The sequence below is a fragment of the Drosophila willistoni genome (genome assembly GCF_018902025.1).
Source record: "Drosophila willistoni isolate 14030-0811.24 chromosome 2L unlocalized genomic scaffold, UCI_dwil_1.1 Seg72.1, whole genome shotgun sequence".
In the NCBI taxonomy this organism is placed as follows: Eukaryota; Metazoa; Arthropoda; class Insecta; order Diptera; family Drosophilidae; genus Drosophila; species Drosophila willistoni.
Window position 1 is genome coordinate 1 of NW_025814049.1, and position 60,264 is coordinate 60,264.

At 33.7% G+C, this 60,264-nt stretch overlaps 2 long non-coding RNA genes across 3 annotated transcripts; both read right to left on the bottom strand.

The window, feature by feature from the left end:
• Window positions 1-17,797: 17,797 nt before the first annotated feature.
• LOC124460125 lies at window positions 17,798-22,665 on the bottom strand. Its single transcript, XR_006954071.1, has 2 exons — window positions 22,515-22,665; window positions 17,798-18,188 (listed from the first exon to the last, which is right to left on the bottom strand). It is a non-coding gene; the product is annotated as an uncharacterized LOC124460125 (long non-coding RNA).
• A 4,581-nt stretch (window positions 22,666-27,246) lies between these two features.
• LOC124460124 lies at window positions 27,247-33,747 on the bottom strand. Of its 2 annotated transcripts, XR_006954070.1 has the most exons (3): window positions 33,629-33,739; window positions 32,619-33,296; window positions 27,247-28,145 (listed from the first exon to the last, which is right to left on the bottom strand). It is a non-coding gene; the product is annotated as an uncharacterized LOC124460124 (long non-coding RNA). The 2 variants fall into 2 exon arrangements; XR_006954069.1 differs by having other exon boundaries at window positions 32,619-33,747.
• Between the last annotated feature and the right edge of the window lie 26,517 nt (window positions 33,748-60,264).

Sequence of the window (60,264 nt, forward strand, 5' to 3'; positions counted from 1 at the left end):
TTAAATTGACATTTACAGTTCACAAAGTTGGGGTATTGAGAAATACATCACAAAGTTGGGGTTAGGTGAAATATTTGAGGTTTTAGGATTTTCCTTGTAAAAAAACATAATTTTTACTAAATCGTGATTTTCTCAGAAAAGATGAAAATTTTACTTTTTGGGGTTTTAATGCCAACTGAAAGTCAATTTGCTGATGGATAAACTGATATATATGAATTTCAAAAATCGGTCAAAAATTGACACTATTACAGGTTCACAAAGTTGGGGTTAGGTGAGAATATTTGAGGTTTTAGGGATTTTCCTTGTAAAAAAACATAATTTTTACTAAATCGTGATTTTCTCAGAAAAGATGAAAATTTTACTTTTTGAGGTTTTAATGCCAACTGAAAGTCAATTTGCTGATGGATAAACTGATATATGAATTTCAAAAATCGGTCAAAAATTGAAACTTTACAGGTTCACAAAGTTGGGGTTAGGTGAGAATATTTGAGGTTTTAGCGATTTTACTTGTAAAAAAACATAATTTTTACTAAATCGTGATTTTCTCAGAAAAGATGAAAATTTTACTTTTTGAGGTTTTAATGCCAACTGAAAGTCAATTTGCTGATGGATAAACTGATATATGAATTTCAAAAATCGGTCAAAAATTGACACTATTACAGGTTCACAAAGTTGGGGTTAGGTGAGAATATTTGAGGTTTTAGGGATTTTCCTTGTAAAAAAACATAATTTTTACTAAATCGTGATTTTCTCAGAAAAGATGAAAATTTTACTTTTTGAGGTTTTAATGCCAACTGAAAGTCAATTTGCTGATGGATAAACTGATATATGAATTTCAAAAATCGGTCAAAAATTGACACTATTACAGGTTCACAAAGTTGGGGTTAGGTGAGAATATTTGAGGTTTTAGGGATTTTCCTTGTAAAAAAACATAATTTTTACTAAATCGTGATTTTCTCAGAAAAGATGAAAATTTTACTTTTTGAGGTTTTAATGCCAACTGAAAGTCAATTTGCTGATGGATAAACTGATATATGAATTTCAAAAATCGGTCAAAAATTGACACTATTACAGGTTCACAAAGTTGGGGTTAGGTGAGAATATTTGAGGTTTTAGGGATTTTCCTTGTAAAAAAACATAATTTTTACTAAATCGTGATTTTCTCAGAAAAGATGAAAATTTTACTTTTTGAGGTTTTAATGCCAACTGAAAGTCAATTTGCTGATGGATAAACTGATATATGAATTTCAAAAATCGGTCAAAAATTGACACTATTACAGGTTCACAAAGTTGGGGTTAGGTGAGAATATTTGAGGTTTTAGGGATTTTCCTTGTAAAAAAACATAATTTTTACTAAATCGTGATTTTCTCAGAAAAGATGAAAATTTTACTTTTTGAGGTTTTAATGCCAACTGAAAGTCAATTTGCTGATGGATAAACTGATATATGAATTTCAAAAATCGGTCAAAAATTGACACTATTACAGGTTCACAAAGTTGGGGTTAGGTGAGAATATTTGAGGTTTTAGGGATTTTCCTTGTAAAAAAACATAATTTTTACTAAATCGTGATTTTCTCAGAAAAGATGAAAATTTTACTTTTTGAGGTTTTAATGCCAACTGAAAGTCAATTTGCTGATGGATAAACTGATATATGAATTTCAAAAAATCGGTCAAAAATTGACACTATTACAGGTTCACAAAGTTGGGGTTAGGTGAGAATATTTGAGGTTTTAGGGATTTTCCTTGTAAAAAAACATAATTTTTACTAAATCGTGATTTTCTCAGAAAAGATGAAAATTTTACTTTTTGAGGTTTTAATGCCAACTGAAAGTCAATTTGCTGATGGATAAACTGATATATGAATTTCAAAAATCGGTCAAAAATTGACACTATTACAGGTTCACAAAGTTGGGGTTAGGTGAGAATATTTGAGGTTTTAGGGATTTTCCTTGTAAAAAAACATAATTTTTACTAAATCGTGATTTTCTCAGAAAAGATGAAAATTTTACTTTTTGAGGTTTTAATGCCAACTGAAAGTCAATTTGCTGATGGATAAACTGATATATGAATTTCAAAAATCGGTCAAAATTGACACTATTACAGGTTCACAAAGTTGGGGTTAGGTGAGAATATTTGAGGTTTTTAGGGATTTTCCTTGTAAAAAAACATAATTTTTACTAAATCGTGATTTTCTCAGAAAAGATAAAAATTTTACTTTTTGAGGTTTTAATGCCAACTGAAAGTCAATTTGCTGATGGATAAACTGATATATAAATTTCAAAAATCGGTCAAAAATTGACACTTGTACAGGTTCACAAAGTTGGGGTTAGGTGAGAATATTTGAGGTTTTAGGGATTTTCCTTGTAAAAAAACATATTTTTTACTAAATCGTGATTTTCTCAGAAAAGATGATAAATTTTACTTTTTGAGGTTTTAATGCCAACTGAAAGTCAATTTGCTGATGGATAAACTGATATATGAATTTAAAAAATCGGTCAAAAATTGACACTTGTACAGGTTCACAAAGTTGGGGTTAGGTGAGAATATTTGAGGTTTTAGGGATTTTCCTTGTAAAAAAACATATTTTTTACCTAAATCGTGATTTTCTCAGAAAAGATGAAATTTTACTTTTTGAGTTTTAATGCCAACTGAAAGTCAATTTGCTGATGGATAAACTGATATATGAATTTAAAAAATCGGTCAAAAAAATTGACACTATTACAGGTTCACAAAGTTGGGGTTAGGTGAGAATATTTGAGGTTTAGGGTTTTCCTTGTAAAAAAACATAATTTTTACTAAATCGTGATTTTCTCAGAAAAGATAAAATTTTACTTTTTGAGGTCTTAATGCCAACTGAAAGTCAATTTGCTGATGGATAAACTGATATATGAATTTCAAAAATCGGTCAAAATTGACACTTGTACAGGTTCACAAAGTTGGGGTTAGGTGAGAATATTTGAGTTTTACGGATTTTCCTTGTAAAAAAACATATTTTTTACTAAATCGTGATTTTCTCAGAAAAGATGAAAATTTTACTTTTTGAGGTTTAATGCCAACTGAAAGTCATTTGCTGATGGATAAACTGATATATGAATTTCAAAATCGGTCAAAAATTGACACCATTACAGGTTCACAAAGTTGGGGTTAGGTGAGAATATTTGAGGTTTTAGGGATTTTTCCTTGTAAAAAAACATAATTTTTACTAATCGTGATTTTCTCAGAAAAGATGAAAATTTTACTTTTTGAGGTTTTAATGCCAACTGAAAGTCATTTGCTGATGGATAAACTGATATATGAATTTAAAATCGGTCAAAAATTGACACTATTACAGGTTCACAAAGTTGGGGTTAGGTGAGAATATTTGAGGTTTTAGGGATTTTCCTTGTAAAAAAACATAATTTTTACTAAATCGTGATTTTCTCAGAAAAGATGAAAATTTTACTTTTGAGGTTTTAATGCCAACTGAAAGTCAATTTGCTGATGGATAAACTGATATATGAATTTCAAAATCGGTCAAAAATTGACACTTTACAGGTTCACAAAGTGAGAATATTTGAGGTTTTAGGGATTTTCCTTGTAAAAAAACATAATTTTTACTAAATCGTGATTTTCTCAGAAAAGATGAAAATTTTACTTTTTGAGGTTTTAATGCCAAATGAAAGTCTATTTGCTGATGGATAAACTGATATATGAATTTCAAAAATCGGTCAAAAATTGACACTATTACAGGTTCACAAAGTTGGGGTTAGGTGAGAATATTTGAGGTTTTAGGGATTTCCTTGTAAAAAAACATAATTTTTACTAAATCGTGATTTTCTCAGAAAAGATGAAAATTTTACTTTTTGAGGTTTTAATGCCAACTGAAAGTCAATTTGCTGATGGATAAACTGATATATGAATTTCAAAAATCGGTCCAAAATTGACACTATTACAGGATCACAAAGTTGGGGTTAGGTGAGAATATTTGAGGTTTTAGGGATTTTCCTTGTAAAAAACATAATTTTTACTAAATCGTGATTTTCTCAGAAAAGATGAAAATTTTACTTTTTGAGGTTTTAATGCCAACTGAAAGTCAATTTGCTGATGGATAAACTGATATATGAATTTCAAAAATCGGTCAAAAATTGACACTATTACAGGTTCACAAAGTTGGGGTTAGGTGAGAATATTTGAGGTTTTAGGGATTTTCCTTGTAAAAAAACATATTTTTACTAATCGTGATTTTCTCAGAAAAGATGAAAATTTTACTTTTTGAGGTTTTAATGCCAACTGAAAGTCAATTTGTGATGGATAAACTGATATATGAATTTCAAAAATCGGTCAAAATTGACACTATTACAGGTTCACAAAGTTGGGGTTAGGTGAGAATATTTGAGGTTTTAGGGATTTTCCTTGTAAAAAAAACATATTTTTTACTAAATCGTGATTTCTCAGAAAAGATGAAAATTTTACTTTTTGAGGTTTTAATGCCAACTGAAAGTCTATTTGCTGATGGATAAACTGATATATGAATTTCAAAAATCGGTCAAAAATTGACACTATTACAGGTTCACAAAGTTGGGTTAGGTGAGAATATTTGAGGTTTTAGGGATTTTCCTTGTAAAAAAACATAATTTTTACTAAATCGTGATTTTCTCAGAAAAGATGAAATTTTACTTTTTGAGGTTTTAATGCCAACTGAAGTCAATTTGCTGATGGATAAACTGATATATGAATTTCAAAAATCGGTCAAAAATTGACATTATTACAGGTTCACAAGTGAGAATATTGAGGTTTTAGGGATTTTCCTTGTAAAAAAACATAATTTTTACTAAATCGTGATTTTCTCAGAAAAGATGAAAATTTTACTTTTTGAGGTTTTAATGCAAATGAAAGTCTATTTGCTGATGGATAAACTGATATATGAATTTCAAAATCGGTCAAAAATTGACACTATTACAGGTTCACAAAGTTGGGGTTAGGTGAGAATATTTGAGGTTTTAGGGATTTTCCTTGTAAAAAACATAATTTTTACTAAATCGTGATTTTCTCAGAAAAGATGAAAATTTTACTTTTTGAGGTTTTAATGCCAACTGAAAGTCAATTTGCTGATGGATAAACTGATATATGACTTTCAAAAATCGGTCAAAAATTGACACTATTACAGGATCACAAAGTTGGGGTTAGGTGAGAATATTTGAGGTTTTAGGGATTTTCTATATAAAAAACATAATTTTTACTAAATCGTGATTTTCTCAGAAAGATGAAAATTTTACTTTTTGAGGTTTTAATGCCAACTGAAAGTCAATTTGCTGATGGATAAACTGATATATGAATTTCAAAAATCGGTCAAAAATTGACACTATTACAGGTTCACAAAGTTGGGGTTAGGTGAGAATAGTTGAGGTTTTAGGGATTTTCCTTGTAAAAAAACATAATTTTTACTAAATCGTGATTTTCTCAGAAAAGATGAAAATTTTACTTTTTGAGGTTTTAATGCCAACTGAAAGTCAATTTGCTGATGGATAAACTGATATATGAATTTCAAAAATCGGTCAAAAATTGACACTTGTACAGGTTCACAAAGTTGGGGTTAGGTGAGAATATTTGAGGTTTTACGGATTTTCCTTGTAAAAAAACATATTTTTTACTAAATCGTGATTTTCTCAGAAAAGATGAAAATTTTACTTTTTGAGGTTTTAATGCCAACTGAAAGTCTATTTGCTGATGGATAAACTGATATATGAATTTCAAAAATCGGTCAAAAATTGACACCATTACAGGTTCACAAAGTTGGGGTTAGGTGAGAATATTTGAGGTTTTAGGGATTTTCCTTGTAAAAAAACATAATTTTTACTAAATCGTGATTTTCTCAGAAAAGATGAAAATTTTACTTTTTGAGGTTTTAATGCCAACTGAAAGTCAATTTGCTGATGGATAAACTGATATATGAATTTAAAAATCGGTCAAAAATTGACACTATTACAGGTTCACAAAGTTGGGGTTAGGTGAGAATATTTGAGGTTTTAGGGATTTTCCTTGTAAAAAAACATAATTTTTACTAAATCGTGATTTTCTCAGAAAAGATGAAAATTTTACTTTTTGAGGTTTTAATGCCAACTGAAAGTCAATTTGCTGATGGATAAACTGATATATGAATTTCAAAAATCGGTCAAAAATTGACACTATTACAGGTTCACAAAGTGAGAATATTTGAGGTTTTAGGGATTTTCCTTGTAAAAAAACATAATTTTTACTAAATCGTGATTTTCTCAGAAAAGATGAAAATTTTACTTTTTGAGGTTTTAATGCCAAATGAAAGTCTATTTGCTGATGGATAAACTGATATATGAATTTCAAAAATCGGTCAAAAATTGACACTATTACAGGTTCACAAAGTTGGGGTTAGGTGAGAATATTTGAGGTTTTAGGGATTTTCCTTGTAAAAAAACATAATTTTTACTAAATCGTGATTTTCTCAGAAAAGATGAAAATTTTACTTTTGAGGTTTTAATGCCAACTGAAAGTCAATTTGCTGATGGATAAACTGATATATGAATTTCAAAAATCGGTCCAAAATTGACACTATTACAGGATCACAAAGTTGGGGTTAGGTGAGAATATTTGAGGTTTTAGGGATTTTCCTTGTAAAAAAACATAATTTTTACTAAATCGTGATTTTCTCAGAAAAGATGAAAATTTTACTTTTGAGGTTTTAATGCCAACTGAAAGTCAATTTGCTGATGGATAAACTGATATATGAATTTCAAAAATCGGTCAAAAATTGACACTATTACAGGTTCACAAAGTTGGGGTTAGGTGAGAATATTTGAGGTTTTAGGGATTTTCCTTGTAAAAAAACATAATTTTTACTAAATCGTGATTTTCTCAGAAAAGATGAAAATTTTACTTTTTGAGGTTTTAATGCCAACTGAAAGTCAATTTGCTGATGGATAAACTGATATATGAATTTCAAAAATCGGTCAAAAATTGACACTATTACAGGTTCACAAAGTTGGGGTTAGGTGAGAATATTTGAGGTTTTAGGGATTTTCCTTGTAAAAAAAACATATTTTTTACTAAATCGTGATTTTCTCAGAAAAGATGAAAATTTTACTTTTTGAGGTTTTAATGCCAACTGAAAGTCTATTTGCTGATGGATAAACTGATATATGAATTTCAAAAATCGGTCAAAAATTGACACTATTACAGGTTCACAAAGTTGGGGTTAGGTGAGAATATTTGAGGTTTTAGGGATTTTCCTTGTAAAAAAACATAATTTTTACTAAATCGTGATTTTCTCAGAAAAGATGAAAATTTTACTTTTTGAGGTTTTAATGCCAACTGAAAGTCAATTTGCTGATGGATAAACTGATATATGAATTTCAAAAATCGGTCAAAAATTGACATTATTACAGGTTCACAAAGTGAGAATATTTGAGGTTTTAGGGATTTTCCTTGTAAAAAAACATAATTTTTACTAAATCGTGATTTTCTCAGAAAAGATGAAAATTTTACTTTTTGAGGTTTTAATGCCAAATGAAAGTCTATTTGCTGATGGATAAACTGATATATGAATTTCAAAAATCGGTCAAAAATTGACACTATTACAGGTTCACAAAGTTGGGGTTAGGTGAGAATATTTGAGGTTTTAGGGATTTTCCTTGTAAAAAAACATAATTTTTACTAAATCGTGATTTTCTCAGAAAAGATGAAAATTTTACTTTTTGAGGTTTTAATGCCAACTGAAAGTCAATTTGCTGATGGATAAACTGATATATGACTTTCAAAAATCGGTCAAAAATTGACACTATTACAGGATCACAAAGTTGGGGTTAGGTGAGAATATTTGAGGTTTTACGGATTTTCTATATAAAAAAACATAATTTTTACTAAATCGTGATTTTCTCAGAAAAAATGGAAATTTTACTTTTTGAGGTTTTAATGCCAACTGAAAGTCAATTTGCTGATGGATAAACTGATATATGAATTTCAAAAATCGGTCAAAAATTGACACTATTACAGGATCACAAAGTTGGGGTTAGGTGAGAATATTTGAGGTTTTAGGGATTTTCCTTGTAAAAAAACATAATTTTTACTAAATCGTGATTTTCTCAGAAAAGATGAAATTTTACTTTTTGGGGTTTTAATGCCAACTGAAAGTCAATTTGCTGATGGATAAACTGATATATGAATTTCAAAAATCGGTCAAAAATTGACACTATTACAGGTTCACAAAGTTGGGGTTAGGTGAGAATATTTGAGGTTTTAGGGATTTTCCTTGTAAAAAAACATAATTTTTACTAAATCGTGATTTTCTCAGAAAAGATGAAAATTTTACTTTTTGAGGTTTTAATGCCAAATGAAAGTCTATTTGCTGATGGATAAACTGATATATGAATTTCAAAAATCGGTCAAAAATTGACACTATTACAGGATCACAAAGTTGGGGTTAGGTGAGAATATTTGAGGTTTTAGGGATTTTCTATATAAAAAAACATAATTTTTACTAAATCGTGATTTTCTCAGAAAAAATGAAAATTTTACTTTTTGAGGTTTTAATGCCAACTGAAAGTCTATTTGCTGATGGATAAACTGATATATGAATTTCAAAAATCGGTCCAAAATTGCCACTATTACAGGATCACAAAGTTGGGGTTAGGTGAGAATATTTGAGGTTTTAGGGATTTTCCTTGTAAAAAAACATAATTTTTACTAAATCGTGATTTTCTCAGAAAAGATGAAAATTTTACTTTTTGAGGTTTTAATGCCAACTGAAAGTCAATTTGCTGATGGATAAACTGATATATGAATTTCAAAAATCGGTCAAAAATTGACACTATTACAGGTTCACAAAGTTGGGGTTAGGTGAGAATATTTGAGGTTTTAGGGATTTTCCTTGTAAAAAAACATAATTTTTACTAAATCGTGATTTTCTCAGAAAAGATGAAAATTTTACTTTTTGAGGTTTTAATGCCAAATGAAAGTCTATTTGCTGATGGATAAACTGATATATGAATTTCAAAAATCGGTCAAAAATTGACACTATTACAGGTTCACAAAGTTGGGGTTAGGTGAGAATATTTGAGGTTTTAGGGATTTTCCTTGTAAAAAAACATAATTTTTACTAAATCGTGATTTTCTCAGAAAAGATGAAAATTTTACTTTTTGAGGTTTTAATGCCAACTGAAAGTCAATTTGCTGATGGATAAACTGATATATGACTTTCAAAAATCGGTCAAAAATTGACACTATTACAGGATCACAAAGTTGGGGTTAGGTGAGAATATTTGAGGTTTTAGGGATTTTCTATATAAAAAAACATAATTTTTACTAAATCGTGATTTTCTCAGAAAAAATGAAAATTTTACTTTTTGAGGTTTTAATGCCAACTGAAAGTTTATTTGCTGATGGATAAACTGATATATGAATTTCAAAAATCGGTCCAAAATTGCCACTATTACAGGATCACAAAGTTGGGGTTAGGTGAGAATATTTGAGGTTTTAGGGATTTTCCTTGTAAAAAAACATAATTTTACTAAATCGTGATTTTCTCAGAAAAGATGAAAATTTTACTTTTTGAGGTTTTAATGCCAACTGAAAGTCAATTTGCTGATGGATAAACTGATATATGAATTTCAAAAATCGGTCAAAATTGACACTATTACAGGTTCACAAAGTTGGGGTTAGGTGAGAATATTTGAGGTTTTAGGGATTTTCCTTGTAAAAAAACATAATTTTTACTAAATCGTGATTTTCTCAGAAAAGATGAAAATTTTACTTTTTGAGGTTTTAATGCCAACTGAAAGTCAATTTGCTGATGGATAAACTGATATATGAATTTCAAAAATCGGTCAAAAATTGACAATATTACAGGTTCACAAAGTTGGGGTTAGGTGAGAATATTTGAGGTTTTAGGGATTTTCCTTGTAAAAAACATAATTTTTACTAAATCGTGATTTTCTCAGAAAAGATGAAAATTTTACTTTTTGAGGTTTTAATGCCAAATGAAAGTCTATTTGCTGATGGATAAACTGATATATGAATTTCAAAAATCGGTCAAAAATTGACACTATTACAGGTTCACAAAGTTGGGGTTAGGTGAGAATATTTGAGGTTTTAGGGATTTTCCTTGTAAAAAACATAATTTTTACTAAATCGTGATTTTCTCAGAAAAGATGAAAATTTTACTTTTTGAGGTTTTAATGCCAACTGAAAGTCAATTTGCTGATGGAAAAACTGATATATGACTTTCAAAAATCGGTCAAAAATTGACACTATTACAGGATCACAAAGTTGGGGTTAGGTGAGAATATTTGAGGTTTTAGGGATTTTCTATATAAAAAAACATAATTTTTACTAAATCGTGATTTTCTCAGAAAAAATGAAAATTTTACTTTTTGAGGTTTTAATGCCAACTGAAAGTTTATTTGCTGATGGATAAACTGATATATGAATTTCAAAAATCGGTCCAAAATTGCCACTATTACAGGATCACAAAGTTGGGGTTAGGTGAGAATATTTGAGGTTTTAGGGATTTTCCTTGTAAAAAAACATAATTTTTACTAAATCGTGATTTTCTCAGAAAAGATGAAAATTTTACTTTTTGAGGTTTTAATGCCAACTGAAAGTCAATTTGCTGATGGATAAACTGATATATGACTTTCAAAAATCGGTCAAAAATTGACACTATTACAGGATCACAAAGTTGGGGTTAGGTGAGAATATTTGAGGTTTTAGGGATTTTCTATATAAAAAAACATAATTTTTACTAAATCGTGATTTTCTCAGAAAAAATGAAAATTTTACTTTTTGAGGTTTTAATGCCAACTGAAAGTTTATTTGCTGATGGATAAACTGATATATGAATTTCAAAAATCGGTCAAAAATTGACACTATTACAGGTTCACAAAGTGAGAATATTTGAGGTTTTAGGGATTTTCCTTGTAAAAAAACATAATTTTTACTAAATCGTGATTTTCTCAGAAAAGATGAAAATTTTACTTTTTGAGGTTTTAATGCCAACTGAAAGTCAATTTGCTGATGGATAAACTGATATATGAATTTCAAAAATCGGTCAAAAATTGACACTATTACAGGTTCACAAAGTGAGAATATTTGAGGTTTTAGGGATTTTCCTTGTAAAAAAACATAATTTTTACTAAATCGTGATTTTCTCAGAAAAGATGAATATTTTACTTTTTGAGGTTTTAATGCCAACTGAAAGTCAATTTGCTGATGGATAAACTGATATATGAATTTCAAAAATCGGTCAAAAATTGACACTATTACAGGATCACAAAGTTGGGGTTAGGTGAGAATATTTGAGGTTTTAGGGATTTTCCTTGCAAAAAAACATAATTTTTACTAAATCGTGATTTTCTCAGAAAAGATGAAAATTTTACTTTTTGAGGTTTTAATGCCAACTGAAAGTCAATTTGCTGATGGATAAACTGATATATGAATTTCAAAAATCGGTCCAAAATTGACACTATTACAGGTTCACAAAGTTGGGGTTAGGTGAGAATATTTGAGGTTTTAGGGATTTTCCTTGCAAAAAACATAATTTTTACTAAATCGTGATTTTCTCAGAAAAGATGAAAATTTTACTTTTTGAGGTTTTAATGCCAACTGAAAGTCAATTTGCTGATGGATAAACTGATATATGAATTTCAAAAATCGGTCAAAAATTGACACTATTACAGGATCACAAAGTTGGGGTTAGGTGAGAATATTTGAGGTTTTAGGGATTTTCCTTGCAAAAAAACATAATTTTTACTAAATCGTGATTTTCTCAGAAAAGATGAAAATTTTACTTTTTGAGGTTTTAATGCCAACTGAAAGTCAATTTGCTGATGGATAAACTGATATATGAATTTCAAAAATCGGTCAAAAATTGACACTATTACAGGTTCACAAAGTTGGGGTTAGGTGAGAATATTTGAGGTTTTAGGGATTTTCCTTGCAAAAAAACATAATTTTTACTAAGTCGTGATTTTCTCAGAAAAGATGAACATTTTACTTTTTGAGGTTTTAATGCCAACTGAAAGTCAATTTGCTGATGGATAAACTGATATATGAATTTCAAAAATCGGTCAAAAATTGACACTATTACAGGATCACAAAGTTGGGGTTAGCTGAGAATATTTGAGGTTTTAGGGATTTTCCTTGCAAAAAAACATAATTTTTACTAAATCGTGATTTTCTCAGAAAAGATGAAAATTTTACTTTTTAAGGTTTTAATGCCAACTGAAAGTCAATTTGCTGATGGATAAACTGACATATGAATTTCAAAAATCGGTCTAAAATTGACACTATTACAGGATCACAAAGTTGAGGTTAGGTGAGAATATTTGAGGTTTTAGGGATTTTCCTTTTAAAAAAACATAATTTTTACAAAATCGTGATTTTCTCAGAAAAGATGAAAATTTTACTTTTTGAGGTTTTAATGCCAACTGAAAGTCAATTTGCTGATGGATAAACTGATATATGAATTTCAAAAATCGGTCAAAAATTGACACTATTACAGGTTCACAAAGTGAGAATATTTGAGTTTTTAGGGATTTTCCTTGTAAAAAAACATAATTTTTACAAAATCGTGATTTTCTCAGAAAAGATGAAAATTTTACTTTTTGAGGTTTTAATGCCAACTGAAAGTCAATTTGCTGATGGATAAACTGATATATGAATTTCAAAAATCGGTCCAAAATTGACAGTATTACAGGTTCACAAAGTTGGGGTTAGGTGAGAATATTTGAGGTTTTAGGGATTTTCCTTGTAAAAAAACATAATTTTTACTAAATCGTGATTTTCTCAAAAAGATGAAAATTTTACTTTTTGAGGTTTTAATGCCAACTGAAAGTCAATTTGCTGATGGATAAACTGATATATGAATTTCAAAAATCGGTCAAAAATTGACACTAGTACAGGTTCACAAAGTTGGGGTTAGGTGAGAATATTTGAGGTTTTAGGGATTTTCCTTGTAAAAAACATGATTTTTACTAAATCGTGATTTTCTCAAAAAAGATGAAAATTTTACTTTTTGAGGTTTTAATGCCAACTGAAAGTCTATTTGCTGATGGATAAACTGATATATGAATTTCAAAAATCGGTAAAAAATTGACACTATTACAGGTTCACAAAGTTGGGGTTAGGTGAGAATATTTGAGGTTTTAGGGATTTTCCTTGCAAAAAAACATAGTTTTTACTAAATCGTGATTTTCTCAGGAAAGATGAAAATTTTACTTTTTGAGGTTTTAATGCCAACTGAAAGTCAATTTGCTGATGGATAAACTGATATATGAATTTCAAAAATCGGTCCAAAATTGACACTATTACAGGTTCACAAAGTTGGGGTTAGGTGAGAATATTTGAGGTTTTAGGGATTTTCTATGCACTATTACAGGTTCACAAAGTTGGGGTTAGGTGAGAATATTTGAGGTTTTAGGGATTTTCCTTGTAAAAAAACATAATATTTACTAAGTCGTGATTTTCTCAGAAAAGATGAAAATTTTACTTTTTGAGGTTTTAATGCCAACTGAAAGTCAATTTGCTGATGGATAAACTGATATATGAATTTCAAAAATCGGTCAAAAATTGACACTATTACAGGTTCACAAAGGGAGAATATTTGAGGTTTTAGGGATTTTCCTTGTAAAAAAACATAATTTTTACTAAATCGTGATTTTCTCAGAAAAGATGAATATTTTACTTTTTGAGGTTTTAATGCCAACTGAAAGTCAATTTGCTGATGGATAAACTGATATATGAATTTCAAAAATCGGTCCAAAATTGACACTATTACAGGTTCACAAAGTTGGGGTTAGGTGAGAATATTTGAGGTTTTAGGGATTTTCCTTGCAAAAAAACATAATTTTTACTAAATCGTGATTTTCTCAGATAAGATGAAAATTTTACTTTTTGAGGTTTTAATGCCAACTGAAAGTCAATTTGCTGATGTATGATATATATACTGATATATGAATTTCAAAAATCGGTCAAAAATTGACAGTATTACAGGTTCACAAAGTTGGGGTTAGGTGAGAATATTTGAGGTTTTAGGGATTTTCTATGCACTATTACAGGTTCACAAAGTTGGGGTTAGGTGAGAATATTTGAGGTTTTAGGGATTTTCCTTGTAAAAAAACATAATTTTTACTAAGTCGTGATTTTCTCAGAAAAGATGAACATTTTACTTTTTGAGGTTTTAATGCCAACTGAAAGTCAATTTGCTGATGGATAAACTGATATATGAATTTCAAAAATCGGTCCAAAATTGACACTATTACAGGTTCACAAAGTTGGGGTTAGGTGAGAATATTTGAGGTTTTAGGGATTTTCCTTGCAAAAAAACATAATTTTTACTAAATCGTGATTTTCTCAGATAAGATGAAAATTTTACTTTTTGAGGTTTTAATGCCAACTGAAAGTCAATTTGCTGATGTATGATATATATGCTGATATATGAATTTCAAAAATCGGTCAAAAATTGACAGTATTACAGGTTCACAAAGTTGGGGTTAGGTGAGAATATTTGAGGTTTTAGGGATTTTCTATGCACTATTACAGGTTCACAAAGTTGGGGTTAGGTGAGAATATTTGAGGTTTTAGGGATTTTCCTTGTAAAAAAACATAATTTTTACTAAGTCGTGATTTTCTCAGAAAAGATGAACATTTTACTTTTTGAGGTTTTAATGCCAACTGAAAGTCAATTTGCTGATGGATAAACTGATATATGAATTTCAAAAATCGGTCCAAAATTGACACTATTACAGGTTCACAAAGTTGGGGTTAGGTGAGAATATTTGAGGTTTTAGGGATTTTCTATGCACTATTACAGGTTCACAAAGTTGGGGTTAGGTGAGAATATTTGAGGTTTTAGGGATTTTCCTTGTAAAAAAACATAATATTTACTAAGTCGTGATTTTCTCAGAAAAGATGAAAATTTTACTTTTTGAGGTTTTAATGCCAACTGAAAGTCAATTTGCTGATGGATAAACTGATATATGAATTTCAAAAATCGGTCAAAAATTGACACTATTACAGGTTCACAAAGGGAGAATATTTGAGGTTTTAGGGATTTTCCTTGTAAAAAAACATAATTTTTACTAAATCGTGATTTTCTCAGAAAAGATGAAAATTTTACTTTTTGAGGTTTTAATGCCAACTGAAAGTCAATTTGCTGATGGATAAACTGATATATGAATTTCAAAAATCGGTCCAAAATTGACACTATTACAGGTTCACAAAGTTGGGGTTAGGTGAGAATATTTGAGGTTTTAGGGATTTTCCTTGCAAAAAAACATAATTTTTACTAAATCGTGATTTTCTCAGATAAGATGAAAATTTTACTTTTTGAGGTTTTAATGCCAACTGAAAGTCAATTTGCTGATGTATGATATATATACTGATATATGAATTTCAAAAATCGGTCAAAAATTGACAGTATTACAGGTTCACAAAGTTGGGGTTAGGTGAGAATATTTGAGGTTTTAGGGATTTTCTATGCACTATTACAGGTTCACAAAGTTGGGGTTAGGTGAGAATATTTGAGGTTTTAGGGATTTTCCTTGTAAAAAAACATAATTTTTACTAAGTCGTGATTTTCTCAGAAAAGATGAACATTTTACTTTTTGAGGTTTTAATGCCAACTGAAAGTCAATTTGCTGATGGATAAACTGATATATGAATTTCAAAAATCGGTCAAAAATTGACACTATTACAGGATCACAAAGTTGGGGTTAGGTGAGAATATTTGAGGTTTTAGGGATTTTCCTTGTAAAAAAACATAATTTTTACTAAATCGTGATTTTCTCAGAAAAGATGAAAATTTTACTTTTTGAGGTTTTAATGCCAACTGAAAGTCAATTTGCTGATGGATAAACTGATATATGAATTTCAAAAATCGGTCAAAAATTGACACTATTACAGGTTCACAAAGTTGGGGTTAGGTGAGAATATTTGAGGTTTTAGGGATTTTCCTTGTAAAAAAACATAATTTTTACTAAATCGTGATTTTCTCAGAAAAGATAAAAAATTTTACTTTTTGAGGTTTTAATGCCAACTGAAAGTCAATTTGCTGATGGATAAACTGATATATGAATTTCAAAAATCGGTCAAAAATTGACACTAGTACAGGTTCACAAAGTTGGGGTTAGGTGAGAATATTTGAGGTTTTAGGGATTTTCCTTGCAAAAAAACATAATTTTTACTAAATCGTGATTTTCTCAGAAAAGATGAAAATTTTACTTTTTGAGGTTTTAATGCCAACTGAAAGTCAATTTGCTGATGGATAGACTGATATATGAATTTCAAAAATCGGTCAAAAATTGACAGTATTACAGGTTCACAAAGTTGGGGTTAGGTGAGAATATTTGAGGTTTTAGGGATTTTCTATGCACTATTACAGGTTCACAAAGTTGGGGTTAGGTGAGAATATTTGAGGTTTTAGGGATTTTCCTTGTAAAAAAACATAATTTTTACTAAGTCGTGATTTTCTCAGAAAAGATGAACATTTTACTTTTTGAGGTTTTAATGCCAACTGAAAGTCAATTTGCTGATGGATAAACTGATATATGAATTTCAAAAATCGGTCAAAAATTGACACTATTACAGGATCACAAAGTTGGGGTTAGGTGAGAATATTTGAGGTTTTAGGGATTTTCCTTGCAAAAAAACATAATTTTTACTAAATCGTGATTTTCTCAGAAAAGATGAAAATTTTACTTTTTGAGGTTTTAATGCCAACTGAAAGTCAATTTGCTGATGGATAAACTGATATATGAATTTCAAAAATCGGTCAAAAATTGACACTATTACAGGTTCACAAAGTTGGGGTTAGGTGAGAATATTTGAGGTTTTAGGGATTTTCCTTGTAAAAAAACATAATTTTTACTAAATCATGATTTTCTTACAAAAGATGAAAATTTTACTTTTTGAGGTTTTAATGCCAACTGAAAGTCTATTTGCTGATGGATAAACTGATATATGAATTTCAAAAATCGGTCTAAAATTGACACTATTACAGGATCACAAAGTTGAGGTTAGGTGAGAATATTTGAGGTTTTAGGGATTTTCCTTTTAAAAAAACATAATTTTTACAAAATCGTGATTTTCTCAGAAAAGATGAAAATTTTACTTTTTGAGGTTTTAATGCCAACTGAAAGTCAATTTGCTGATGGATAAACTGATATATGAATTTCAAAAATCGGTCTAAAATTGACACTATTACAGGATCACAAAGTTGGGGTTAGGTGAGAATATTTGAGGTTTTAGGGATTTTCCTTGTAAAAAAACATTATTTTTACAAAATCGTGATTTTCTCAGAAAAGATGAAAATTTTACTTTTTGAGGTTTTAATGCCAACTGAAAGTCAATTTGCTGATGGATAAACTGATATATGAATTTCAAAAATCGGTCAAAAATTTACACTATTACAGGTTTACAAAGTTGGGGTTAGGTGAGAATATTTGAGGTTTTAGGGATTTTCCTTGTAAAAAAACATAATTTTTACAAAATCGTGATTTTCTCAGAAAAGATGAAAATTTTACTTTTTGAGTTTTTAATGCCAACTGAAAGTCAATTTGCTGATGGATAAACTGATATATGAATTTCAAAAATCGGTCTAAAATTGACACTATTACAGGATTACAAAGTTGGGGTTAGGTGAGAATATTTGAGGTTTTAGGGATTTTCCTTGTAAAAAAACATAATTTTTACAAAATCGTGATTTTCTCAGAAAAGATGAAAATTTACCTTACAAGTTCAAGGTTCAGGTACCTTGCCGAAGGCTCAATAGCTCTGGCGTTTTTTGGTTCGAATGTCTCCTCCGAAGAAAAAATTCGTATGATTAGCAATCTTAAGTCAAAGGAACCAAATGTTCAAATGGAAAATAGTAGACATTACTCTAATTTAGTATACTTCCAAAAATACTCCTTGTCTAAAATTGTTTAAAATATGCAAGTACTGACGCGGAAACCTCGGCTATACTATTGAAAAAATGAGCAATCACTTATTGTACCTTGCCGAAGGCTCAATAGCTCTGGCCTTTTTTGGTTCGAATGTCTCCTCCGAAGAAAAAATTCGTATGATTAAGTCAAACGAACCAAATGTTCAAATGGAAAATAGTAGACATTACTCTAATTTAGTATACTTCCGAAAATACTCCATGTCTAAAATTGTTTAAAATATGCAAGTACTGACGCGGAAACTTCGGCTATACCATTGAAAAAATGAGCAATCATTTATTGTACCTTGCCGAAAGTTCGATCTCTGGCGTTTCTTGGTTCGAATGTCTCCTCCGAAGAAAAAATTCGTATGATTAGCAATCTTAAGTCAAACGAACCAAATGTTCAAATGGAAAATAGTAGACATTACTCTAATTTAGTATACTTCCGAAAATACTCCATGTCTAAAATTGTTTAAAATATGCAAGTACTGACGCGGAAACCTCGGCTATACTATTGAAAAAATGAGCAATCACTTATTGTACCTTGCCGAAGGCTCAATAGCTCTGGCCTTTTTTGGTTCGAATGTCTCCTCCGAAGAAAAAATTGGTAGGGTTAGCAATCTTAACTCAAAGGAACCAAATGTTCACAAACAAAGATGTTTTTGAGAAGGTTAAGCTACCACAAACTTTTCTAGGCCATAAATTTTTAAATTCCATCGAAACCGTGTTACCTTCCTTTATGCGTGCGGCCGACTGGACGAATCTGGAAAAATGTGAACGGGGTTTTGATTTGATCTCTAATTTACTTCAATATAAGCCCAAATTGATCTGGAAACAGTTGCGGTTTGTACTGGAGCACCTGTTTCTGTTGGCCTCCAATAAGACTTAAGCGATGACATGCGAATCAAGGTCATTGAATTCATAGGCCGCATTATAAATCAGAAACGTCGTGAAATTATGAAGGTCAACATGATGGACCCCTTGATATTGGTGCTTAGCGATCTTCTGGTAGTTGATCCAGGATATCGTGGCCGTTGGGACGAGGAGATGGATTCGGATGAGGTTGAGGATGATGTTTCACCTGGTTTATAAAATATTTTGTTTAAACGGGATTAAAAAAATTAGGGAAAACCGCCGTTAGTGGAGCCTCTCGCGAACTTGCACACGTTTTCAAGAACGCACATCTACCCCAGATGTTGCATATTAAGTTAAAATTGGGTTTTAATCAAAAATTTAGTGGGCTTCAAAAAAATTAAGGAAAATGTCTAAGGTCATACACTTTAACAATTTTTCAGCTATTTTGTTCTGCTCTTAAACGCTTTAAGGAAATGTTTGAGGATTAAAATCCCTTAAAGTGGGTTTAAATAAAAAGGAAAAAAAAATTAGATGTTTGCGTGTTGAAGGTAAGCAACTGAATGAACGTATTCCTGGTCCTATTCCAGCTTTTATAGAAGTTGGAAAGCTGTAAAGTCATTGCCTACTAGAGCTGTTTAACTTTCGATGACAGTGTATCGTTTCGTTTTCGATAAGCTAATTGGTTAAAGGTTACCAAATAGGTAAATATTTACTATAGTTACTCGGGCCCAAAACGCGCTTAAACTACATAAATTTGGTATCAAACGAAAGATACCACGAGCACGACCTCAGGTACGCCTTGACGATTTATTTCGTAGTTTTTGTCTAATTAACAAAATAAAATTGAAATTTTTAGCGCGATTAAAGCTAAAAATAGTTAATCTAACTGTTTCCAGCTGAAATAGTGTGGCCAAATGTTACGACAATGTTGGAAAGCGCGCCAAATGGCGTTGCCAGATACGGTAAATATTTACTTTAGCTACTCGAGATTTCAGTATTGAAAAGTGAAAAAATCGGCTAAAGGTAGATTTCAGTGTTGGCAATTGCTATTTTTTATTTGGCGCGTTGTTTGACCGCCCTGGCAGCTAATTATTTTACTCTAAATTATAAAATTAAGGAATATTCCGCTGCTCTGGCAGTCGAATATTGTATTCTGAACTACATTTGTTCTCTAAAATCAAGAAATAATGTAAACCCAACAATATTTTCGATTGTTGAGAATAGTGCGAACAAAAGTTTCAAAAAGCGCGCGTATTCGAGTATCCGACATTTGGCATCTGGCAACGCTATCTCAAAATTTGACAGCTTCTTTTAGCCGGAAAGAGCTACTTTTAGCTATAAACATGATTTATCTTTTGTTAATTGCACAAAGGCGCACTTGAGGTCGTGCTCGTGGAATTTTTCTCTTTCGTTTGATACCAAATTTATGTAGTTTAAGGCTGTTTTGGGCCCGAGTAACGTAAGTAAATATTTACCATTATCAAACCTTCTTGTGTCGGAATGACAGCCATTAAAATTCAAATTAATTAAAAATTCTTTTAAATGTTATTTATTTTGATATCAATTAATTTAAACCTAAGGATTTAATATTTACTATTTCGGAGAATTGAAATAAATAAATTTTTAATTAATTTGTTTCTGGCATCCTAGCACTGCAACGATAAAACTTTTTTATTAATGTGTTAGTTAGGCTAAAAATAAGATTATAAGGCTTCCATTTAAAATAGAGCAAATTGATAGCATTTGAAATTTAAAGATTTAACCACATACTATATTGATTTTTACGAATACTTGAATATTAATTTACTTAATACTACTACTAATGATTACTACTATTTCTATTATTTCTTATTATTTCTATTTCTTTTGTGAGTGTCTTTTGGGACCTTTTTAAAGAGAATTGTTTAAAAACGGAAAGAATTATTAAGATTATGTTAGTTTATTGAATTGAGAACTAAGAAAAATACAATTTTTTTTCTGTCTGCTCCAAGGCCTCCAAAGTTATCTAAAGAAAATAGAAATGCTGATGTCGGAAATTTTCTATAAAAGTAACTAGACTTAGCTGAAAGTACATTCTTCTTAACATGTCTAGGTAATCTGAAACTCTGATAGAGTCCACCTGTCAGAATGACCAGAAGTGCCCAGGCAACTTAAGAATATTCATCTTTAGGATTTTTTAAAATTCGGATATCTAAATCTCGGATCAGTGACCTTTTTAAAGCACTTCGCTGTGTCACTGAAATATGAATACTTTTGAAGATGTACTTTAGAAGTTATGACTATATGTAGGATCGCGGTACGGTAGAGGTGATTTCGAGTGAGAACGGGTATCGATGTAATATCGATTAAAAACGATATACGATAGTGAGGAGTGGTCAGTCGGTCCGAAGAGAGTCAGTCGAATAGAGCAAGCCGGTAAAGTTGCGTCTCGAAGTGTGAGCAGTGAAATCAAAAAATAAAGAGAAACATTGTGAAGTAAATTATAATTTTACTACTAAGCTAATAAACTAATATATACAATAAAGCTGATGAAAATAAAACCCGGTGTATGCAAATTAAATCTGTTCGACTTGGTGAAGGTTGAATCTCCACAGCTTGCGAGGCTCGTCCGGGATAAAGCTAAATTCCACATATATGTGTATATGTACATTAGGGGTGTTCTTACTTGTGAGGGGGAAAAAAATTATGAATATTTTGTTAAGTGCAGGGCATTTTTTTTTTCCTTTTAGTCTAAAAAAAAATCTCAAAAAAATTTGGGACCGATCAGATAATGTTTAGTGGGCGCGGAACTCACCTAAAGTTTTCAGTGTGATGCTCCCATATAAGCATACATAGCACCATACAAATATCGTAAGAGTGAGCGAGATGGCATGCTATGAAACAAAATGTTAGTACCTTGTTAACACTATTGATGTTATTTTACAAAAGTATCAAAGAAGCTAACATCGGCTATACGAAGTTTATATACCTTTGCAGTCCGTGGCAATAATAATTTTACATGTTGAATTCATCAATATACAAACAAAACAATTTTACTCTCTATTTTACAATTTGTTCTTCTTCTTCCCTCATTCCCAAAGCCAAGCAACGCTCGCATACACATACACATACAGTTTATGTAGCGTTGCGTCTGTGTGTGTATGCATGTACTCTGTTGATGACGAAAGATGTAGTAGACAGCAAGCAACGCTGCCGGCAGAGCTGGGAGCGATTATTATATTGACTGTAACTTGTGTTATATTTATCCGATCACATTCGAATTTATGGATCTTGGGTTTTATATCCAATGTTATCACATATGTAAATTTCATAGGGATACTCCAATTTGTATGAAAATGATTCTTCTAGAGCTATATGATATAGTGGTCCGATCCTGATAAGTTTCATACTTGATCTGCTCCAGATAATAAAAAGCACAGAAAAAAATGTCAGCCCGACAGCTCTTAAGACGGCTGAGTAAGACGCATACACACGGACGCACAGACGGATATCGACTCAGCTTCTCATGCTGATCAACAATATACATATATACTTTATGGGGTCCTTCTGTGCGTTACAAACATCTGACAAATGTTATAATACCCTCTGCAAGGGTATAAAAAAGTCCGGATGCAGTCCAATAATACTACCGTATCGCCACGATGTGTAAAAATGAAGAAAATGGTTTGTGTGATGTTTGCATTTTCTTGGTGAAAATGTACATTAAAGCATGGTTTAAGTGTTTTAAGGAACCCTCGGCTATACTATTGAAAAAATGAGCAATCACTTATTGTACCTTGCCGAAGGCTCAATAGCTCTGGCCTTTTTTGGTTCGAATGTCTCCTCCGAAGAAAAAATTCGTATGGTTAGGAATCTTAACTAAAGGAACCAAATGTTCAACTGAAAAATAGACATTACTCTAATTTAGTATACTTCCGAAAATACTCCTTGTTTAAAATTGTTCGAAATATGCAAGTACTGACGCGGAAACCTCGGCTATACCATTGAAAAAATGAGCAATCACTTATTGTACCTTGCCGAAGGCTCAATAGCTCTGGCCTTTTTTGGTTCGAATGTCTCCTCCGAAGAAAAAATTCGTATGATTAGCAATCTTAAGTCAAAGGAACCAAATGTTCAAACTGAAAATAGTAGACATTACTCTAATTTAGTATACTTCCGAAAATACTCCATGTCTAAAATTGTTTAAAATATGCAAGTACTGACGCGGAAACCTCGGCTATACTATTGAAAAAATGAGCAATCACTTATTGTACCTTGCCGAAGGCTCAATAGCTCTGGCCTTTTTTGGTTTGAATGTCTCCTCCGAAGAAAAAATTCGTATGATTAGCTATCTTAAGTCAAAGGAACCAAATGTTCAAATGGAAAATAGTAGACATTACTCTAATTTAGTATACTTCCGAAAATACTCCATGTCTAAAATTTTTTAAAATATGCAAGTACTGACGCGGAAACCTCGGCTATACTATTGAAAAAATGAGCAATCACTTATTGTACCTTGCCGAAGGCTCAATAGCTCTGGCCTTTTTTGGTTCGAATGTCTCCTCCGAAGAAAAAATTCGTATGGTTAGGAATCTTAACTAAAGGAACCAAATGTTCAAATGAAAAATAGTAGACATTGTACCTTGCCGAAGACTCAATAGCTCTGGCGTTTTTTGGTTCAAATGTCTCCTCCGAAGAAAAAATTCGTATGGTTAGGAATCTTAACTAAAGGAACCAAATGTTCAACTGAAAAATAGACATTACTCTAATTTAGTATACTTCCGAAAATACTCCTTGTTTAAAATTGTTTGAAATATGCAAGTACTGACGCGGAAACCTCGGCTATACCATTGAAAAAATGAGCAATCACTTATTGTACCTTGCCGAAGGCTCAATAGCTCTGGCCTTTTTTGGTTCGAATGTCTCCTCCGAAGAAAAAATTCGTATGATTAGCAATCTTAAGTCAAAGGAACCAAATGTTCAAACTGAAAATAGTAGACATTACTCTAATTTAGTATACTTCCGAAAATACTCCATGTCTAAAATTGTTTAAAATATGCAAGTACTGACGCGGAAACCTCGGCTATACTATTGAAAAAATGAGCAATCACTTATTGTACCTTGCCGAAGGCTCAATAGCTCTGGCCTTTTTTGGTTCGAATGTCTCCTCCGAAGAAAAAATTCGTATGATTAGCAATCTTAAGTCAAACGAACCAAATGTTCAAATGGAAAATAGTAGACATTACTCTAATTTAGTATACTTCCGAAAATACTCCATGTCTAAAATTTTTTAAAATATGCAAGTACTGACGCGGAAACCTCGGCTATACTATTGAAAAAATGAGCAATCACTTATTGTACCTTGCGGAAGGCTTAATAGCTCTGGCCTTTTTTGGTTCGAATGTCTCCTCCGAAGAAAAAATTCGTATGATTAGCAATCTTAAGTCAAAGGAACCAAATGTTCAAACTGAAAATAGTAGACATTACTCTAATTTAGTATACTTCCGAAAATACTCCATGTCTAAAATTGTTTAAAATATGCAAGTACTGACGCGGAAACCTCGGCTATACTATTGAAAAAATGAGCAATCACTTATTGTACCTTGCCGAAGGCTCAATAGCTCTGGCCTTTTTTGGTTTAAATGTCTCCTCCGAAGAAAAAATTCGTATGATTAGCAATCTTAAGTCAAAGGAACCAAATGTTCAAATGGAAAATAGTAGACATTACTCTAATTTAGTATACTTCCGAAAATACTCCATGTCTAAAATTTTTTAAAATATGCAAGTACTGACGCGGAAACCTCGGCTATACTATTGAAAAAATGAGCAATCACTTATTGTACCTTGCCGAAGGCTCAATAGCTCTGGCCTTTTTTGGTTCGAATGTCTCCTCCGAAGAAAAAATTCGTATGATTAGCAATCTTAAGTCAAACGAACCAAATGTTCAAATGGAAAATAGTAGACATTACTCTAATTTAGTATACTTCCGAAAATACTCCATGTCTAAAATTTTTTAAAATATGCAAGTACTGACGCGGAAACCTCGGCTATACTATTGAAAAAATGAGCAATCACTTATTGTACCTTGCCGAAGGCTCAATAGCTCTGGCCTTTTTTGGTTCGAATGTCTCCTCCGAAGAAAAAATTCGTATGATTAGCAATCTTAAGTCAAACGAACCAAATGTTCAAATGGAAAATAGTAGACATTACTCTAATTTAGTATACTTCCGAAAATACTCCATGTCTAAAATTGTTTAAAATATGCAAGTACTGACGCGGAAACCTCGGCTATACTATTGAAAAAATGAGCAATCACTTATTGTACCTTGCCGAAGGCTCAATAGCTCTGGCCTTTTTTGGTTTGAATGTCTCCTCCGAAGAAAAAATTCGTATGATTAGCTATCTTAAGTCAAAGGAACCAAATGTTCAAATGGAAAATAGTAGACATTACTCTAATTTAGTATACTTCCGAAAATACTCCATGTCTAAAATTTTTTAAAATATGCAAGTACTGACGCGGAAACCTCGGCTATACTATTGAAAAAATGAGCAATCACTTATTGTACCTTGCCGAAGGCTCAATAGCTCTGGCCTTTTTTGGTTCGAATGTCTCCTCCGAAGAAAAAATTCGTATGATTAGCAATCTTAAGTCAAACGAACCAAATGTTCAAATGGAAAATAGTAGACATTACTCTAATTTAGTATTCTTCCGAAAATACTCCATGTCTAAAATTTTTTAAAATATGCAAGTACTGACGCGGAAACCTCGGCTATACTATTGAAAAAATGAGCAATCACTTATTGTACCTTGCGGAAGGCTTAATAGCTCTGGCCTTTTTTGGTTCGAATGTCTCCTCCGAAGAAAAAATTCGTATGATTAGCAATCTTAAGTCAAAGGAACCAAATGTTCAAACTGAAAATAGTAGACATTACTCTAATTTAGTATACTTCCGAAAATACTCCATGTCTAAAATTGTTTAAAATATGCAAGTACTGACGCGGAAACCTCGGCTATACTATTGAAAAAATGAGCAATCACTTATTGTACCTTGCCGAAGGCTCAATAGCTCTGGCCTTTTTTGGTTTAAATGTCTCCTCCGAAGAAAAAATTCGTATGATTAGCAATCTTAAGTCAAAGGAACCAAATGTTCAAATGGAAAATAGTAGACATTACTCTAATTTAGTATACTTCCGAAAATACTCCATGTCTAAAATTTTTTAAAATATGCAAGTACTGACGCGGAAACCTCGGCTATACTATTGAAAAAATGAGCAATCACTTATTGTACCTTGCCGAAGGCTCAATAGCTCTGGCCTTTTTTGGTTCGAATGTCTCCTCCGAAGAAAAAATTCGTATGATTAGCAATCTTAAGTCAAACGAACCAAATGTTCAAATGGAAAATAGTAGACATTACTCTAATTTAGTATACTTCCGAAAATACTCCATGTCTAAAATTTTTTAAAATATGCAAGTACTGACGCGGAAACCTCGGCTATACTATTGAAAAAATGAGCAATCACTTATTGTACCTTGCCGAAGGCTCAATAGCTCTGGCCTTTTTTGGTTCGAATGTCTCCTCCGAAGAAAAAATTCGTATGATTAGCAATCTTAAGTCAAACGAACCAAATGTTCAAATGGAAAATAGTAGACATTACTCTAATTTAGTATACTTCCGAAAATACTCCATGTCTAAAATTTTTTAAAATATGCAAGTACTGACGCGGAAACCTCGGCTATACTATTGAAAAAATGAGCAATCACTTATTGTACCTTGCGGAAGGCTTAATAGCTCTGGCCTTTTTTGGTTCGAATGTCTCCTCCGAAGAAAAAATTCGTATGATTAGCAATCTTAAGTCAAAGGAACCAAATGTTCAAACTGAAAATAGTAGACATTACTCTAATTTAGTATACTTCCGAAAATACTCCATGTCTAAAATTGTTTAAAATATGCAAGTACTGACGCGGAAACCTCGGCTATACTATTGAAAAAATGAGCAATCACTTATTGTACCTTGTCGAAGGCTCAATAGCTCTGGCCTTTTTTGGTTTAAATGTCTCCTCCGAAGAAAAAATTCGTATGATTAGCAATCTTAAGTCAAAGGAACCAAATGTTCAAATGGAAAATAGTAGACATTACTCTAATTTAGTATACTTCCGAAAATACTCCATGTCTAAAATTTTTTAAAATATGCAAGTACTGACGCGGAAACCTCGGCTATACTATTGAAAAAATGAGCAATCACTTATTGTACCTTGCCGAAGGCTCAATAGCTCTGGCCTTTTTTGGTTCGAATGTCTCCTCCGAAGAAAAAATTCGTATGATTAGCAATCTTAAGTCAAACGAACCAAATGTTCAAATGGAAAATAGTAGACATTACTCTAATTTAGTATACTTCCGAAAATACTCCATGTCTAAAATTTTTTAAAATATGCAAGTACTGACGCGGAAACCTCGGCTATACTATTGAAAAAATGAGCAATCACTTATTGTACCTTGCCGAAGGCTCAATAGCTCTGGCCTTTTTTGGTTCGAATGTCTCCTCCGAAGAAAAAATTCGTATGATTAGCAATCTTAAGTCAAACTCTACTCTAATTTAGTATACTTCCGAAAATACTCCATGTCTAAAATTTTTTAAAATATGCAAGTACTGACGCGGAAACCTCGGCTATACTATTGAAAAAATGAGCAATCATTTATTGTACCTTGCCGAAGGCTCAATAGCTCTGGCCTTTTTTGGTTCGAGTGTCTCCTCCGAAGAAAAAATTCGTATGATTAGCAATCTTAAGTCAAACGAACCAAATGTTCAAATGGAAAATAGTAGACATTACTCTAATTTAGTATACTTCCGAAAATACTCCATGTCTAAAATTGTTTAAAATATGCAAGTACTGACGCGGAAACTTCGGCTATACCATTGAAAAAATGAGCAATCATTTATTGTACCTTGCCGAAGGCTCAATAGCTCTGGCCTTTTTTGGTTCGAATGTCTCCTCCGAAGAAAAAATTCGTATGATTAGCAATCTTAAGTCAAACGAACCAAATGTTCAAATGGAAAATAGTAGACATTACTCTAATTTAGTATACTTCCGAAAATACTCCATGTCTAAAATTTTTTAAAATATGCAAGTACTGACGCGGAAACCTCGGCTATACTATTGAAAAAATGAGCAATCACTTATTGTACCTTGCCGAAGGCTCAATAGCTCTGGCCTTTTTTGGTTCGAATGTCTCCTCCGAAGAAAAAATTCGTATGATTAGCAATCTTAAGTCAAACGAACCAAATGTTCAAATGGAAAATAGTAGACATTACTCTAATTTAGTATACTTCCGAAAATACTCCATGTCTAAAATTGTTTAAAATATGCAAGTACTGACGCGGAAACTTCGGCTATACCATTGAAAAAATGAGCAATCATTTATTGTACCTTGCCGAAAGTTCGATCTCTGGCGTTTCTTGGTTCGAATGTCTCCTCCGAAGAAAAAATTCGTATGATTAGCAATCTTAAGTCAAACGAACCAAATGTTCAAATGGAAAATAGTAGACATTACTCTAATTTAGTATACTTCCGAAAATACTCCATGTCTAAAATTTTTTAAAATATGCAAGTACTGACGCGGAAACCTCGGCTATACTATTGAAAAAATGAGCAATCACTTATTGTACCTTGCCGAAGGCTCAATAGCTCTGGCCTTTTTTGGTTCGAATGTCTCCTCCGAAGAAAAAATTGGTACGGTTAGCAATCTTAACTCAAAGGAACCAAATGTTCACAAACAAAGATGTTTTTGAGAAGGTTAAGCTACCACAAACTTTTCTAGGCCATAAATTTTTAAATTCCATCGAAACCGTGTTACCTTCCTTTATGCGTGCGGCCGACTGGACGAATCTGGAAAAATGTGAACGGGGTTTTGATTTGATCTCTAATTTACTTCAATATAAGCCCAAATTGATCTGGAAACAGTTGCGGTTTGTACTGGAGCACCTGTTTCTGTTGGCCTCCAATAAGACTTAAGCGATGACATGCGAATCAAGGTCATTGAATTCATAGGCCGCATTATAAATCAGAAACGTCGTGAAATTATGAAGGTCAACATGATGGACCCCTTGATATTGGTGCTTAGCGATCTTCTGGTAGTTGATCCAGGATATCGTGGCCGTTGGGACGAGGAGATGGATTCGGATGAGGTTGAGGATGATGTTTCACCTGGTTTATAAAATATTTTGTTTAAACGGGATTAAAAAAATTAGGGAAAACCGCCGTTAGTGGAGCCTCTCGCGAACTTGCACACGTTTTCAAGAACGCACATCTACCCCAGATGTTGCATATTAAGTTAAAATTGGGTTTTAATCAAATTTAGTGGGCTTCAAAAAAATTAAGGAAAAAGTCTAAGGTCATACACTTTAACAATTTTTCAGCTATTTTGTTCTGCTCTTAAACGCTTTAAGGAAATGTTTGAGGATTAAAATCCCTTAAAGTGGGTTTAAATAAAAAGGAAAAAAAAATTAGATGTTTGCGTGTTGAAGGTAAGCAACTGAATGAACGTATTCCTGGTCCTATTCCAGCTTTTATAGAAGTTGGAAAGCTGTAAAGTCATTGCCTACTAGAGCTGTTTAACTTTCGATGACAGTGTATCGTTTCGTTTTCAATAAGCTAATTGGTTAAAGGTTACCAAATAGGTAAATATTTACTATAGTTACTCGGGCCCAAAACGCGCTTAAACTAAATAAATTTGGTATCAAACGAAAGATACCACGAGCACGACCTCAGGTACGCCTTGACGATTTATTTCGTAGTTTTTGTCTAATTAACAAAATAAAATTGAAATTTTTAGCGCGATTAAAGCTAAAAATAGTTAATCTAACTGTTTCCAGCTGAAATAGTGTGGCCAAATGTTACGACAATGTTGGAAAGCGCGCCAAATGGCGTTGCCAGATACGGTAAATATTTACTTTAGCTACTCGAGATTTCAGTATTGAAAAGTGAAAAAATCGGCTAAAGGTAGATTTCAGTGTTGGCAATTGCTATTTTTTATTTGGCGCGTTGTTTGACCGCCCTGGCAGCTAATTATTTTACTCTAAATTATAAAATTAAGGAATATTCCGCTGCTCTGGCAGTCGAATATTGTATTCTGAACTATATTTGTTCTCTAAAATCAAGAAATAATGTAAACCCAACAATATTTTCGATTGTTGAGAATAGTGCGAACAAAAGTTTCAAAAAGCGCGCGTATTCGAGTATCCGACATTTGGCATCTGGCAACGCTATCTCAAAATTTGACAGCTTCTTTTAGCCGGAAAGAGCTACTTTTAGCTATAATCCCGCTAAAAACATGATTTATCTTTTGTTAATTGCACAAAGGCGCACTTGAGGTCGTGCTCGTGGAATTTTTCTCTTTCGTTTGATACCAAATTTATGTAGTTTAAGGCTGTTTTGGGCCCGAGTAACGTAAGTAAATATTTACCATTATCAAACCTTCTTGTGTCGGAATGACAGCCATTAAAATTCAAATTAATTAAAAATTCTTTTAAATGTTATTTATTTTGATATCAATTAATTTAAACCTAAGGATTTAATATTTACTATTTCGGAGAATTGAAATAAATAAATTTTTAATTAATTTGTTTCTGGCATCCTAGCACTGCAACGATAAAACTTTTTTATTAATGTGTTAGTTAGGCTAAAAATAAGATTATAAGGCTTCCATTTAAAATAGAGCAAATTGATAGCATTTGAAATTTAAAGATTTAACCACATACTATATTGATTTTTACGAATACTTGAATATTAATTTACTTAATACTACTACTAATGATTACTACTATTTCTATTATTTCTTATTATTTCTATTTCTTTTGTGAGTGTCTTTTGGGACCTTTTTAAAGAGAATTGTTTAAAAACGGAAAGAATTATTAAGATTATGTTAGTTTATTGAATTGAGAACTAAGAAAAATACAATTTTTTTTCTGTCTGCTCCAAGGCCTCCAAAGTTATCTAAAGAAAATAGAAATGCTGATGTCGGAAATTTTCTATAAAAGTAACTAGACTTAGCTGAAAGTACATTCTTCTTAACATGTCTAGGTAATCTGAAACTCTGATAGAGTCCACCTGTCAGAATGACCAGAAGTGCCCAGGCAACTTAAGAATATTCATCTTTAGGATTTTTTAAAATTCGGATATCTAAATCTCGGATCAGTGACCTTTTTAAAGCACTTCGCTGTGTCACTGAAATATGAATACTTTTGAAGATGTACTTTAGAAGTTATGACTATATGTAGGATCGCGGTACGGTAGAGGTGATTTCGAGTGAGAACGGGTATCGATGTAATATCGATTAAAAACGATATACGATAGTGAGGAGTGGTCAGTCGGTCCGAAGAGAGTCAGTCGAATAGAGCAAGCCGGTAAAGTTGCGTCTCGAAGTGTGAGCAGTGAAATCAAAAAATAAAGAGAAACATTGTGAAGTAAATTATAATTTTACTACAAAGCTAATAAACTAATATATACAATAAAGCTGATGAAAATAAAACCCGGTGTATGCAAATTAAATCTGTTCGACTTGGTGAAGGTTGAATCTCCACAGCTTGCGAGGCTCGTCCGGGATAAAGCTAAATTCCACATATATGTGTATATGTACATTAGGGGTGTTCTTACTTGTGAGGGGGAAAAAAATTATGAATATTTTGTTAAGTGCAGGGCATTTTTTTTTTCCTTTTAGTCTAAAAAAAAATCTCAAAAAAATTTGGGACCGATCAGATAATGTTTAGTGGGCGCGGAACTCATCTAAAGTTTTCAGTGTGATGCTCCCATATAAGCATACATAGCACCATACAAATATCGTAAGAGTGAGCGAGATGGCATGCTATGAAACAAAATGTTAGTACCTTGTTAACACTATTGATGTTATTTTACAAAAGTATCAAAGAAGCTAACATCGGCTATACGAAGTTTATATACCTTTGCAGTCCGTGGCAATAATAATTTTACATGTTGAATTCATCAATATACAAACAAAACAATTTTACTCTCTATTTTACAATTTGTTCTTCTTCTTCCCTCATTCCCAAAGCCAAGCAACGCTCGCATACACATACACATACAGTTTTTTTTTTTTTTTTTTTTTTTTTTTTTTTTTTTTTTTTTGGTTAGGGGTCACCTCACCGCACTAAAACCTACCCTACTTCCGTATCCCTCTCCATGCAGCATGCTGCGATTGGCACGCATACACATACAGTTTATGTAGCGTTGCGTCTGTGTGTGTATGCATGTACTCTGTTGATGACGAAAGACGTAGTAGACAGCAAGCAGCGCTGCCGGCAGAGCTGGGAGCAGAGCCGATTATTATATTGACTGTAACTTGTGTTATATTGATCCGATCACATTCAAATTTTGGGATCTTGGGTTTTATATCCAATGTTATCACATATGTAAATTTCATAGGGATACTCCAATTTGTATGAAAATGTTTCTTCTAGAGCTATATGATATAGTGGTCCGATCCTGATAAGTTTCATACTTGATCTGCTCCAGATAATAAAAAGCACAGAAAAAAATGTCAGCCCGACAGCTCTTAAGACGGCTGAGTAAGACGCATACACACGGACGCACAGACGGATATCGACTCAGCTTCTCATGCTGATCAACAATATACATATATACTTTATGGGGTCCTTCTGTGCGTTACAAACATCTGACAAATGTTATAATACCCTCTGCAAGGGTATAAAAAAGTCCGGATGCAGTCCAATAATACTACCGTATCGCCACGATGTGTAAAAATGAAGAAAATGGTTTGTGTGATGTTTGCATTTTCTTGGTGAAAATGTACATTAAAGCATGGTTTAAGTGTTTTAAGGAACCCTCGGCTATACTATTGAAAAAATGAGCAATCACTTATTGTACCTTGCCGAAGGCTCAATAGCTCTGGCCTTTTTTGGTTCGAATGTCTCCTCCGAAGAAAAAATTCGTATGGTTAGGAATCTTAACTAAAGGAACCAAATGTTCAAATGAAAAATAGTAGACATTGTACCTTGCCGAAGACTCAATAGCTCTGGCGTTTTTTGATTCGAATGTCTCCTCCGAAGAAAAAATTCGTATGGTTAGGAATCTTAACTAAAGGAACCAAATGTTCAAATGAAAAATAGTAGACATTGTACCTTGCCGAAGACTCAATAGCTCTGGCGTTTTTTGATTCGAATGTCTCCTCCGAAGAAAAAATTCGTATGGTTAGGAATCTTAACTAAAGGAACCAAATGTTCAAATGAAAAATAGTAGACATTGTACCTTGCCGAAGACTCAATAGCTCTGGCGTTTTTTGATTCGAATGTCTCCTCCGAAGAAAAAATTCGTATGGTTAGGAATCTTAACTAAAGGAACCAAATGTTCAAATGAAAAATAGTAGACATTGTACCTTGCCAAAGACTCAATAGCTCTGGCGTTTTTTGGTTCAAATGTCTCCTCCGAAAAAAAAATTCGTATGGTTAGGAATCTTAACTAAAGGAACCAAATGTTCAAATGAAAAATAGTAGACATTGTACCTTGCCGAAGACTCAATATGGCTAGCAATCTTAACTAAAGGAACCAAATGTTCAAATGCAAAATAGTAGACATTGTACCTTGCCGAAGACTCAATAGCTCTGGCGTTTTTTGGTTCAAATGTCTCCTCCGAAGAAAAAATTCGTATGGTTAGGAATCTTAACTAAAGGAACCAAATGTTCAAATGAAAAATAGTAGACATTGTACCTTGCCGAAGACTCAATAGCTCTGGCGTTTTTTGGTTCAAATGTCTCCTCCGAAGAAAAAATTCGTATGGTTAGGAATCTTAACTAAAGGAACCAAATGTTCAAATGAAAAATAGTAGACATTGTACCTTGCCGAAGACTCAATAGCTCTGGCGTTTTTTGATTCGAATGTCTCCTCCGAAGAAAAAATTCGTATGAGATTATGATTTATGATGATTAGTATGAGAGTACAAAAAAAATATATGTTACCAAAAAGCTAAAATTGTTTTATAGGTCCTAGAATTTATTCAAGTGAATATTTGAAACATTCAGTCACATTATGAATCGAATTAAGGGGACTTAAGACTCTTAGTATTCATTTACGGATGTATACATATATGTATTTTTATCTAAACTTTAAAATAAATTTTCGAAGGGGTGGGTACCAAAACATTGAATTAGTACAACGAAACGTTCAGCTCTTGTTAGGTCTTAACAAGACACAACGCTACTTAAACTGTATGTGTATGCGTACCGTGGTTTGCTCAGACAATAAGGGAAGAAGAAGAAAAAATTGTTGTAAAAATAGTAATAATTTGAATGTTTTGTTTGTGTATAAAAGAAGTGAGTTGCAGAAAAGGAATTTTGACATGTAAAAATACTGCAAGGACTGCAAGGGTATATAAACTTCGGCATAGCCGAAGTTAGCTTCTTTGATATTTCATTTTTAGGTAATGCTAGCATCAAACCAATCTTCATACAGTTTATTTATTCCAGTTTAAAACCCCATAAATAGTCGTCTGTGGAATAGACCACACCATGTTAGATCCATTTCATTGCCCAATGATACAGCGAATAAATTGCCACAACCTGTGATCTTGCAAAAAAACTGTGGCAACAGGACAGACGTTGTTGTTCCAACCCCAGGGCCCAAGATATATGTAGACATTAAAAGCGTGTTTGGTCGCACAGTAGGTGGCTGAGAAGGGACAGAACTAAATGGACTATGCTAAAAAATAGCTGCCAAATGAAGTTGTGTAAGACTCTCTCTCGCTTGATATTCTCCATAGTAAGTTGTGTTGCTGCTAATTATTTTAATTTTAATTCATTTAATTACCTTATTTTTAGCTTATCTCATTAATATGGACAATAAACATCAACGAAGCTAGTTTGGGCTATGCCGAAGTTTATACGCCCTTAAAATTCGCACTCTGTCCCTTTCTGTTTCTCTATATTGCAAAATATAAGTATATTTCTTAAGGAATATACACATATTATTATTATTTAAATTTACATGTGGTCTACCTGATGGACAAAAGAACATGTACATATAAAAGCCTAAAACAAGAACGGCCATTACATGAGCGCGTCAGCCTCTCGCTCTCTTATGAGCAACCAACAGACAGCAGAAAAATTGAGAAACCGAAAAATTTAAAAACGCATCCATCTACAGTTGACGTAGGGTTGTGTCTAACGTGTGCGTGACGTCATCGGCTGCTGGCAGCGCTGTCGGCAGCCTTTGAGCAGAGTCAATTTATATTGCCCGTAACATGTGTGACTACACTAAAAACTATCGCATTAGTAAATTATTATTATTATAAAGGTAACTTTATCTCACCCAGGTAATAAATAGCTTAATACCAAGTTTCATTCCAATACATTTTAAATTGGCGACTGGACTGGACTTTTCATTCTAATGAAGAATATAAATACTTTATGGGGTGGGAAATATCTTCTCATCTTGTCTTTCCGATTTTCAAGAAAACAAGACTAAAAAATAGGCACAAAAAATTAGATATGAACTGGGAGAAATCATAAATCCCCAGAAGAGGCGAGTTGGTAACACTGCAACCAACAACAACAATAGGTTCGCGGAACTGGCGGACAGATGCGATGACGAGCAGCCATCAACTTCTAAAGCAGCGAAGGAGAAAATTACCACCAATCTGTATGTCTTCTGTTAAAAATATCACGGAGCTACAACAGTTTGTTGCAGAAACAATTGAATCGAACGAATACACGGTCCGCATCACTGTCTTTTCAATTGACCGATATCGAGTACTGATCAACAAGCTAGAAGCCAAAGAGGCAGAGTTTCAAATAAAGCAGGAAAGGAGCTTGGCAACTCGCTCACAGTGTGAGACACCTCACCAATCTAAATGACCGGTTGACTAAGCCACCTCTGCCTCTCTTTTTCATAGACTTGGAGCCGGTGTCAAACAACAAAAGCATTTTTGAAGTCAAGCGTCTTTGTAATCCCGTAATAAGCATCGCTGCCAAATGTTCAATCACACACACCGATACTTCAATAAGGAAGTCAGATGTGTGAAGTGCTCCGGCAATCATCTCTCTGCTGATTAAACAAAGCCAAAAGATGTCCCTGCAACCTGTGCCCTTTGCGGAAATGCACATACTGCGTCCTATAAAGGTTGCAAAGTTTATCAGGATGCCATCAACCAGAGAGATGCGGGAAAGACCTCGCTCCAACCAGTCCGTAAGCAGTCTCGGTGTTGCGTTGGAGCCTCGCCGTGGCCGTGATGTCTCAACGCAGAACAGCCCATTTTCAACTATACCAACCTCTGTATCGAAATCACCTATGCAAACGCTGTGAACAGCGCGTGACAACTCGATGCCAGTATAATTTCAACGAACAAGGAGAGGAAAGAGCAATTAGACTTTAAAGAAGATCAGAATGAACTAATTCGATTGAGTTCGAAAGAGTTTCGCCACGATTGCAAACAGACACCTATCAAATCGTCATGAAAGAAGGCAATGAACCATTAAGTGCACTGCTGGCAGATTTAACAATCTAACTCAACACATCAACATGGGTTGCCGTTATTATGGTTGGTGATCAAACAACAAGAAAAACAGAAAGAAATTTTCAACCAAATTTTTTTAACGGGGTGTATATAGAAATAATAATAATACTATTATTGTTCTATTATATTAATAATAGTATTAACAACAATAATAATAACAACTCACTACCAAGGACAAAGAAAGCTATTGAAGCAGTGCGCAGCCATAAATAAAAGGAAAACCAAAAATGACCTTGTGTTTTTATTCATGACCTTGTGTTTTTATTCATTCAGAAGGTTTGGCTGGTGCTAATGATGACAGCTTCACATTAGAGCTGGGAAATCCCTCGATGACTCCATCGATAGTATCGATGGAATTTATAAAGTGCGATAGATCGGTGTCGGTGTAAATTTTTCGATGGCGATGTATCGAACTTGATAATATCGATGGTTTCATCCATCGATGGACAAACCAAACCATCGATACTATCGACTTTTTTCCATCGCTGCAAAATCCATCGAGGGGGGTGAATATAAAAGTTTAAGTTTTACACCGCCAATCTGGTAACGCTGCGCACATGGGAAAATCGATAATCGATAGTTTCCACTATCGACACGTAAACGAATCGATGGAGGCGCCAATCGCATTTTTCCCACCTCTGGTCAAAAGCGGACCTGTAAATCATTTGCTTGATTGTTTCGGGTGGCACGTGGCATCAAAACAAAAATACTCTTCAATTGGAGAAACCCTTTGAAGGTTTTTAAATTTAAATGAAATAGCCTGGGAATCTAACCCGGATCTAGCGTTTTAGTGGCCCATTTGACTGGGCCACTTAGACAAATTCAATATATTGTATATATGTATGTACATATGCATGTACATATACAAGTTTGGATCAGCTATTCGTGATTCGTTTTATAACTAAAAAGCTAATTTAAAGCAATACAAAATTCCAATTATGTTTTATTGAAAACACGATGGACGCCCATCAATACTTGGACATTTTACGTGAACATTTGGTAGGCAGTGCTAGCAAATTTGGTTTTTATCTTGATGGCAAACCGAACTTTAAGTTCTACCAAGATAACGACCCTAAGCATAAGGCCAACAGTGTGCGGTGCTGGTTGCTTTACAACTGCAAAAAAGTTTTGGATACCCCTGCCCAGAGCCCAGACTTGAACCCAATCGAAAATCTGTGGTCATATCTTAAGAAACGTACCGCCAAGCGTCAGCCAAAGAACAAAAATGACCTTAAATCGGTAATCATGGAGGAGTGGTCCAAAATACCCATTGACTATGTTCAAAACTTGATTAAATCAATGAATAGACGTTTGAATGCAGTTGTGAAAGCCAACGGAGGCCACACAAAATATTAATTATAGAAATATGTTAAGTAAATTGAAAGAATTTAATGTGTGTAAACACTTTCTTGGCAGTGGATTTTTGTGCCTTCTCTAGTTTTTGCTTGTTTTTTTTTATTGGAAACATTATTATTATGTTTTTTTTTTGTTAATTTAGAAGATAATTGTTTACTTTACCTAACCATATCAAAAAATATTGAAAAAACTTACTATTTATTGTTTTATTTTCATCTTGAAGTAGAAAAATGAAGAAATTTTTACATGTGTAAACACTTTCTTGCCAAACTGTATGTATGTACATATGCATGTACATATACAAGTTTGGATCAGCTATTCGTGATTCGTTTTATAACTAAAAAGCTAATTTAAAGCTTAAATTTAAATATTTATAAGCACTTATGTATCTGATTATTATTTAAAGGTTTTATTTAAGGGAACTTATTAACTAAATGAAGTTTGCTTAATATCCAGTTCACAATCCAAACACAGACTAATAACACTCGAAATAAAGTATATTTTTTTCAGCTGCATTTAAATTTTAAAACATAAAAAATGGGAAAACATTTTAATAGTATTCTTGTGGAAAAAGAGACGGCTCCGCCGGTTAAGTGTGCGTCGCAATTCGATTACATTGCAAAAAAATACCAGACCAATATTACTGTCAAAAATTACAAAAAAAAAATCAAGAAAAAGCTTGCAACTAAAAGTGAACATGGGCACAGGGTTGTGTGTGTTGTTGATACGTTGAAGCTGGTTGAACCTAAGCTCCCTTCCAGATTTGTCTTTCCATAAGGGCTTGCCGACGCTTTGTTGTGTCTGCTGATTATTTCTACATTACTGTGAAAGTTATTAGAGAAATGGCTGATTCTTAGTTGTTGTTGTTGATCCTATCTGCGAGGGAGAAAAACGATTGTAAATTCTCCTTTGGTCTACAGGCCCATTTCTAATTCACCTTCTCATTGCTTGAGTTAATGTGGTACCAATCTGTGTTTCCATTCGTGTCCGCCGATCCGTAAGCCGGCCACACAAAAGGATGAGCACGGGGCTGTTTGTGTATTTCATACGTTGAAGCTGGTTGTTCGGAGATGAACCTAAGTTCCGACGCTTTGTGTCTGCTGATTATTTCTATATTACTTTGAAAGTAGGCATTTGTCTTTTTGCCGGTAGATAAATGGCTGCTACTTAGTTGTTGCTGTGGATCCTATCTGCAAGAGAGAAAAAAGATTTTGATCTTCATTTTGAATTTCTTCCTTATTGCTTGAGAGAATGTGGTACGAATCTGTGTTTCCACCCGTGTCCGCCGTTTCGTAAACCGGCCACACAACAAAATGCGTGGCCGGAATCGCCGGAAATATCTGCGGCCGGCTGTGGCCGCTTATAAACTGTGTCATCGGAAACAACACTTAGCCAAGTTTTTTTTTGGTTTAATTGTGCGTTGCCTCGCCTTAAAAAAACGCGCGGCGCTTCAAAAACTGTAAAATACTTCTCAACTTTTTAATTTACATCAAGATATGCCGAATTTTTTTATGAGGATTTTGCAAATGCGCTGGTCAATATCATCTTCGTAATCGTCGTATTCATCATAATCATTATGAACCCGTTAAACGTAATTTGTTTGTGCCGTCATCGTTTTGTTTTTTGTTTTGAAATTTTTGTACAAGTTGTGGTCCTTTAAGAATTGTAGCATTCGTTGCGTTTTTGATCGATTTTTCAATCAATTGTTAATTGAATTTCCAAATGAAAATGCAACAAAGTTAAGTAGAACTAGCAATACAAGTGTGATAAAGTATATTTGTGCAGAATTATACGTAATGTAGTAAAAAGTATTCAATGTATGGTTGTGGGATTGATGGAACGACATAAAATTAAGGTGTAGTAATCAAAGAAATCAGCTAAGTGATAGCACTTCCAAATTCCCACCTAGGCGATCCAGGTGTGCTTTGACAGCAATTAAATCCAGGGCCCGTAACTGTTAACTTATTAATAATGTTACAACTTTTTTTTATTCAACTCGACAATTTTATCAATAAATCTCAAAAATAACTTCAATTTCTGTTTTTTTTTGAAAAAAACTCTTAAATTTAAATTATAAAAATCATTTAATTTTTATAATTTTTTTTCTCAAAAGTTTACGTTGTACGTTTATTAACATTTTATTTAAAAAATCCAAAATAAGAATAATTACACTGTGCAACAAATTGTAGGTTGTTGAAATCAAACCGCACCGGATCTTTTTTTTCTGCATGTACATCTATGGAACAGAAAACCCCTATATGGATTTTTTGGGGTTAGCTCTATTTTTTTCTTTAGCTATTTGATGTTTACAAATATGATAGTTTTGGATATAAAACATCAGATCCCGAAATTTTAAACAGATCGGATAAATATAACACAAGTTACAGTCAATATAAATCGGCTCTACTATGTCATTGCTTGAAATCCACAGAGCAGCTGAGCACACACACAGACGCAACGCTACGTAAACTGTATGTGTATGCGTGCCAATCGCAGCATGCAGCATGGAGAAGAATAAAAAGAAATGGAAATGATATTTGGAAGGTTTTGTCTGTGCATTGATGAATAGGTGATACAGAAACACCTAACACTTTTAAACACTGAAATCTTGAGTAGCTTAAGAAAATATTTACCAGCTCGATAAATATTGTCAGATATATTTTAATGAGCTGGCAGCGCATATTTATGTCATCTCCAACACTATATCGAAACTTGAGGTAACAGTATAACCACACAATAAACCTCCAAGGCGAACTTGTGAAACTTTTCCTTTTACAGAAATCTTTATAAAAAGTAAGCTTTGTTTTTATTGCTGTTGGACCTTGGCATTAAACGTTTCTGACAGATTCAGATTTTTGAGAATGTTTTGTCTGTTTGCACCCGTGTTGTATATGTAACTTTATAAGAAGTATAATTCAAAGGATTTCAATTAGTTAGCTGTTTGGGACTAATATTAACGAAATGTAAGAAATCAATTATTTTTAGGAATCAAATATTTTAAACCCTTTATACTTTATAAGAAGTATAATTCAAAGATTTCAATTAGTTAGTTTTAGAATCAAATATTTTAAACCCTAAAATTCCCATTTCTATTATCAGCAGACTTTGCTATTGACTCCAAAGTAGTGATGTTCATCGCATACCTTCAACGCTTAAAATAGTTAGGAATGCCAACTAAATGAAGCACAAATGCAATGGCAAAGCATTTGTGGATATAGGAAAATGCAGTAATGTAGAATCATCACTAGCCTTAACACATGTAATCAGTAATTACTGATTAGCGTAAGAGAACCGATGGCCTACAAAAAAACAGTATAGAGCATAGACACATATAAATTCTCCAAGAACCAGAAATGGGGCGGCTAATCCGCTACAATAGTGACTTCCTTGAAACGTTTACGAAGAAGAATTTAGAAACGAAATCTTTCTAAAACTTTTGATCTTCCATCTGTGAAGCATTTTAATGTAGCTCGGTCTTTAGTCGATTTTTTATTTACTTTTGCAAAGGTTAATTGGCACTTAAGTCAATTAAAAGAATTTGTTTAAAAATCGATAGATCTTTATTTATTTATATTTTATTTAATATATATAGATTAAATGTTTATGTAACATATATATCTATATTATGGGTTTAAGTCGTAAATACATACAATACAAAAATATATTATACAAATAGTTTTAGCTGTAGTCGATAAATGAAAACATACAAGTATATACTTAAATATCTTTGATCATTATTATTAGATAGTCTAGTCTATTCGAATGAAGGCATGGCACGCTCGGCATTACTTTTGTTTTATTTTTTGGGGTTTTCTTTTTCCGAATGGGATATGGAAACTATGTCTAAAATTGTATAAGTAATGTGTAAATTGAAAGTTGGCTTTGCTATTTGTTCATTTTGTATAAACGTACTTAAATATCGTTCTAAAATTTATATCACAGTTGGAAAACTAGACTCTAAGGTCTATTAGCTAAGTGTAAAAAGTAGTTGTTGCAGCTAATTTTCTTGTTTTTGTTTTGATATTTTTAATGTTGCTTAATGTGGGTGCTCCGCAGAGACAATGGTTCCGTGAAGTATATTGACTAGATATTGACCTTTGCATGTATGTACATATGTACAGTGCCGCTCAACTGAATAGGTTTGAAAAATATTTCTTCTATTTTTTCTTCTCTCTTTGTTCCTATGACATTTTTTCATTCTTTCTTTTTTGTTTTGAACTCTCATTTGGTTACTTATATTATGACAAAAAAATGTAACGGGTTCCATGCAAAGGTAATTCAGAATTTTGCATTCATCGTTAAATTCGCTAAATGTGTGGTACATTTTTGGGTCATCTGATTAGGTTTGACAACTTTGACTTCACTTTTTGATTGACCGCGTGATTGAAAACACATAATTTCTTTGGTCTACTTAAATTTAAAGTAATTGCTACCATTTTTTTAAAATATGGGTCGCGGAAAATCTTTAACCGATTTTAAAAAAGGTCAAATTCAAGGCTATATTAAATCTGGCCTAAAACATAATGAAATAGCAAAGAAAATTGGTCGAAGCCAAAACTTCATTTCTTCGTAATGAAGCAGATTACGGGAAAAAATGAAAGGAGGAAAAAAATATGCTGCAACGGCATCAGAGAGGCGACTAATCCTTCAAACTGCTTGTAATTCCCACCTCTCTGACAGTAAAATCAGGGATGAATGCGGTGTAAATGCTAGTTTGGCAACGGTAAAACGAGTTATTCGGAGTGCTAAATATTTAAAAAGATTAAAAAACACCTACTCTTAATGATGCACGAAAGGAAGCACGACTTCGATTTGCGCGGGATCACATGACTTAGAACAAGGAGTGGAAGGCTGTGGTCTTCTCCGACGCAAAAAGTTCAATCTCGACGGACCGGATGGCTATAACTATTATTTTCACGATATACGAAAAGAGAAATGCTTTTTGAGTCGTCATTACTCCTGTACAGGGGGCGTAATGGTTTGGGGAGCCATATCTTTTTATGGAACTTGTTAGCCGCAGTTTGTTTCATCAAAGATGAATGCGAATGTCTACAAAACTGTGCTCCAAAAGGCTTTTCCCCAGTTTTCCGAAATTTTTGGACCTATTCAAGTGACGTACCATCCATGCAGCCCGGGTTACAAAACAGTGGATTAAGGACCAGAATGTCAACTTGCTCGAGTGGCCGCCATACTCCCCAGACATAAATATTATCGAAAACATTTGGGGACTTTTATCCAAGAAACTGTATGAAGGGGGAAGACAATTTTAAGACTCTGCGTCCCTGGTTGAAGCGATTAAAAAAGCCTGGTCAACTCTTTCACTGAGTGAAATTGAAAAATATTACGATTCCTAATCAACTTGAATGTTTGAAATAATTAAGAATAAGGGTGGCATACTAATTATTAAATAATGCAGAAATAGTATCTTTTATTATTTATATTACCAAGTGCCATGAAATATTGCTGTGAATATTTTTTTTTTATAGTTTTGTGGGTCAAACGTATTCACTTGAGCCAAAAAAAAATATAGATTTTCAGTTATGTTTTTGAAAATATAATGAAAAAAATATAAAAACCAAACCCAAGAGAAAAAAAATCGTTGTTTTTTGTAAATAATTAATTGTATTTACTTAACAAAATTTATTTGGTTTAAATCCGAGTCCTCGTTATAAAGATATTAAGTTCTAAGTTTAAAAATGAAGTCAAACCTATTCAGTTGAGCGGCACTGTACATATCAGCGATCGGCACGCATCCACATACAGTTGACGTAGCGTAGAATATAAATACTTTATGTGGTGGGAAAAATCTTCTCATCTTGTTTTTCCGATTTTCAAGAAAACAAGACTAAAAAATAGGCATAAATATTTAGATATGAACTGGGAGAAATCATAAATCCCCAGAAGAGGCGAGTTGGTAACACTGCAACCAACAACAACAATAGGTTCGCGGAACTGGCGGACAGATGCGATGACGAGCAGCCATCAACTTCTAAAGCAGCGAAGGAGAAAATTACCACCAATCTGTATGTCTTCTGTTAAAAATATCACGGAGCTACAACAGTTTGTTGCAGAAACAATTGAATCGAACGAATACACGGTCCGCATCACTGTCTTTTCAATTGACCGATATCGAGTACTGATCAACAAGCTAGAAGCCAAAGAGGCAGCGTTTGAAATAAAGCAGGAAAGGAGCTTGGCAAACTTGCTCACATTGTGACCAATCTAAATCACCGGTTGACTAAGCCACCTCTGCCTCTCTTTTTCATAGACTTGGAGCCGGTGTCAAACAACAAAACCATTTTTGAAGTCAAGCGTCTTTGTAATCCCGTAATAAGCATCGCTGCCAAATGTTCAATTACACACACCGATACTTCAATAAGGAAGTCAGATGTGTGAAGTGCTCCGGCAATCATCTCTCTGTTGATTAAACAAAGCCAAAAGATGTCCCTGCAACCTGTGCCCTTTGCGGAAATGCACATACTGTAAATGCAGGTCCTATAAAGGTTGCAAAGTTTATCAGGATGCCATCAACCAGAGAGATGCGGGGAAGACCTCGCTCCAACCAGTCCATAAGCAGTCTCGGTGTGGCCTTGGAGCCTCACCGTGGCCGTAAAGTCTCAACGCAGAACAGCCCATTTTCAACTATACCAACCTCTGTATCGGAGTCACCTCTGAAAAAATGAGCAATCACTTATTGTACCTTGCCGAAGAGTCAATAGCTCTGGCGTTTTTTGGTTCAAATGTCTCCTCCGAAGAAAAAATTCGTATGGTTAGGAATCTTAACTAAAGGAACCAAATGTTCAAATGAAAAATAGTAGACATTGTACCTTGCCGAAGACTCAATAGCTCTGGCGTTTTTTGATTCGAATGTCTCCTCCGAAGAAAAAATTCGTATGAGATTATGATTTATGATGATTAGTATGAGAGTACAAAAAAAAATATATGTTACCAAAAAGCTAAAATTGTTTTATAGTCCCTAGAATTTATTCAAGTGGATATTTGAAACATTCAGTCACACTATGAATCGAATTAAGGGGACTTAAGACTCTTAGTATTTATTTACGTATGTATTTATGTATGTTTATCTAAACTTTAAAATAAATTTTCGAAGGGGTGGGTACCAAAACATTGAATTAGTACAAGGAAACGTTCAGCTCTTGTTAGGTCTTAACAAGACACAACGCTACTTAAACTGTATGTGTATGCGTACCGTGGTTTGCTCAGACAATAAGGGAAGAAGAAGAAAAAATTGTTGTAAAAATAGTAATAATTTGAATGTTTTGTTTGTGTATAAAAGAAGTGAGTTGCAGAAAAGGAATTTTGACATGTAAAAATACTGCAAGGTCTGCAAGGGTATATAAACTTCGGCATAGCCAAAGTTAGCTTCTTTGATATTTCATTTTTAGGTAATGCTAGCATCAAACCAATCTTTATACAGTTTATTTATTCCAGTTTAAAACCCCATAAATAGTCGTCTGTGGAATAGACCACACCATGTTAGATCCATTTCATTGCCCAATGATACAGCGAATAAATTGCCACAACCTGTGATCCGTTAAAGGTTTCTTGCAAAAAAACTGTGGCAACAGGACAGACGTTGTTCCACCTCCAGGACCCAAGATATATATATTAAAAGCGTGTTTGGTCGCACAGTAGGTGGCTGAGAAGGGACACGACTAAATGGACTATGCTAAAAAATAGCTGCCAAATGAAGTTGTGTAACACTCTCTCTCGCTTGATATTCTCCATAGTAAGTTGTGTTGCTGCTAATTATTTTAATTTTAATTAATTTAATTACCTTATTTTTAGCTTATCTCATTAATAGTTTGGGCTATGACGAAGTTTATACACCCTTAAAATTCGCACTCTGTCCCTTTCTGTTTCTCTATATTGCAAAATATAAGTATATTTCTTAAGGAATATACACATATTATTATTATTTAAATTTACATGTGGTCTACCTGATGGACAAAAGAATATGTATGTACATATAAAAGCCTAAAACAAGAACGGCCATTGCATGAGGCGCGTCAGCCTCTCGCTCTCTTATGAGCAACCAACAGACAGAAGAAAAATTGAGAAACGGAAAAATTTAAAAACGCATCCACTTACAGTTGACGTAGCGTTGTGTCTAACGTGTGTGTGCGTGACGTCATCGGCTGCTGGCAGCGCTGTCGGCAGCCTTTGAGCAGAGTCAATTTATATTGCCCGTAACATGTGTGACTACACTAAAAACTATCGCATTAGTAAATTATTATTATTATTAAGGTAACTTTATCTCACCCAGGTAATAAATAGCTTAATACCAAGTTTCATTCCAATACATTTTAAATTGGCGACTGGACTGGACTTTTCATTCTAATGAAGAATATAAATACTTTATGGGGTGGGAAATATCTTCTCATCTTGTCTTTCCGATTTTAAAGAAAACAAGACTAAAAAATAGGCACAAAAATTTAGATATGAACTGGGAGAAATCATAAATCCCCAGAAGAGGCGAGTTGGTAACACTGCAACCAACAACAACAATAGGTTCGCGGAACTGGCGGACAGATGCGATGACGAGCAGCCATCAACTTCTAAAGCAGCGAAGGAGAAAATTACCACCAATCTGTATGTCTTCTGTTAAAAATATCACGGAGCTACAACAGTTTGTTGCAGAAACAATTGAATCGAACGAATACACGGTCCGCATCACTGTCTTTTCAATTGACCGATATCGAGTACTGATCAACAAGCTAGAAGCCAAAGAGGCAGCGTTTCAAATAAAGCAGGAAAGGAACTTGGCAAACTCGCTCACAGATGTGTGAAGTGCTCCGGCAATCATCTCTCTGCTGATTAAACAAAGCCAAAAGATGTCCCTGCAACCTGTGCCCTTTGCGGAAATGCACATACTGCATCCTATAAAGATTGCAAAGTTTATCAGGATGCCATCTACCAGAGAGATGCGGGAAAGACCTCGCTCCAACCAGTCCGTAAGCAGTCTCGGTGTTGCGTTGGAGCCTCACGGTAGCCGTGATGTCTCAACGCAGAACAGCCCATTTTCAACCATACCAACCTCTGTATCGGAGTCACCTATGCAAACGCTGTGAACAGCGCGTGACAACTCGATGCCAGTATAATTTCAACGAACAAGACGAGGAAAGAGCAATGAGACTTTAAAGAAGATCAGAATGAACTAATTCGATTGAGTTCGAAAGAGTTTCGCCACGATTGCAAACAGACACCTATCAAATCGTCATGAAAGAAGGCAATGAACCATTAAGTGCACTGCTGGCAGATTTAACAATCTAACTCAACACATCAACATGGGTTGCCGTTATTATGGTTGGTGATCAAACAACAAGAAAAACAGAAAGAAATTTTAAAATAGAAATAGAAATAATAATAATACTATTATTGTTCTTTTATATTAATAATAATATTAACAGCAATAATAATAACAACTCACTACCAAGGACAAAGAAAGCTATTGAAGCAGTGCGCAGCCATACTTTTATAAATAAAAGGAAAACCAAAAATGAATATGACCTTGTGTTTTTATTCATTCAGAAGGTTTGGCTGGTGCTAATGATGACAGCTTCACATTAGAGCTGGGAAATCCCTCGATGACTCCATCGATAGTATCGATGGAATTTATAAAGTGCGATAGATCGGTGTAAATTTTTCGATGGCGATGTATCGAACTTGATAATATCGATGGTTTTATCCATCGATGGACAAAGACCAAACCATCGATACTATCGACTTTTTTCCATCGCTGCAAAATCCATCGAGGGGGGTGAATATAAAAGTTTAAGTTTTACACCGCCAATCTGGTAACGCTGCGCACATGGGAAAATCGATAATCGATAGTTTCCACTATCGACACGTAAACGAATCGATGGAGGCGCCAATCGCATTTTTCCCACCTCTGGTCAAAAGCGGACCTGTAAATCATTTGCTTGATTGTTTTGGGTGGCACGTGGCATCAAAACAAAAATACTCTTCAATTGAATAAACCCTTTTAAGGTTTTTAAATTCAAATGAAATAGCCTGGTAATCTAACCCGGATCTAGCGTTTTAGTGGCCCATTTGACTGGGTCACTTAGATAAATTCAATATATTTTACATATGTACATACATATGCATGTATACAAGTTTGGATCAGCTATTCGTGATTCGTTTTATAACTAAAAAGCTAATTTAAAGCAATACAAAATTCTAGGTTTTGTTAAAAGTTGCATAAATATTTAGAAGCACTTATGTATCTGATTATTATTTAAAGGTTTTATTTAAGGGAACTTATTAACTAAATGAAGTTTGCTTAATATCCAGTTCACAATCCAAACACAGACTAATAACACCCGAAATTTATTAGTTAAAATTAAATTTTAAAACATAAAAAATTGGAAAACATTTTAATAGTATTCTTGTGGAAAAAGAGACGGCTACTCCGGTTAAGTGTGCGTCGCATCGAAATTCGATTACATTGCAAAAAATTACAAGACCAATATTACTCTCAAAAATTACAAAAAAAAAATCAAGAAAAAGCTTGCAACTAAAAGTGAACATGGGCACAGGGTTGTGTGTGTTGTTGATACGTTGAAGCTGGTTGAACCTAAGCTCCCTTCCAGATTTGTCTTTCCATAAGGGCTTGCCGACGCTTTGTTGTGTCTGCTGATTATTTCTATGTACATTACTGTGAAAGTTATTAGAGAAATGGCTGCTTCTTAGCTGTTGTTGTTGATCCTATCTGCGAGGGAGAAAAACGATTGTAAATTCTCCTTCTTTGGTCTACAGCAGAGGTAGGCGCCCATAGCCCGTGCGGGCACTTTTGCTCGGCAATTGCTCGTGTGGCCGTCTGTGTGCATGCCGATGTAAGCACGAAGTACAAGTTGAGAGCGTAAAAAAACAGCTAGTGTCGCACAGACTTTTGACGACAGCAGTACTATGTCGCTTTGTTACGCAGCTACACGCAGAAAAATTAATGCTTCACTTTCTTACATGGCAACTTTAAAAATATTTTGTCCCTTTAGGGTAAAATGTATATCATAATACAATTAGGTCGGAATTATTCTTTTTCACTTGCAGTTTAATTTTTTTATTCGTTTCTTCACATACGATTCGCGCAGTGTAAAGCAGCTTACGCACACAAGCAAGCGCACGCATACATTGACAGTTTGAGCTGGCTCTCTTTGTGCCTACCCCTGGTCTACAGGCCCATTTCTAATTCACCTTCTCATTGCTTGAGTTAATGTGGTACCAATCTGTGTTTCCATTCGTGTCCGCCGATCCGTAAGCCGGCCACACAAAAGGATGAGCACGGGGCTGTATGTGTATTTCATACGTTGAAGCTGGTTGTTCGGAGATGAACCTAAGTTCCGACGCTTTGTGTCTGCTGATTATTTCTATATTACTTTGAAAGTAGGCATTTATCTTTTTGCCGGTAGATAAATGGCTGCTGCTTAGTTGTTGCTGTTGCGGAAGAGAAAAAAGATTTTGATCTTCATTTTGATTCTCTTCCTTATTGCTTAAGAGAATGTGGTACCAATCTGTGTTTCCACCAGATTGTCATCGGAAACAACACTTAGCCAATTTTTTTTTTGGTTTAATTGTGCGTTGCCTCGCCTTAAGACGGGCGGCGCTTCAAAAACTGTAAAATACTTCTCAACTTTTTAATTTACATCAAGATATGCCGAATTTTTTTATGAGGATTTTGCAAATGCGCTGGTTAATATCATCTTCGTAATCGTCGTATTCATCATAATCATTATGAACCCGTTAAACGTAATTTGTTTGTGCCGTCATCGTAAATTAATAATGTTTTGAAATTTTTGTACAAGTTGTGGTCCTTTAAGAATTGTAGCATTCGTTGCGTTTTTGATCGATTTTTCAATCAATTGTTAATTAAATTTCCAAATGAAAATGCAACACAGTTAAGTAGAACTAGCAATACAAGTGTGATAAAGTATATTTGTGCAGAATTATATGTAATGTAGTAAAAAGTATTCAATGTATGGTTGTGGGATTGATGGAACGACATAAAATTAAGGTGTAATAATCAAAGCAATCAGTTAAGTGTTAGCACTTCCAAATTCCCACCTAGGCGATCCAGGTGTGCTTTGACAGCAATTAAATCCAGGGCAAGTAACTGTTAACTTATTAATAATGTTACAACTTTTTTTATTCAACTCGACAATTTTATCAATAAATCTCAAAAATAACTTCAATTTCTGTTCTTTTTTGAAAAAAACTCTTAAATTTAAATTATAAAAATCATTTAATTTTTATAATTTTTTTTCTCAAAAGTTTACGTTGTACGTTTATTAACATTTTATTTAAAAAATCCAAAATAAGAATAATTACACTGTGCAACAAATTGTAGGTTGTTGAAATCAAACCGCACCGGATCTTTTTTTTCTGCATGTACATCTATTGAACAGAAAACCCCTAAATGGATTTTTTGGCGTTAGCTCTATTTTTTTCTTTAGCTATTTGATGTTTACAAATATGATAGTTTTGGATATAAAACGTCAGATCCCGAAATGTCATGCTTGAAATCCACAGAGCAGCTGAGCACACACACAGACGCAACGCTACGTAAACTGTATGTGTATGCGTGCCAATCGCAGCATGCAGCATGGAGAAGAAGAATAAAAAGGAATGGAAATGATATTTGGAAGGTTTTGTCTGTGCATTGATGAATAGGTGATACAGAAACACTTAACACTTTTAAACACTGAAATCTTGAGTAGCTTAAGAAAATATTTACCAGCTCGATAAATATTGTCAGATATATTTTAATGAGCTGGCAGCGCATATTTATGTCATCTCCAACACTATATCGAAACTTGAGGAAACAGTATAACCACACAATAAACCTCCAAGGCGAACTTGTGAAACTTTTCCTTTTACAGAAATCTTTATAAAAAGTAAGCTTTGTTTTTATTGCTGTTGGACCTTGGCATTAAACGTTTCTGACAGATTCAGATTTTTGAGAATGTTTTGTCTGTTTGCACCCGTGTTGTATATGTAACTTTATAAGAAGTATAATTAAAAGATTTCAATTAGTTAGTTTTAGAATCAAATATCTTAAACCCTAAAATTCCCATTTCTATTATCAGCAGACTTTGCTATTGACTCCAAAGAAGTGATGTTCATCGCATACCTTCAACGCTTAAAATAGTTAGGAATGCCAACTAAATGAAGCACAAATGCAATGGCAAAGCATTTGTGGATATAGGAAAATGCAGTAATGTAGAATCATCACTAGCCTTAACACATGTAATCAGTAATTACTGATTAGCGTAAGAGAACCGATGGCCTACGAAAAAGCAGTATAGAGCATAGACACATATAAATTCTCCAAGAACCAGAAATGGGGCGGCTAATCCGCTACAAAAGTGACTTCCTTGAAACGTTTACGAAGAAGAATTTAGAAACGAAATCTTTCTAAAACTTTTGATCTTCCATCTGTGAAGCATTTTAATGTAGCTCGGCCTTTAGTCGATTTTTTATTTACTTTTGCAAAGGTTAATTGGCACTTAAGTCAATTAAAAGAATTTGTTTAAAAATCGATAGATCTTTATTTATTTATATTTTATTTAATATATATGTATAGATTAAATGTTTATGTAACATATATATCTATATTATGGGTTTAAGTCGTAAATACATACAATACAAAAATATATTATACAAATAGTTTTAGCTGTAGTCGATAAATGAAAACATACAAGTATATACTTAAATATCTTTGATCATTATTATTAGATAGTCTAGTCTATTCGAATGAAGGCATGGCACGCTCGGCATTACTTTTGTTTTATTTTTTGGGGTTTTCTTTTTCCGAATGGGATATGGAAACTATGTCTAAAATTGTATAAGTAATGTGTAAATTGAAAGTTGGCTTTGCTATTTGTTCATTTTGTATAAACGTACTTAAATATCGTTCTAAAATTTATATCACAGTTGGAAAACTAGACTCTAGGGTCTATTAGCTAAGTGTAAAAAGTAGTTGTTGCAGATAATTTTCTTGTTTTTGTTTTGATATTTTTAATGTTGCTTAATGTGGGTGCTCCGCAGAGACAATGGTTCCGTGAAGTATATTGACTAGATATTGACCTTTGCATGTATGTACATATGTACAGTGCCGCTCAACTGAATAGGTTTGAAAAATATTTCTTCTATTTTTTCTTCTCTCTTTGTTCCTATGACATTTTTTCATTCTTTCTTTTTTGTTTTGAACTCTCATTTGGATACTTATATTATGACAAAAAAATGTAACGGGTTCCATGCAAAGGTAATTCAGAATTTTGCATTCATCGTTAAATTCGCTAAATGTGTGGTACATTTTTGGGTCATCTGATTAGGTTTGACAACTTTGACTTCACTTTTTGATTGACCGCGTGATTGAAAACACAATTTCTTTGGTCTACTTAAATTTAAAGTAATTGCTACCATTTTTTTAAAATATGGGTCGCGGAAAATCTTTAACCGATTTTAAAATAGGTCAAATTCAAGGCTATATTAAATCTGGCCTAAAACATAATGAAATAGCAATTTTGAAAATTGGTCGAAGCCAAAACTTCATTTCTTCGTAATGAAGCAGATTACGGGAAAAAATGAAAGGAGGAAAAAAATATGCTGCAACGGCATCAGAGAGGCGACTAATCCTTCAAACTGCTTGTAATTCCCACCTCTCTGACAGTAAAATCAGGGATGAATGCGGTGTAAATGCTAGTTTGGCAACGGTAAAACGAGTTATTCGGAGTGCTAAATATTTAAAAAGATTAAAAAACACCTACTCTTAATGATGCACGAAGGAAGCACGACTTCGATTTGCGCGGGATCACATGACTTAGAACAAGGCTGTGGTCTTCTCCGACGCAAAAAGTTCAATCTCGACGGACCGGATGGCTATAACTATTATTTTCACGATATACGAAAAGAGAAATGCTTTTTGAGTCGTCATTACTCCTGTACAGGGGGCGTAATGGTTTGGGGAGCCATATCTTTTTATGGAACTTGTTAGCCGCAGTTTGTTTCATCAAAGATGAATGCGAATGTCTACAAAACTGTGCTCCAAAAGGCTTTTCCCCAGTTTTCCGAAATTTTTGGACCTATTCAAGTGACGTACCATCCATGCAGCCCGGGAAATAGTATCTTTTATTATTTATATTACCAAGTGCCATGAAATATTGCTGTGAATATTTTTTTTTTATAGTTTTGTGGGTCAAACGTATTCACTTGAGCCAAAAAAAAATATAGATTTTCAGTTATGTTTTTGAAAATATAATGAAAAAAATATAAAAACCAAACCCAAGAGAAAAAAAATCGTTGTTTTTTGTAAATAATTAATTGTTTTTACTTAACAAAATTTATTTGGTTTAAATCCGAGTCCTCGTTATAAAGATATTAAGTTCTAAGTTTAAAAATGAAGTCAAACCTATTCAGTTGAGCGGCACTGTACATATCAGCGATCGGCACGCATCCACATACAGTTGACGTAGCGTAGAATATGAATACTTTATGTGGTGGGAAAAATCTTCTCATCTTGTTTTTCCGATTTTCAAGAAAACAAGACTAAAAAATAGGCATAAATATTTAGATATGAACTGGGAGAAATCATAAATCCCCAGAAGAGGCGAGTTGGTAACACTGCAACCAACAACAACAATAGGTTCGCGGAACTGGCGGACAGATGCGATGACGAGCAGCCATCAACTTCTAAAGCAGCGAAGGAGAAAATTACCACCAATCTGTATGTCTTCTGTTAAAAATATCACGGAGCTACAACAGTTTGTTGCAGAAACAATTGAATCGAACGAATACACGGTCCGCATCACTGTCTTTTCAATTGACCGATATCGAGTACTGATCAACAAGCTAGAAGCCAAAGAGGCAGCGTTTCAAATAAAGCAGGAAAGGAGCTTGGCAAACTTGCTCACATTGTGACCAATCTAAATCACCGGTTGACTAAGCCACCTCTGCCTCTCTTTTTCATAGACTTGGAGCCGGTGTCAAACAACAAAACCATTTTTGAAGTCAAGCGTCTTTGTAATCCCGTAATAAGCATCGCTGCCAAATGTTCAATTACACACACCGATACTTCAATAAGGAAGTCAGATGTGTGAAGTGCTCCGGCAATCATCTCTCTGTTGATTAAACAAAGCCAAAAGATGTCCCTGCAACCTGTGCCCTTTGCGGAAATGCACATACTGTAAATGCAGGTCCTATAAAGGTTGCAAAGTTTATCAGGATGCCATCAACCAGAGAGATGCGGGGAAGACCTCGCTCCAACCAGTCCATAAGCAGTCTCGGTGTGGCCTTGGAGCCTCACCGTGGCCGTAAAGTCTCAACGCAGAACAGCCCATTTTCAACTATACCAACCTCTGTATCGGAGTCACCTCTGAAAAAATGAGCAATCACTTATTGTACCTTGCCGAAGACTCAATAGCTCTGGCGTTTTTTGATTCGAATGTCTCCTCCGAAGAAAAAATTCGTATGAGATTATGATTTATGATGATTAGTATGAGAGTACAAAAAAAAATATATGTTACCAAAAAGCTAAAATTGTTTTATAGTCCCTAGAATTTATTCAAGTGGATATTTGAAACATTCAGTCACACTATGAATCAAATTAAGGGGACTTAAGACTCTTAGTATTCATTTACGTATGTATTTATGTATGTTTATCTAAACTTTAAAATAAATTTTCGAAGGGGTGGGTACCAAAACATTGAATTAGTACAAGGAAACGTTCAGCTCTTGTTAGGTCTTAACAAGACACAACGCTACTTAAACTGTATGTGTATGCGTACCGTGGTTTGCTCAGACAATAAGGGAAGAAGAAGAAAAAATTGTTGTAAAAATAGTAATAATTTGAATGTTTTGTTTGTGTATAAAAGAAGTGAGTTGCAGAAAAGGAATTTTGACATGTAAAAATACTGCAAGGTCTGCAAGGGTATATAAACTTCGGCATAGCCAAAGTTAGCTTCTTTGATATTTCATTTTTAGGTAATGCTAGCATCAAACCAATCTTTATACAGTTTATTTATTCCAGTTTAAAACCCCATAAATAGTCGTCTGTGGAATAGACCACACCATGTTAGATCCATTTCATTGCCCAATGATACAGCGAATAAATTGCCACAACCTGTGATCCGTTAAAGGTTTCTTGCAAAAAAACTGTGGCAACAGGACAGACGTTGTTCCACCTCCAGGGCCCAAGATATATATATTAAAAGCGTGTTTGGTCGCACAGTAGGTGACTGAGAAGGGACAGAACTAAATGGACTATGCTAAAAAATAGCTGCCAAATGAAGTTGTGTAACACTCTCTCTCGCTTGATATTCTCCATAGTAAGTTGTGTTGCTGCTAATTATTTTAATTTTAATTAATTTAATTACCTTATTTTTAGCTTATCTCATTAATAGTTTGGGCTATGACGAAGTTTATACACCCTTAAAATTCGCACTCTGTCCCTTTCTGTTTCTCTATATTGCAAAATATAAGTATATTTCTTAAGGAATATACACATATTATTATTATTTAAATTTACATGTGGTCTACCTGATGGACAAAAGAATATGTATGTACATATAAAAGCCTAAAACAAGAACGGCCATTGCATGAGGCGCGTCAGCCTCTCGCTCTCTTATGAGCAACCAACAGACAGAAGAAAAATTGAGAAACGGAAAAATTTAAAAACGCATCCACTTACAGTTGACGTAGCGTTGTGTCTAACGTGTGTGTGCGTGACGTCATCGGCTGCTGGCAGCGCTGTCGGCAGCCTTTGAGCAGAGTCAATTTATATTGCCCGTAACATGTGTGACTACACTAAAAACTATCGCATTAGTAAATTATTATTATTATTAAGGTAACTTTATCTCACCCAGGTAATAAATAGCTTAATACCAAGTTTCATTCCAATACATTTTAAATTGGCGACTGGACTGGACTTTTCATTCTAATGAAGAATATAAATACTTTATGGGGTGGGAAATATCTTCTCATCTTGTCTTTCCGATTTTAAAGAAAACAAGACTAAAAAATAGGCACAAAAATTTAGATATGAACTGGGAGAAATCATAAATCCCCAGAAGAGGCGAGTTGGTAACACTGCAACCAACAACAACAATAGGTTCGCGGAACTGGCGGACAGATGCGATGACGAGCAGCCATCAACTTCTAAAGCAGCGAAGGAGAAAATTACCACCAATCTGTATGTCTTCTGTTAAAAATATCACGGAGCTACAACAGTTTGTTGCAGAAACAATTGAATCGAACGAATACACGGTCCGCATCACTGTCTTTTCAATTGACCGATATCGAGTACTGATCAACAAGCTAGAAGCCAAAGAGGCAGAGTTTCAAATAAAGCAGGAAAGGAACTTGGCAAACTCGCTCACAGATGTGTGAAGTGCTCCGGCAATCATCTCTCTGCTGATTAAACAAAGCCAAAAGATGTCCCTGCAACCTGTGCCCTTTGCGGAAATGCACATACTGCATCCTATAAAGATTGCAAAGTTTATCAGGATGCCATCTACCAGAGAGATGCGGGAAAGACCTCGCTCCAACCAGTCCGTAAGCAGTCTCGGTGTTGCGTTGGAGCCTCACGGTGGCCGTGATGTCTCAACGCAGAACAGCCCATTTTCAACCATACCAACCTCTGTATCGGAGTCACCTATGCAAACGCTGTGAACAGCGCGTGACAACTCGATGCCAGTATAATTTCAACGAACAAGACGAGGAAAGAGCAATGAGACTTTAAAGAAGATCAGAATGAACTAATTCGATTGAGTTCGAAAGAGTTTCGCCACGATTGCAAACAGACACCTATCAAATCGTCATGAAAGAAGGCAATGAACGATTAAGTGCACTGCTGGCAGATTTAACAATCTAACTCAACACATCAACATGGGTTGCCGTTATTATGGTTGGTGATCAAACAACAAGAAAAACAGAAAGAAATTTTCAACCAAATTTTTTTAACGGGGTGTATATAGAAATAATAATAATACTATTATTGTTCTTTTATATTAATGATAATATTAACAACAATAATAATAACAACTCACTACCAAGGACAAAGAAAGCTATTGAAGCAGTGCGCAGCCATACTTTTATAAATAAAAGGAAAACCAAAAATGAATATGACCTTGTGTTTTTATTCATTCAGAAGGTTTGGCTGGTGCTAATGATGACAGCTTCACATTAGAGCTGGGAAATCCCTCGATGACTCCATCGATAGTATCGATGGAATTTATAAAGTGCGATAGATCGGTGTCGGTGTAAATTTTTCGATGGCGATGTATCGAACTTGATAATATCGATGGACAAACCAAACCAAACCAAACCATCGATACTATCGACTTTTTTCCATCGCTGCAAAATCCATCGAGGGGGGTGAATATAAAAGTTTAAGTTTTACACCGCCAATCTGGTAACGCTGCGCACATGGGAAAATCGATAATCGATAGTTTCCACTATCGACACGTAAACGAATCGATGGAGGCGCCAATCGCACTTTTCCCACCTCTGGTCAACAGCGAACCTGTAAATCATTTGCTTGATTGTTTCGGGTGGCACGTGGCATCAAAACAAAAATACTCTTCAATTGGAGAAACCCTTTGAAGGTTTTTAAATTTAAATGAAATAGCCTGGGAATCTAACCCGGATCTAGCGTTTTAGTGGCCCATTTGACTGGGTCACTTAGATAAATTCAATATATTTTATATATGTACATATGTACATATGCATGTATACAAGTTTGGATCAGCTATTCGTGATTCGTTTTATAGCTAATTTAAAGCAATACAAAATTCTAGGTTTTGTTAAAAGTTGCCTAAATATTTAGAAGCACTTATGTATCTGATTATTATTTAAAGGTTTTATTTAAGGGAACTTATTAACTAAATGAAGTTTGCTTAATATCCAGTTCACAATCCAAACACAGACTAATAACACCCGAAATAAAATATAATTTTTTCGGCTGCATCTAAATTTTAAAACATAAAAAATGGGAAAACATTTTAATAGTATTCTTGTGGAAAAAGAGACGGCTCCGCCGGTTAAGTGTTCGTCGCAATTCGATTACATTGCAGAAAAATATCAGACCAATATTACTGTCAAAAATTACAAAAAAAAAAAAATCAAGAAAAAGCTTGCAACTAAAAGTGAACATGGGCACAGGGTTGTGTGTGTTGTTGATACGTTGAAGCTGGTTGAACCTAAGCTCCCTTCCAGATTTGTCTTTCCATAAGGGCTTGCCGACGCTTTGTTGTGTCTGCTGATTATTTCTACATTACTGTGAAAGTTATTAGAGAAATGGCTGCTTCTTAGTTGTTGTTGTTGATCCTATCTGCGAGGGAGAAAAACGATTGTAAATTCTCCTTCTTTGGTCTACAGGCCCATTTCTAATTCACCTTCTCATTGCTTGAGTTAATGTGGTACCAATCTGTGTTTCCATTCGTGTCCGCCGATCCGTAAGCCGGCCACACAAAAGGATGAGCACGGGGCTGTTTGTGTATTTCATACGTTGAAGCTGGTTGTTCGGAGATGAACCTAAGTTCCGACGCTTTGTGTCTGCTGATTATTTCTATATTACTTTGAAAGTAGGCATTTGTCTTTTTGCCGGTAGATAAATGGCTGCTACTTAGTTGTTGCTGTGGATCCTATCTGCAAGAGAGAAAAAAGATTTTGATCTTCATTTTGAATTTCTTCCTTATTGCTTGAGAGAATGTGGTACGAATCTGTGTTTCCACCCGTGTCCGCCGTTTCGTAAACCGGCCACACAACAAAATGCGTGGCCGGAATCGCCGGAAATATCTGCGGCCGGCTGTGGCCGCTTATAAACTGTGTCATCGGAAACAACACTTAGCCAAGTTTTTTTTTGGTTTAATTGTGCGTTGCCTCGCCTTAAGACGGGCGGCGCTTCAAAAACTGTAAAATACTTCTCAACTTTTTAATTTACATCAAGATATGCCGAATTTTTTTATGAGTATTTTGCAAATGCGCTGGTCAATATCGTCTTCGTAATCGTCGTATTCATCATAATCATTATGAACCCGTTAAACGTAATTTGTTTGTGCCGGCATCCTAAATTAATAATGTTTTGAAATTTTTGTAAAAGTTGTGGTCCTTTAAGAATTGTAGCATTCGTTGCGTTTTTGATCGATTTTTCAATCAATTGTTAATTGAATTTCCAAATGAAAATGCAACACAGTTAAGTAGAACTAGCAATACAAGTGTGATAAAGTATATTTGTGCAGAATTATATGTAATGTAGTAAAAAGTATTCAATGTATGGTTGTGGGATTGATGGAACGACATAAAATTAAGGTGTAATAATCAAAGCAATCAGTTAAGTGTTAGCACTTCCAAATTCCCACCTAGGCGATCCAGGTGTGCTTTGACAGCAATTAAATCCAGGGCCCGTAACTGCTAATTAATTCATAATTATGTTACAACTTTTTTTTATTTAACTCGACAATTTTATCAATAAATCTCAAAAATAACTTTAACTTCTGTGCTTTTTTGAAAAAAAAAAAAATCAAAGAAGCTAACTTCGGTTATGCCGAAGTTTATATGCCCTTACAGTCCTTGGTAATAATATACTTTATATAGACTTAATTCACTTTTTGAAATTTCTTTCCCTGCAACTCAATTCATAAATAATTTTTTCCTATAATTTTGTTTCTTCTTCCATAATTCCCAAAGCAAAGCACGGCACGCACACACATACAGTTCATAAGGCGTTACGTCTGTGTGTGTGTAGGCATGTGCTCTGTTGATTTGATGATGACGTAGTAGGCAGCAAGCAGCGCTGCTGGCAGCGCTTGAACCGATTTATATCGTCTGTAACTTGTGTATATACTTTATGGGGTCGGAAACGTCTCTGCAAGGGTATAATTACAAAAATCATTTAATTTTTCTTAAATTTAAATTATAAAAATCATTTAAATTTTATTATTTTTTTTTCTCAAAAGTTTATGTTGTTCTTCAGTTTTATTTAAAAAATTCAAATTAAGAATTAACATTGAGGGCTTTTGTAATAATTACACACACCTCCCCGGAATTTTTTTTTTTAAATTACATCTATTGAATTGCAAAACCCTATTTGGGGTTTTCAGCCTTAGCTCGTATGTTTTTTTTTTAGCTAGTTGAAATTTCACATTTTGAGGTTAGTTTTTAGTTTGTCATAAGCTAAGTATGACTTGGATATCGATTCCTTATTCATGCATTCCTAATAAATCCTCATTTGTTGTAGAAATATTGTTAATGAAACCCTGTTGTGTATAAAAATAATGTGACTTAATATGCCCATCTAGTTTTAATTACCAGTACTTTAATTTAAACTCCAAAATAAAAATAGTTCAAACTACGCTAGCTGGCAGCGCTATAATCCATAAAAATATAGCGTTTGTCAACACTAAATCTTGCTCTAGAATATTTGCCCGTCGCCTAAAACTTTTTAACACTGAAATCTTGAGTAGCTTATGAAAATATTTACCAGCTCGATAAATATTGTCAGATATATTTTAATGAGCTGGCAGCGCATATTTATGTCATCTCCAACACTATATCGAAACTTGAGGAAACAGTATAACCACACAATAAAC